A 72,089-nucleotide genomic window follows, 5' to 3' on the forward strand; every position below is an offset into this window, starting at 1 on the left:
GTTGCTTCAGGAAGATGTAGCTCCAGGTATGGATCTGTCCTGGGGCCCCAGCCAGGCCTGGAGGGCAGAGAGCAATGGGAAGAGAGGTTCAGTTTGGTCAGTCACCCTCCCTGTGTGAGAGAAGTGTACAAGAGTGTGTTTGTGTTTCCCCCTCCCCGTGTGAACCCTAAAGCCTTAAAGATAAGAAAATAAATAAAAATAATCCAACTACGCAATATTCCTTTATAACAGGGGCTCAGTCAACTTGATATTAATTTGAACGTTTGTACTGCATAGTTCTGATTGATTGCTGTTGAACTTGCTTGAATAATTTTACCAGGTGTCCTGTATTCATCATAGAGAAATATGGTAAGCCTAAGCATATCTATTCTCACAACACCCCCAAGAAATAGGGAAGTATTATTATCGCTATTTTACAGATGAGAACAGATACCAAAGTGACTTGTCCAAGGTCACACCAGAAGCCTGTGGTGGAGCAGGGAATTGAACACAAGCCTCTAAATCTTAGGCTAGCAGCCTAATGATTGAACCATCCTTTCTCTCTCCACCCTCCAAGATCCTTGTTCCATTTTTATTACTGAAGAAAAGGAAGAATATTTTTCTCATTCCAGAACTAAAATGCCTGAGAACATTTTGTTTCAGGTTCTCCTGGTCAGGGCATTTATATTCTTATCGAGTTAGGGTCCGATTTTCAAGAGAGCTCAGAGCCAAGGTTTCAGGTGCTCAGCTCACAGTTTTCAAAATAGCTCAACTCCCAGATAAGCACCTAAATAAAAAGCAGATTTCCCAAAGTGCTCAGCACCCAGCCACACCAGTTGTGACACTTAGGGCCGGGTTTTCAAAAGAGCTCTGCACCCACTATACTGAGCTCTTTCTATAATCTGGCTGGTCACTTATTGAGATAGCCAAATTGGAACTGAGCCCATCTGCAGACTTGGGCCTAAATCAATATCTGGTAGAGTAGCAAGTTCTGAACAATCCACTTGGCACTTCATAATTATGTATTTTTTTCAATCAGGCTGCTACAGTCCAATTACAGAGAGCAGTTATCTGTGGCAAAGGTGTTCCAACAGCCTGGGATGGGGAGCCAGCATTTTGCTTTTGAGGTTAGTGCTATGTACTACCCTGGGAGAACTCCAGCCATACAACTCTCCTTCAGACAAGCATAGTGGAGGTTACAATCTCTCTGTCCTGGAGGGAAGGTGCAGCCTGCAAAATGTTCTAATGCCCCCTAGTGACTAGTCATGAAGTGGCACTACAGTTCCTGGCACTACTCTAATGAATGCAGGGTGGCTGCTGCTGAGGGTTGTGAAAGAGGAGATTATCCGGGGCGGGGGTGGGGGGGGAAGTAGCCCAATCTAAAGAGGTGGTTGAAAGCCTCTGGACCGGGTCATTAATTCAGAGAAAGAAAGCTTCCCTTGTTGGGCTGATGAGAAAAGGGAAAAGTCTTCACTCGGATTCTGTCATGCTGCTGCTCTAGATTGCCAGTGTGTTGGGAATCATGGTTGAAAAGAATAGGCCAGGATTTCAAGAGTGACTGGTGATTTTGGCTGCTGCTGTTTTTTGCTGCACAACTCTCAAGCCTGTAGGTCAGAATGTGCTGAGCACCTGGCTCCCCAGTACTGAGACGCTTAACATTACTGGTCGCTTTTGAAAATCTTGGCTGTGGTGGCTGACCATCTCCCTTGTGTGCCTGACTTTGAGGCAAACTTGCTGTGCAGGCTCTTTGCTCTGTTGGGTATTGGGGGCAGGGGTGTATGAAGTAGTAGTCAGTCTACTTCAGTTTTCATCTCCCGAGTAAGAAATAGTTGGGACAAATTAGTCCCTGGTGTGACTGTACTCAAGTAATTTTGGCTATTAATGTTTTAGACATCATTTACCTGACAGTCTGGAAGGATTCTGTTCAGGGAAGGCCTTACTGAGATGCTACAGCGGGACCCTGTAGGACAAACAAGGAAGGGCAACTGCTCATCACTAGCTTTGGGTGATCAGTACTGGTGCGTGAAACTGTACAGAGGCAGATTCAGACCCGAACAGAGAGGAATCTCAGAGGGAAGTGACACAAGGAAAGGCAGACCCACCTTGTGGGTTAGAGGAAGGCAAGAGTGATAACTCTGTTCAGTTCATCATTTTAGAAGGTGCTTGGATACCGTAGTGATGGAAGCGGTATCTCAACTTAGATAGGCCAAAAAGGGAGTCCTGGGCCTGTCCCTGAAACTAAAAGGAGTCTAGAGAGAGGAGAAACTATCATACTAAGCATTACAAAAAAACTGAACTGAACTGCTGTTTAGAAATTCATATGTAATAAGGCATTCATTAGCTTAGCCTAAGTGTCTAGGAACTAATCTTCCCAGATGAGGTTTTACCAGATCCAGGATGATGCACCTAAGGAACTCTACTTAGCGGAGAACATGGCGGTGGGTATCGAAGGCGAGGGCTAAGCGTCCCCTGACCTAGGCCACGGCCCTGCTCACTCTCCATCCCAAGGCCCTGTTCTTCCTCTCACTCTACCCTTAAGCTGGCAGGGGTGCGCGGTTCCTGCCAGCAGGCTGGAGTTTGGGCCCACCAGGGGCAGCCTGGGGCGGGCACTCAGGCCAGGCCACGGCTGAGGCCGGGGTGGGGGGGGTTTGGTCGGACTAGTGGGTCGGGCTTCCACCAGCATTAAAAAGGTTAATTGTGACTAAATGAATAGTACAATTATTATTAAAAATAAGAAGGAAGGAATGCGAGCCAAAATAGAGAAAGAACAGGTTAAAGAATATTTAGATAAGTTAGATATATTCAAGTTAGCAGGATCTGATGAAATTCACACTAGGGTATTTTAAGAACTGGCTGAAGCAAACTCAAAGCCATTAACAATTACGTTTGAGTATACATGAGGTCACAGAGGACTGGAGCTGGGCAAAGACATTACTTATTTTTAGAAAGGTGAACAAAGAGGATGTGGGGAATTATAAACCAGTCAGCCTAATTTCCAAGTACCAACTGATAATAGCGTGAGAAGTAATAACCAATGGATTTGTCAAGAACAAATCATGCCAGACCAACCTAATTTCCTTCTTTGACAGGGTTAATAGGTTAATGGTTGGGGAGAAGCTGTAGACATATCTTGATTTTAGTAGGACTTTGATACAGTCTCACATGACATTCTCATAAGCAAACTAGCGAAATGTGGTGCAGATGAAATTACTATAAGCTTGGTGCACAACTGGTTGAAGACCTTACTTCAAAGAGTATTTAAGAATTGTTTGCTGTCAGATTTAGAGGGCGTATCTAATGGGGTCCTGGAGGGGTCTGTCCTGAGTCCAGTACTGTTCGACATTTTCATTAATAACTTGGATAATGGAGTGGAGAGTGTGCCTATAGAATGTGTGGATGACTCCAACCTGGGAGAGGTTGCAAGCACTTTGGAGGACAGGATTAGAGTTCAAAATGACCTTGACAAATTGGAGAATTCGTCTGAAATTAGTAAGATGAAATTCAGTAAAGGCAAGTAAAAAGTACTGCATTTATGAATGGAAAATCAAATGCACAACTGCAAAATGGGGAATAACTGGCTAAGCAGTAGTACTGTTGAAAAGGATCTGGGGGATATAGTGGATCACAAATTAAGTATGAGTCAACAATGTGATGCAGTTGCAAAAAAGGCTAATATCATTCTGCAATGTATTAACAGGACACAGGAGTGTTGAATGTAAGGTAATCGTCCTGCTCTACTCATTGGTGAAGCCTCAGCTGAAGTAAGTCCAATTCTGGACTCTACACTTTAAAGAAAATGTGAGCAAATTGGAGAGCGTCCAGAGGAAAGCGACACAAATGATAAAAAGTTTGGAAAACCTGCCTATGAGGAAAAGTTAAAAAAACTGGACATGTTTAGTCTTGAGACAAGATGACTATGGAGGAGGCAAGGTGGGGGGGGGAACCTGATAACACTCTTCAGCTATGTGAAGGGCTGTTATGAAGAGGACGGTCACCAAGTGTTCTCAATGTCCACTGAAGGAAGGCCAAGAAGTAATGGACTTAATCTGCAGCAAAGGAGATTGAGGTTAGATACTAGGAAAAACTTTCTAACAATCAGGATAGTTAAGCTCTGGAACAGGCTTCCAAGGGAGGTTGTGGAATTCTCATCACTGGAGGTTTTTAAGAACAGGTTGGACAAACCCCTGTCAGGGATGGTCTAGGTTTACATGGTCCTGCCTCAGTGCAGGGGACTGGACTAGATGACCTCTCAATGTTCCTTCCAGTCCTACATTTCTGTGACTCTGAGATGATCAAAGAAAAGGGGGTGCCTGATTTATTGCAGGCTGTGAAGTACTCAAGAATAATTCTGACTTTGAAATGCTGATTACAATATTGTATAATATGTTGTTCCACAGCCTTGTCACAACAGTATTGGATGAAATGCTGTTTCCCTGGGTTTAAGCACAGAAAAAAATATCTAAGGACTACAGAAATAGAAACCCCTCTCTGAAGCATTATATAATAGTCTTTTGCTTAAAAAATGAAATAAAAAAAGCCAGTGGTAGTACACACTACAGAAGATATTCAGTTACCACTTTATTTATCCCTACTAATGTGACATCTGAGAACTGTTTTCAAAGTCCACTCATTTTAGTGCTTGATTGTGGCTTTGCCACCAGCTTTGAGTAAGGGGCAGCATGTATGTGTCCTGCCCCAGGAGCAGACCAGGGACAAGGGAGTCACAGGCTGGTCCTTTATTCCCCTCTATTTCTGGGGGAAAGGATAATCAGTAATGGCTTTATAGCTGGCACAGATTATACTCCCCATCCATGTTGGCTCAGCATGTTGGGGGTGAGGGGTAGGACCAAGCATCCACCCGTCTGCATTGGAGAGGTCGTAGAACCCCAAACAGGCTGCTGTCTCCCTCATACAGTCACCTGCAATAAAGGTGTCCTGCACATGGTTGTAAGGGGGTGCCTTATCCCCTTTCTGCCCGTGTGGGCATGTCAAGCAGATTGCAATCTGGCCCTTAACAAGAGTAACCGAACAGTATTCAGACAAGAAAATGGATTTACTTTAATAGCTTAGTGTGGTTCTTCAGTCCCTAAAAGTTACTATGTAAAAACAGCATCACGTCACTCCATGTTTTTTATTCATATTCACCAAGTAGTTTGGCCAAATAACTTTCAGGCTATTATGGACTATTTGTGACCTGTTCACTTTGACCACTTGCAATTTGTGTTGTGTGAGTGTTCATCAATATCATGTGATATTTTTCTGCTTCTTGATTGGCTAACTGAAATCTTTTAAAGGCCTGATCCTGAACACATTTACTCATGTAAGCAACTTCTCTTACCCAAGCAATCCCGCTCTCTTCAATAGGACTTTTCACATGCAAAAAGTTATTCACATGCATGTATGTTGGCAACGCTGGTACCTAATTAGCAAATAACACATTCCTGGTATGAATTATTGGGCAAATTACCTCTTGTACGAAAACTTGTGTAAATTTCTGGAATCTCAAACGTTATGGACAAATACCTCCCTGTTGTCCTAGTATTCATAATAAATAGTATGTCCCCACAAAACCTAAATGATGTTTTTATTTGCAATGATGTTTGTTGATAATTTTGTTTACTACAGAGTCAGCTCTTCTGTCCTGTAATATGGACATAAAGAGCAACATGAAATTGAAGGGTTACATATTTAGAACAAATGAAAGGAAATGTTATCATACGTGGTATATAGCTGTCTTGTGGAATTCAGTTCCATAGTACGTAATTGGGTTACATGCTGCATTGTTGCATTTTAAAAGAGTTAGTTTATAACCACTAATAACATTTGTGGCTATGTGAACTCAGATAATGAAAAAGATAGTCAAATCTCATGCTTTAGGGCATACGCAGATATCTCCAGGGGTCATGGGGACATTTCTCCCATGCGTGGGATTGGATAATTGGTTGGCATGTGTGTGGGTGGATGGGTATGGCAGGAGGGTAGGGTTACCTTTGCTCAGAAACAGCATGCTTTGGCATCCTGCTGGAGGCAGGAGAATGGACTGGGCAAGCTTATTAAAATAATATTTTTAGTAATCCTAATACCTGATGAAGGGCAGGTTTCAATTCTTCTCAATCAGTTGTCTTTCTACATTGACTGGCCTGGGAACTAGATTATTAACAGATCACATGAATCCCTATCTGCTCCTCAGTGGATAAGTGCTTAGTTTGTGATGTACATAGATGGATTTTGCCTTCTACACCTTTTGAATGCCCTTTCTTTACTTTTCACTGTGCATTAACCCTTACACTCCCGCTCTCTCTTTCTAAAATAAAATATTTATATATATTTAACCCATTGACAGGGTCAAACTGTCAAAGGATCTTATCTCAGTTTCAAATTGTGTAGGTAACAAACTGTGCCTGCAAGCATTTACATGCACATTTTTGAGCATATCACCTGCTTGTTATGGCAACGCTAGCACTTGTACGGGCAGGTGACCGAAGTAATGTGCACAAATTCCATTTTGTGCTTAGCTAATGCTCAAAAAATGTGGACACAACTACATGAGCAAATGGAAGTTGGCCCTTAATGTTTTTCCTCACATACTTCAATTACCTTTAATAGCATGTACTTATAATCAAGCTGTCCCTTTCACTGTAAGCTGTCCTCTCTTCCACACCGCTGCCCCCTGTACCTCGTCATCTCTAGATTCTCCTACTGTTGTTTACCAGCTCTTCTTTTTCAGCTAAAGCTTTTGGCTAGGAATATGCATGACACAGATGTGTTTAGGTTCTTCCTGGACACTCACAATCTCCTAGCCTTCTACCCCTGTTTGTTAACTCTTCTTCACACAGCCAATCTTTCTCTACCTGGATAACCAGTTCACTGACCTCTTCCACACTTTGGGGGCTTTCCTGTCAGACATGTCCCAGTGTGCATTGTATGTCAGGTGAGAGAGCCCCAGAGGTATGTATGATTTTTGAAAATTGGAAGTTGAGTCCTACTGAGGCAAATAGGAAGAAGCATAAACTCTGGCAAGTCACGTGTAAAAGTATAATTAGGCTGGCCAAAAAAGAATTTGAAGAGCAACTAGCAAAAGACACAAACTAACAGCAATTTTTTTTATGTACAGCAGAGGCAGGAAGCCTACCAAACAATCAGTGGGGCCATTAGATGACTGAGGTGCTCAAGGAGCAATCAAGGTAGACCATGCCATTGTGGAGAGGTTAAGTCTTTGCAGCTGTCTGCAGAGGATCTGAGGGAGATTCCCACACCTGACCCATTCTTTCTGAGGTGACAAATCTGAGGAACTGTCCCAGATTGAGGTGTCAGTAGAAGAGGTTTCATAACAAATTGATACATTAAACACAATAAGTCACCAGGACCAGTTCTGGAGGAACTCAGATAAGAAGTTGCAGAACTACTAACTGTGGTATGTAATCTATCACTTAAATCAGCCTCTGTATTAGATGACTGTAGGATAGTTAATGTGATGTTGATGTTTTAAAAAGGCTTCAGAGGCGATCCTGGCAATTACAAGCAGGTACGCCTAACTTCAGAACCAGACAAATTGGTTGAAACTATAGGAAAGAACAGAATTATCAGACACATAGATGAATACAATATGTTGGGGAAGAGTCAACAAGGTTTTAGTAAAGGGAAATCATGATACAATTGTTATAATGTACTTGGACTTTCAGAAGGCCTTTGACAAAGTCCCTCGCCAAAGGCTCTTAAACGAACTAAGCTGTCATGGGATAAGAGGGAAGGTCATCTCATGGTTCATTAACAGGTCGAAATATAGGAAACAAAGGGTAGAAATAAACAGACAGTTTTCACAGTGGTGAGAGGTTACCAGCAATGCCCCCAAGGATCTATACTGGAACCAGTGCTGTTCAACATATTCATAAATGATCTGGAAAAAAGGGTAAACAGTGAGGTGGCACTTTGCAGATGATACAAAATTACTCAAGAGTGTTAAATCCAATGCACATTGTGAAGAATTACAAAGGATCTCACGAAAGTGGGTGACTGGGCAAGAAAATTGTAGATGAAATTCAATGTTGATAAATGCAAAGTATGCACATTGGAAACATAATCCTAACTATGCATACAAAATGATGGGGTTTAAATGAGCTGTTATCGCTTAAGAAACAGATCTTGAAGTCATCATGACTATTTCTCTGAAAAGGTCTGCTCAATGTACAGCAGCAGTCCAAAAGCTAATAAAATGTTTAGAACCATTAGGAAAGGGATAGATAATAAAACAGAAAATTTCATAATGCCTCTATATAAATCCATCGTACGCCCACACCTTGAATGCTGCATGCAGTTCTGGTTAGCCCATCTAAAAAAAAGATGTATTAGATTTGGAAAAAGTACAGAGAAAAGCAACAAAAATTATGAGGGGTATGGAACAGCTACCGTATGAGATTAAAATGACTGGGGCTGTTCAGCTTGGAAAAGAGATGACTGAGGAGAGATATGATAGAGGTCTATATAATCATGAATGGTGTGGAGAAAGTGAATAAGGAAGTGTTATTTACCCCTTCATATAACACAAGAACCAGGAGTTACCCAATGAAATTAATAGGCAGCAGGTTTAAAACAAACATAAGTAAGTACTTCTTCATACAATGCACAATCAACCTGTGGAACTCCTTGCCATGGGATATTGTGAAGGCCAAAAGTATAACTGGGTTCAAAAAAGAATTAGGTAAATTTATGGAGGATAGGTCCATCAATGGCTATTAGCCAAGATATTCAGGGATGCATACTCTGGGTGTTCCTAAACCTGTGACTGCCAGAAGCTGGGACTGGATGACAGGGGATGGATCAGTCAATAATTGCCCTGTCTGTTCATTCCCTCTGAAGCATGTGACACTGGCCACTGTTGGAAGACAGGCTACTGGGCAAGATGGACTGTTGGTCTGACTTAGTATGGTCATTCTTATGTTCAACAGATTTGACTGGGCTTAGCTGTGAGATGGAGACTTTGATTTTATTATGAAGCTTTCTTGAAGGAAGTGAAATAATTAATGGGTGAGTGAGGAGAAAGATGAGAGGGGCATGCTAAGCTCATGAAGAAGGTAGAGGTGGGAGGGCATGCTGAAGAGTAACAGGCTGGGAGAGATCTGCATAATTTTAGAACCCTTGGATGGGTGCTGAAAGACTGCTCTGCTTTCACTAGAAGCCTGTAAATGACCATTGCTCATTACGCATATTTAAAACATTTTTGAAATCCATCTGCTTTGAAATCAAAGCCATATCTGGTTAACTAAACTTTTGTTTTCTTTTCATAACAGAAAAATGAGCAAAGAATTCAATAAGAAACGGAAAAGAAATCACTCCTGGCAAGTGCTTGCAATATGAAGGTCAGTAGGTATCCAACCAGGTTCTTACATGGTCTCCATAAGACAAGTATCTCAGCACTTCTTGGGTGTTTCAAAATAGAAAATTATAATAAGTTTTTCATCCTTACCAGCGTGTGGGAAAAACAGCCTGATTAGTTTTTATTTGTGTGTGTGTGTGTGGAACGTTGTTTCTCCAGAGTGATTCTTTTTTTTTTTTATTTTAGTTTATGACTGGTTTAAAAAAAAATCAGCAGTAGAAATTCAGGGTTTAGAACATAAATGGTAACCATAAACCAGGACAATGTTGGTACTGCCTGTCATGATCGTAACTGTTAAGTTTTAGATAAAGTTTAGATTGAAGAAAACCCCTACAGCGTGCTATGAAAGATGCTATGAAAATCCAAATTATGTTTTCAAATTGACTGTTGTCATCCCCCACCCAGTCCCTGAGTGCACTTCTGCATTTATAGTTTGAATGTTTGTGTGTGGAGTTAATGAAACTAAATCAGATTTTAATAAACCAGGGGACTGTGGGAATTCTGTGAGACTGTGACTATGGATTCTGCCTAAATTAACACTGAAGGGGATTTAATGCAATATGTGCTGTATTTCTCTGGTTTACAAAGGCATAATAAATAATCCATCACCTGTGAGAATGTCAAAATTGTTCCAAAAGAGAGAGATGATGACAAGATTTCTCAGTATCAAAAAAGTAATTCATAAAAACACTACCATTCAACAGGTTATACTGCCTCTTTTCTTTACCATTAAACCTTTCCTTAGAATGCTTTCTCAGCTGCAGAACACACAAAAAATTGTTCTACTTGTGTGTCTGCATGCGTGTGAATATTCAAAGCTATCAAGAATAGGTTCCATTGGGGAGAAATCTCATAAATCCTTTCTCCTTACACCACCAATAATAATGTAATGCTCTTTTCATCGGTAGATCTCAAAATGTTTTATTGACCACGGAGGTCCAGTATCACTATCTCCATTTTTTCAGATGGGGAAACTGAGGCACCAAGAAGTGAAGTGACTTGCCTAAGGTCTCCCAGCAGCCCAGTGCTAGAACTGGGAGTAAAGCTCAGATCTCCTGAATCCCCATCCAGTGGTCTGTCCACTAGGCCAGTGGTTCTCAAAGCCGGTCCGCCGCTTGTTCAGGGAAAGCCCCTGGCGTGCCAGGCTGGTTTGTTTACCTGCCGCGTCCGCAGGTTCGGCCGATCGCGTCTCCCACTGGCCATGGTTCATTGCTCCAGGCCAATGGGGGCTGCGGGAAGCGGCCCCATTGGCCTGGAGCGGCAAACCGCGGCCAGTGGGAGACGCGATCGGCTGAACCTGTGGACGCGGCAGGTAAACAAACCAGCCTGGCACGCCAGGGGCTTTCCCTGAACAAGCGGCGGACCGGCTTTGAGAACCACTGCACTAGGCCAAACTGCCTCCCCTATGGACAACACTGAAATACTTGTCCTGATGCTAATCTTACACACATGTATGACTGTTTGCATCTTTGCTTACATGACTATTCCAGGGATTACTCAGATGAGGAAAGTTATGCACTGTACAAGATTGGGGACCAATCTCATAGCACTGGACCTCCTGCTGGACCAGGTTTTGCCTCTGCTTAGGCAGCTCATTCCCTGGGGTAATTCTGTCTGAGCTCTCTTAAGGAATCCAGTGAAGCAGTTTCCAGCAGGGTTAGCTCTTTTATTTTAAGCCTTCTTAATAAAACAAATCAAAACCTTCCAGATGCTTCCCTCAAAGTCTATGCAGGCTGAGTAGTCCCTTCCCCGAGTCTGTTCTTCATACCAGTAACTTTAGTAACCCAAAACTTCCTGGCTCTTAACTCAGAGCTTCAGCAGTAAAGGACTTCTCATAGTCTCCCTTCTGTCTATTTGGTTTCTGGGGTAATTCCTCTCTGTGGTAGCTCCAATAGGAGTCCATTGGGAGCATGGCCCCTGGTCCCTCAGCTTTCTGGAAGGTGTTGCAGTCCCTACTTTAGTTCCTGCTGCCCTCTGTTATAAGAATGGGACAAAGTGGGAATTTCTGTAATATTTTCATGAAGGTTGTGTGTGCTTCAGTTTCCTTCATATTTCACAAGGCAACCCAGTGGGCAGGGAGAAGGACTGTTTGCTCTCAGGGCAATAGTTTGCACTTCTCTAGCATATTCCATTTAAGGATCTCAATATACGTCACAAAAACTGATTAATTTAGATTCACAGCATCCCTGTGAGCTAGGCAAGTACCATCTTCCTTTTTAAAGATGGGGAAACTGAGTCATAGCCAGACCACCAGTGGTCCAAACAGTGAGGGCAAGGCAGAAGTAGGAAGTTAACTTGAGAGTCCCCCAGACCCATGTTCTGGCCTCAAGATCATTTTATAACCCTCACAAAGACAAAAACACCACATTTTGAAAATAGTGATGAACAATGAGCCATTTCCCTACTTCAGCATGTACTTCTGAAGTAGCCAAGTAGCTGCAACCTCCACAGGAAATTTTCACAGATTTGCAGATATTACAATCAGAGGGAACTATTATGGAACCATAGAATTTCACCCAGTAATTCCTGTGTCAAGCCCATCATTGCTGGTTGAACTAGAGCTTATCTTTTAAGGTACGTCTACACTGCAATGGAAGCATGCTTCCCAACTTGGATAGACAGACTTGCACTAGCTCTGGTCAAATAAGTGAGCTAAAAATAGCAACGTAGTTGGTGGGTAGCACTGGAAACAGTTCGGGCTACCTGCCCAAGAATGTACCCATGGTGCGTTGGGCAGGTTTGTGGTGAGATGATTCATTCAGGCCACAACCAGTGCTACCCCTGGCTACACTGCTATATTTAGCATGCTAGCTTAAGCAGAGCTAGTGTTTGTTTTTCTACCCACAGTGCAGCCATACTCTTAGAAAGATAGCCAGTCTTAGTTTAAAGACTTCAAGTGACAGAGGATCCAACACATCCTTTGGTAAATTGCTTCAATGGTTAGTTACCCTCCCTGTTAAAAATGTGCACCTTTTTTCAGTCTGAATTTGTCTACTTTCAAATTCCAGCCATTGGATCTTGTTATGCCTTTTTGTACCTGATTAAAAAACATTCTATCAGAAATCTCCTCATATAGGTACTTGCAGACTATGGTCAAACTTCTCTTAACTTTCTCCTTTGTAAGTGAAAGAAATTGAGTTTGAAAAGTTTTTCATTGTAAGGTAGATTTTTCCAGACCTCAAGTCATTCTTGTACTTTTCTGAACTCTTTCCAGTTTTCCAATATCCTTATTTGAAGTGTAGACACCAAAAGCAGACACAGTATGCCAATGATGGTCTCATTAATGCCATATGCACAGGGCTGGATTAACCTTTTGTGGGCCTGGCACCAGACATATTTGTGGGCTCCCATGGAGGCAATGGTGCATAGCACAGGGAGGTCAGTCCCCAGAGCAAGGGGCTAGCCAGAGGCAATGGGGCATGGCATGGCAGGGGCGGCCCAGCTCTGCTCCGCCCAGTGGGAGGGGACTATTTACAAACCAGCAGTTGCCAGATGCACAGTGGCCTGCCTGGCCCTGTGCTGCCAGCATGCCCCTTCCCCTCAGGGGTGGGCCTATGCCACACCACACAGCCTCCCCCCACCCAACACCCCCGACTCCCTATGGCCAGAGGGCCCCCAGATCCACTATGCCCAGTGCCCCCCCAGACCACCCACAAATGCACAGTGCCCTGCACAACAACACCACTGTTCAGCGGTCCCCTGCCCACAGACCCACCACAACTGCCCAGCACCCCCCAAAAACCCCCACTCTCTAGTGTTCCAACACACACAGAGCATCCTCGCCCCTTCACAGCCCAGCACCCCCTCAGATTCCCCACAGACCCACTCTCCAAGCCCTGCGTCCCAGCCACATTCACCAGCCTTGCTGGGAGGTGACTGTGTCTGCTGGGCTGAGCTGGAAGTGCAGCCAGGTATGGTCCCAGGGCTGTGAATCACTCCAACCCCTCAGGAGTGGCGCAATCAGCCAGGCCAGGACCTGCCCCAGCTGGGGTCCCTCAAGACGCACTTGCCCGGAGGGGCCCAGCTAAGCCCTCAACACTGTTCTCCCCAACACACACCTGGCTGAGACTGGCCATGCTTCTGCACCAGTCCCAGTTGACTCAGCTCCAGGGAGAGAGGTGGGGCCCCACAGGTGGTGAGAAGCAGAGACTGGGGTCCGGCCAGGGGGCTGAGAGGAGCAGGGGGTGGGGCCAGGGAGCGGAGAGGATCCCTCGCCAGCTGGCAGGAGGCCAAGAGGATCAAGTGGTGGGCGGGGAGCCAGCGGGGTCTCGGGGCGCAGTGCAAGTGGAGCAGGCCGGGGCCCCTTCTGAGCATGGGCCTGGCTCCACGGAGCCACTGGAGCCATTGTAAACCCGGCACTGCATATGCAGAGGTAATGCTACCCCTCTCATCCAATAATCACACTGGGATCTCATGTTCAATTGATTATCCCCCATGACCCCAAGTCGTTTTCAGAGTCACTGCTTTCCCGGATATAGACTACCATACTTAATCTTTTTAATTATTAATTTTTAATCATTAGCCATCTTAAATAGACATCATCAACTTTCAAAATCACATTCCATCTGACAGCTTTGGAGCTAATCTTGTAACAAGTAGCCCTAAGATTAATGTAACTGAAAGAAATTAACAAAAGCGATAGAGAATATGTGTCTGTTTTTTCCAGTCGGTTTGTGGTTTTTTGCAGTCAACAGCACATTGTGTGTAGTCAGCGTCGCTGTTTTGTTAATGGTACCCGCCTTTTCCCAGGACTTGGAAGCATTAGGCAGAAAGAGACGGTGGCATAGGAGCTTGAGGGGTAGAGACACTGAAGCGTGTTTGAGTGGTGTTCTCTGGCCCGCTCAAAAGATCCTTTATATCTCAAAGGGAGAAGAACAACACTTAGCATTTTTTTTAAAGGAATTAAAAATAGACACCTTAAAAATCTATTTTTTAATTAGCTTCTAGCCCTCAGGGTTGCAGAAAAAAAGCTTGAAACGCTGAAAACTAAACCCTCAGAAAACAAATAAAAAACCTACAGTTTTTTTTTAAAATCTCGTGATTTTTGGGGAGGGGAGGCTCAATCGTAATTTTTGAATGCTTCGGGTTGGCAATGCTGAAATAAAGAAACAAAACAAATGGAAGACAAGACCATAACGTGGGTGTAGACAACTAGGACTGGCAGAGGGGCAGGGGACGGAGATGGGGGGATATAGCTGCCTCCCCAGCAATGTAGAGATTGCATTTATAAATAAAGGAAAAACAGTATTTGGAACAGAAGCTCGTTTACCTCACTTCATTAGAAGTCGACAAATTTAGTCATGGTATACAAGTACTCGTTAAAATGATATTCAGCAGTTTAACTCCAATTTAACTTTACCCCTCCCATATTAAATAAATGGGTAAATAAATAATAAAGTTGGCTTTGCTCCTGCACAAAAACAGAAGAAAGGCAATAGAAAACAAAATAAGAAAGTGTGATTGTGGGAGCCCCAGGACTCCCACCATTCCCTAACTATGATGCAGAAACTGAAAAGACATTGCTAAGATCACAGGGAGAGAGAGCCAGCATTTTGAAAACTGCTCAGTTGTGTCAGATTTTAAAGAGGATGCCAGCAAATGAGGTATGCTACAGAGTTGCAGCCAAAAGGAATGTTTGCCCTGAGTCTGGAAAACAACAGAACCAGAGTATTGAACTTTCCCCTTTCTCACTGCATGTTTTGTTCCACCCCTTTTTGCTTATCACCCTCCAACCAGTCCCCATTTTCTTTCTTTTTGGGAAAGAAACTGTCAGTGTAAGGGAAGGTGCATCCTTCTAAATTAAACTCCAGGTCATGGAACGCTTTTCTTCCCTGACCCCAGTCTTTATAGCAATTATATGTGTTTTGATTGGGATAATACTGAAAAGCAACAGGAAAAGCAGCAAGAAAGGGAAGAGTGAGACTAAAAATAAATCTGAATCTTGCCCATGGGTGGATGACGACCTCAGAGACAGCACTGACCTTCATGTAGAGGAAGAAGGTAAGGAAAACAGAACTCTACTTTGCATTTTTGTGTTTAATTTTCATCTGTTGGTATGAATAGGGGAGCCACGATCCTCTGGACTAATTAGACAGAGTTAGTCTGCGACATAGCTTTGCTGCTACAATGCACTGTAGTGCTTTCAGTAGTACAGAGATCACAAATTCTACCTCTGGCAGAATAAGTCAGACCATCCCAAAGTAGCAAGTACTGGGCAACACGATTAATTTAAATAAAGTAATTAATTGTGGGTCAGATTTTCTCTGAGATATAATTGTGAGAGGGGGCTAAAGAAGAGGAAATTGCCTCTCATTATGTTAGGAATGTAGGACTGGGATCTGCTTGGAAGTATGCTGGGGGTCACATTTTTCAAGAAATAGGTAGGCAGAGAATTTGAACTTACAAAATGTGGCATTGATTTTTGCACTGGGAACCGCTAGCCAAGGCCTCTGTACTTATGTGGCGTCTCTGGCCTATGCTAGCAGATCCTGATGCAGTATTGGTATGTAAGTGTGTATGTGCACAAAATATAGAGTTCCTCCTTTTTGCTCTTTGAATATACTTTCTAAGTTCTCTCTGTTTCTTCTTAAACTAATGCTGCAGATTTTTGCCCCCTGTAATTTTTAGAGCTCTTTTAAAAACTCTCATTTGATGTAAACTACTGTTTCAGCCATTGTGGTTTTAAAGTTTTATATTTAGGTTTTTATCTCACAATGATACATGCTCTCCCAGAGCCCATGTCTCCAATTCTTCAAACTTCAACCAGTTTTCTGCTCTTCTGTCTGTTGCTAATAAACATTACCTATCTATTTCACAAGCCTTTTGAAGTTTCATTTACTAGTATCAGGTTTCAGAGTGGTAGCCGTGTTAGTCTATATCAGCAAAAATAACGAGGAGTCCTTGTGGCACCTTAGAGACTAACAAATTTATTTGGGCATAAGCTTTCATGGGTTAGAACCCACTTCATCAGATGCATGGAGTCAAAATACAGGAGCACGTATAAATACATGAAAGGATGGGGGTTCCTTATACTGCTGTTAATTGATGTATCTCATTAAACTGACCTCACACTTGGTAAAGCAACCCCCATCCTTTCATGTATTTATACCTGCTCCTTGTATTTTCACTCCATGCATCTGATGAAGTGGATTATAACCCACGAAAGCTTATGCCCAAATAAATTTGTTATTTACTAGTATGTATATCCAAAATCTCAATAATGGAACCTCATTAAGTTGTAGTCACTGTTTCCTAAATTATCTATAACTTTTTACAATAATCACTTCATCTACCATAACCTCCTTACACAATGTAAAAACTAATCCCCTACAAAATTAACAAAAAGAAAAGGAGTACTTGTGGCACCTTAGAGACTAACCAATTTATTTGAGCATGAGCTTTCGTGAGCTACAGCTCACGAAAGCTCATGCTCAAATAAATTGGTTAGTCTCTAAGGTGCCACAAGTACTCCTTTTCTTTTTGCGAATACAGACTAACACGGCTGTTACTCTGAAACCTACAAAATTAACAAAGTCCTTTCCTTTTATCACTTTATGCTTGAATATTCTAGTTAAACTATGGCAAATTAAAATCCCCGTGGCCAATTAAAGTGATGATCTGTGAATTCTCAGTGTGGCACTTTGACTATGAATGTCTCCATCAATTTAAAACGTACATTTTCTAAATAAGCAAAAAAGATATAAGTCCTTCAAGAGGGACCTTAGTGCCAACGGGTCATATTTAAAATGTTTTACATTTTTTCTTTTACATGCTTCTTTTTTTTTAAATGCCAGTAATTTAAAATGGGCCAACTTAAAATTTTGTTCAAAATATTCACAGTCAAATTAAATTTAACTTTCATATGCAAACAGATATTTTTGTCCTGTTAGAAAAAGGGAGATTTTTAGACAAACTTCCTCCATTTACTGTAACTATAACACAACAAACATCCCCCTAGTACAGTAGGATTTTTTCACTTTTGAACAATAAGCAATAATCCCTCCTCCATGTGCTGTGAGGCTGTCATAAATATAAAGGGAAGGGTAAACACCTTTAAAATCCCTCCTGGCCAGAGGAAAAACCCTTTCACCTGTAGAGGGTTAAGAAGCGAGGATAACCTCGCTGGCACCTGACCACAATGACCAGTGAGGAGACAAGATACTTTCAAAGCTGGAGGGAGGGAGAAACAAAGGGTCTGGGTCTGTCTGTGTGATGCTTTTGTCGGGGACAGAACAGGAATGGAGTCTTAGAATTTAGTAAGTAATCTAGCTAGATATGCGTTAGATTATGATTTCTTTAAATGGCTGAGAAAATAAGCTGTGCTGAATGGAATGGATATTCCTGTTTGTGTCTTTTTGTAACTTAAGGTTTTGCCTAGAGGGATTCTCTATGTTTTGAATCTAATTACCCTGTATGGTATTTACCATCCTGATTTTACAGAGGTGATTCTTTTCTACTTTCTCTTCTATTAAAATTCTTCTTTTAAGAAACTGAATGTTTTTTTCATTGTTCTTAAGATCCAAGGATTTGGGTCTGTGGTCACCTGTGCAAATTGGTGAGGATTTTTATCAAGCCTTCCCCAGGAAAGGGGGTGTAAAGGTAAGGGAGGATTTTGGGGGGAAAGATGTTTCCAAATGGGCTCTTTCCTAATAATAATAATACCGGTGTTAGACGTTTGGTGGTGGCAGCGAAAATCCAAGGGCAAAGGGTAAAATAGTTTGTACCTTGGGGAAGTTTTAACCTAAGCTGGTAAAAGTAAGCTTAGGAGGTTTTCATGCAGGTCCCCACATCTGTACCCTAGCGTTCAGAGTGGGGAAGGAACCTTGACAGAGGCTTAAAGTCCAACATCTCTGCTAGGCAAGCACCTCTTTTTATCTCTAGAGAAGTTAAAAGAGCAAAGCCACAACGTGCTCTGAGCAAATTCTGCTCTGCTTCAGGGATATCCCAGAGATTTACGTAGAACTGAGATCAGAATATGGCCCTCCCTGTAGTGATTTATTGAGCTAGTAATGCCTTAATTAAAAGTCAGATCATACTCCCTTTGAAATCTGTAGTAAAACTTCCATTGACTTCAGTAGGTGCAGGAACAGAGTCCCTGGTTATTAACAGAGTTTCCATTATAAACTATATTTTATTTAAATAGCTTCACTCACTTTCTTAGGCTCATTTCTACCTGAAATGTCTCCGTTTGACCTGTAGTTAGAGGAAAAGTTGTTCTGTGGAAAGTTTCAGTTGAATGGAACCAGGTAGTGTTAAGATGTTGTCAACACTAGAAATTGTTCTGCTATAACTATACTGGTATAGTTAAAGCAGTACAACCTCCCTAGTGTGGATGCAGTTGTATCAGTATAAAAGTGCTTTATATCTGTATAGCTGCTTTCACACTAGTGCCCTGCCTACACTGCAAATGCTTTGCTGGCATGGCTATGCTGATATAGCAATACTGGCAGAGTCCCCTCATGTAGATGCAGCTTATGCTGAGAGGAGTTCTGTCAGCATAATAACACCATTTCCCCAAATGACACTAGCTACGCTGACAGAAGCTCGCTTTCATCCACATAGCTGCAACTACAGTGGGGGTTGTGCTGGTTAGCTGTGTTGGCTATAGGGTGTGGGTTGTTTCAAACTTCTGACCGACATAGCTATGCCAACAAAATCATAATGTAGACCTGGCCTACAGCTATTTTTGTAAAAATAAATAAATCACACTTCTAACCAAAATAGTTATGCTGGTAAAACTTCCAAGCAGAGACCAGGTCTAAGATAAGGGACTTGGAAAATAAAGTCTTACAGTTTTGGGGGAAAAAAATTTATTATGCTTCTTGTTCAACCATATTTGAGAAGCAGCTTGGTGTAAAACTGCACCGGAAAAACTGACCAGCAATTCTCCACCAGTGGTAGTAATGAAGGAGGCTGTAGTACAAACAGGGCTCAAGTGTTACCTTCCCCACTGCCCAGGGTGGGCCCTGTCTGTCATTGTACTGGTTGTGAATTACGGGTCTTAATTTTCCTAGTGAAGACAAGGCCAAGGAGAGGTAGAACACAGTGTCTTTTATTTTGTTATTTTTTTTAACCAGATGGAATATTTTAAATTTATTTGCTTCAAATCCTCATCTCTGCAAGAGCTATTTCTGCTGTTTTCTGTGATGTGGACCCCTGTTCATTAGCAACTGGCTTGAGATCTCCTATCCAGTTCACACCCACCAACCAAAAGCCATCAGATGGGAATGAATTTTGGTGCAAATACCAACATAGGTGTTGAAAATATCAATAAGATGTTACAATTTTGCAGTCAGAGGGCATCTGGAATCGCTGTCCCCACTTTGTGTGAAAAAACATGGTTATGATAACTCTGTTTTCCTAGTTAAAATTATTGCTTGTTTATTGTCTAAGAGATTAAACTAAACCAAATTGAGGCCATTTTAATTCTGAACAAGAGAATGTGCACAGAGGTTTAATGCAGTTTAACTAATCCACTTTAAAACCATACGTTAGTTAATTCCAATAAACTTTCCTGAGCATCCTTGTGTAGACAAGCCCTAAGTTTCATTTTTCTTCCTGGTTCTTGGAAGAAGCCACTCAACCCCACTGAAGCTGCTTTACTGTGTCATGAGCAAGAGAACACACATGTTGCGAAAGAAAGAAGGGAAAATAATATGATGCTAGTTCGATGGACAAGTGACAGCTGCTATCTAGCACACAGCAAGGCAGAAGAAGGAGACAGGGTCATCTTCTGTGAACCAAGAAGTAAAAGAGATGTGGGGCCGTACAGTTCAATACAGTACAAACTTGGTCTATACTGGACCATGACTCTCAATTTTTTAACAAACTGGGGGTAAGTTGCCTGGACATAAAGCAAACCACACATAGGTAGTGCTTTTACTGAATCAGCACCCATAAGACTCAAGTGATATTCTTTGTATCCATTAGCACTAGCACTTGCTTATCCATCCATCCATCAATCCATCCATCCAGCGAGCCTAAAAATGGTGCAGTGCTTTGAAAATGACATACCTTTTGAGCAGTAACAGACTAGGTACAGTTAGTTTTACTGCTTGGCTGGACTCACCAGAGCTGCTTAATGGAATTAAATCACAGAGCGTGAAAAGGTTAGATGCTACGGAGCTTTTTGTTGTTGTTCTTTCTCCAGTTTAAGAGAAGAATATTGCTTGGAGCCATCCGAATACCAATCATTTGCTAAGTGGAAGGCACACAGTACATTCATTTAGTGTCACGAGTGTCAGCACAGCAGATCTGTTTGCTCTTCTATTTCTATCCCCCTAGAAATTTCCTCATTTGTGTAGCTTTTGTAGGCATGTGAGATTTTCTTCTTCTCTACATCTACAATAGCTATTTGCATCCGTCACAGCCATGTTCCAAGGCACTGTTCTGTTACCAAAATAGCACTATGAGCACTTCAGTATTGTTGAAAACTATGGTAAACATATTTCTCTAACCTTGCCTTGAACAATGAAAGAGACTGAGCACCTCTTATAGCAACAAACTGTGAATTTCATAGCTGCAGTACATAGTAACAGAAGCCCAGATTTTTGAAGGTATTTAGACATTGCTGCACAGTGTTTCAACTCCTAACTGATTTCGGAGACTAAATCTCATTTTCAAAAGGGATTTAGACACTTATGAGCCTAAATCCAATTGCCAATCAATGAGATTTAGGCTCCTAAGTGTCTAAATCCTTTTTGAAAATGAGATTTAGCCTCCTAAATCAGTTAGGTGTTACAACACCTAAATGCCTTTAAACATCTGGGCCAAAATGCTTTGCCTCTGTAAGCAGAGTCAGGATGAGCTCTACCCTGACATCTCATGGCGAGTCATGGTGGGTTGTGGAAAAGAACCTCAGCGGCTGATCTCATTTGCATAGGCACACCCACCCTGCCTAGATGGTCACTTTGGCCGTTGTAGGAGCCCCAGTTTCTCTGTTATTGGGGCAGGAGTAAACTGTTATTATCCTGATTATGTGAATCAAGGACAGTGGAACTGTACTTGGCCTTTTGTTATGATGGAGGGACTCACCATCAACTAAGCAGCACTCACTAGGCAAGGGTCCTGCGTTCCAAAAACCCAGTGAATGGAGAGAGGCTGGGGACAGGTATTAATACTTGGTGGTATGGGCCCCCTGCTGAGGGCCTTACATGCTAATTGCACTTCCTCCTCTCTCCACTGTGGAATATCAGAGCTAATTTTGATTCTGTTAGGAGTCTAGTTACAGGCTGCTGAGCTGAATTAACTTTGGGCTAATGGTGCACCAGCACTGAGGCTCCCCTACTACAAGCTGAAATCACAAAAGAGCTAAACTTACTAAGAGCTGAAATCACTGAGTGTTGTGTTAAGTATTGGGGGAGCCTGAAGATATATGGCAGAGCAGAGCAGTTTGCGGGATGGCGGGCAGAGCAAAGCAGCTTGTCAGATGCCAGGAGCAGCTCATGGGGGTGGCTGGCAGAGCGGAGTCATAGAATCATAGAATATCAGGGTTGGAAGGGACCCCAGAAGGTCATCTAGTCCAACCCCCTGCTCGAAGCAGGACCAATTCCCAGTTAAATCATCCCAGCCAGGGCTTTGTCAAGCCTGACCTTAAAAACCTCTAAGGAAGGAGATTCTACCACCTCCCGAGGTAACGCATTCCAGTGTTTCACCACCCTCTTAGTGAAAAAGTTTTTCCTAATATCCAATCTAAACCTCCCCCATTGCAACTTGAGACCATTACTCCTCGTTCTGTCATCTGCTACCATTGAGAACAGTCTAGAGCCATCCTCTTTGGAACCCCCTTTCAGGTAGTTGAAAGCAGCTATCAAATCCCCCCTCATTCTTCTCTTCTGCAGACTAAACAATCCCAGCTCCCTCAGCCTCTCTTCATAAGTCATGTGCTCTAGACCCCTAATCATTTTTGTTGCCCTTCGCTGGACTCTCTCCAATTTATCCACATCCTTCTTGTAGTGTGGGGCCCAAAACTGGACACAGTACTCCAGATGAGGCCTCACCAGTGTCGAATAGAGGGGAACGATCACATCCCTCGATCTGCTCGCTATGCCCCTACTTATACATCCCAAAATGCCATTGGCCTTCTTGGCAACAAGGGCACACTGTTGACTCATATCCAGCTTCTCGTCCACTGTCACCCCTAGGTCCTTTTCCGCAGAACTGCTGCCTAGCCATTCGGTCCCTAGTCTGTAGCGGTGCATTGGATTCTTCCATCCTAAGTGCAGGACCCTGCACTTATCCTTATTGAACCTCATCAGATTTCTTTTGGCCCAATCCTCCAATTTGTCTAGGTCCTTCTGTATCCTATCCCTCCCCTCCAGCGTATCTACCACTCCTCCCAGTTTAGTATCATCTGCAAATTTGCTGAGAGTGCAATCCACACCAGCCTCCAGATCATTTATGAAGATATTGAACAAAACCGGCCCCAGGACCGACCCCTGGGGCACTCCACTTGACACCGGCTGCCAACTAGACATGGAGCCATTGATCACTACCCGTTGAGCCCGACAATCTAGCCAGCTTTCTACCCACCTTATAGTGCATTCATCTAGCCCATACTTCCTTAACTTGCTGACAAGAATACTGTGGGAGACCGTGTCAAAAGCTTTGCTAAAGTCAAGAAACAATACATCCACTGCTTTCCCTTCATCCACAGAACCAGTAATCTCATCATAAAAGGCGATTAGATTAGTCAGGCATGACCTTCCCTTGGTGAATCCATGCTGACTGTTCCTGATCACTTTCCTCTCATGTAAGTGCTTCAGGATTGATTCTTTGAGGACCTGCTCCATGATTTTTCCAGGGACTGAGGTGAGGCTGACTGGCCTGTAGTTCCCAGGATCCTCCTTCTTCCCTTTTTTAAAGATTGGCACTACATTAGCCTTTTTCCAGTCATCCGGGACTTCCCCCGTTCGCCACGAGTTTTCAAAGATAATGGCCAAGGGCTCTGCAATCACAGCCGCCAATTCCTTCAGCACTCTCGGATGTAACTCGTCCGGCCCCATGGACTTGTGCACGTCCAGCTTTTCTAAATAGTCCCTAACCACCTCTATCTCCACAGAGGGCTGGCCATCTCTTCCCCATTCTGTGATGCCCAGCGCAGCAGTCTGGGAGCTGACCTTGTTAGTGAAAACAGAGGCAAAAAAAGCATTGAGTACATTAGCTTTTTCCACATCCTCTGTCACTAGGTTGCCTCCCTCATTCAGTAAGGGGCCCACACTTTCCTTGGCTTTCTTCTTGTTGCCAACATACCTGAAGAAACCCTTCTTGTTACTCTTGACATCTCTTGCTAGCTGCAGCTCCAGGTGCGATTTGGCCCTCCTTATATCTTTCCTACATGCCCGAGCAATATTTTTATACTCTTCCCTGGTCATATGTCCAACCTTCCACTTCTTGTAAGCTTCTTTTTTATTTTTAAGATCCGCTAGGATTTCACCATTAAGCCAAGCTGGTCGCTTGCCATGTTTACTATTCTTTCGACTCATCGGGATGGTTTGTCCCTGTAACCTCAACAGGGATTCCTTGAAATACAGCCAGCTCTCCTGGACTCCCTTCCCCTTCATGATAGTCCCCCAGGGGATCCTACCCATCCGTTCCCTGAGGGAGTCGAAGTCTGCTTTCCTGAAGTCCAGGGTCCGTATCCTGCTGCTTACCTTTCTTCCCTGCGTCAGGATCCTGAACTCAACCAACTCATGGTCACTGCCTCCCAGATTCCCATCTACTTTTGCTTCCCCCACTAATTCTACCCGGTTTGTGAGCAGCAGGTCAAGAAAAGCGCCCCCCCTAGTTGGCTCCCCTAGCACTTGCGCCAGGAAATTGTCCCCTACGCTTTCCAAAAACTTCCTGGATTGTCTATGCACCGCTGTATTGCTCTCCCAGCAGATATCAGGAAAATTAAAGTCACCCATGAGAATCAGGGCATGCGATCTAGTAGCTTCCGTGAGTTGCCGGAAGAAAGCCTCATCCACCTCATCCCCCTGGTCCGGTGGTCTATAGCAGACTCCCACCACTACATCACTCTTGTTGCACACACTTCTAAACTTAATCCAGAGACACTCAGGTTTTTCCACAGTTTCGTACCGGAGCTCTGAGCAGTCATACTGCTCCCTTACATACAGTGCTACTCCCCCACCTTTTCTGCCCTGCCTGTCCTTCCTGAACAGTTTATAACCATCCATGACTGTACTCCAGTCATGTGAGTTATCCCACCAAGTCTCTGTTATTCCAATCACGTCATAGTGCCTTGACATCACCAGGACCTCCAGTTCTCCCTGCTTGTTTCCAAGGCTTTGTGCATTTGTATATAAGCACTTGAGATAACCTGTTGATTGCCCCTCATTCCCAGTATGAGGCAGGAGCCCTCCCCTCACAGACATTCCTGCCTGTGCTTCCTCCCGGTATCCCGCTTTCCCACTTACCTCAGGGCTTTGGTCTCCTTCCCCCGGTGAACCTAGTTTAAAGCCCTCCTCACTAGGTTAGCCAGCCTGCTGGCTAACCTAGTGAGTCCAGTCCTATGGAGAGATGGGGCAATCAGCCTTGGACCATGTAAGGTGCCCCTTAACGCCCCCCATCTCCACCCAGGTTGGAGGTAAAACTCTGCAGATAAACTTTCAAACTTTGGGGCTGCCCTGACCAGAGACAGAGACTTTTGTGTCATTGGACTTTTGGGACTTTGGGTGATTTTGGGTTGCTGGACTCAAGAGCCAAAGGGAAAGGACACGCCCCAATTTGCTTGGGGTGGGTTTTTTGCTCATAGGTTGCGTTATGAATCCTGTTGGTGGTGTTTCCCCAACATAATGCCACATTGTTTCTCTCTGTTATTAAAAGGCTTTTTGCTACACTCAGAGTCTGTGTTTGCGAGAGGGGAAGTATTGGCTCTTGGAGGCGCCCAGCGGGGGTGGTATATATTTGTCCCAGGTCACTGGGTGGGGGCTCGAGCCGGTTTTGCATCGTGTTCTTGGAATGGAACCCCTAGATACTGAACCCGGCCCTTGTTGCTGCCAGCTCTGACGAGCAGAAGGGTTACCCCTCCAACTCATTGAGATTTTTACAGTTATTCCACCTAGATCTAGACTGTTGCTGAGACAAGTTCAGACTAGTGAGTCCACCATTAACTATTAAAAGTTCAGGATCTTAATATACAGATCACCTCTGAAATGTCTTCGTAATCTTTGTAAGCGGTGTTTTTGTAGCTGTGTTGGTCCCAGGATATTAGAGAGACAAGGTGGATGGAGGTAATATCTTCTTCAGGCCTGAAGAAGAGCTCTGTGTAAACTCAAAAGTTTGTCTCTCTGACCAACAAAAGTTGGTCTAATAAAAGATATTACCTTGCCCACCTTGTCTCTTCATAATCTTTCCCCGTTAACTATTGCCATATTCCACTAAGACACAAGTCGGGAAGAAATGCAAGTCTCTTTCTGGAGCAGATGTTAAGATCAGTGGAGATTTGTGATAATGGAAAGTAAGCAAGTGAAATTGCTTTGTAAAGATGCATATAAAGCCAATTTACAGTAACAGACAAGGATCATTCAAAACAAAGTGAGCTGTTCTTACCCTTGTTGCCCTAAGAATCATCCACTGAGATCATTAGCACTGGCAAGGGTGTGCTACAGTTATATAGAAGAGGTCCTATTTTAGTGAAGCCTGAGCCTGGCAATATACTCTCGTTAAATGCACTCACCCTTTCTTCTAAAAGTGTAATGCATGTATACAGTGTAATTTATAAGACCTAAAGAGGAATCTCTCCACCTCTCAACTACTGCTTCTGCTCCCATGAGGTTGGCAATGTTCAGAGGTCTTCTTTTCATGTCAGTACATCCCTCTTAATATTATGATATTAGCTGTTGTGAATTATACAATAATAAACTTCAGCATATGAAGAATACAAACTGTTCATCTTAATTCTGTACAATTTGACACACCTCTTTTATTAATGGCTGTGTTTATGCCTTGTAATAGCTTACATATTAGTGTAGTTATCCCTCTAATAATTTTTTTACTGGTTTTGCAATAGGCTTACAAAGAGTGCTGACAAAGCAGGGCGTTCTGTTCATCGACCTGCTTAAGAGCCAAGGTCAGACCAGTAGGTCTCCTCCAACAACTGGCCTAATAGAAAGTGCTGTACATTTCACGGGTGGTGTTTCTTTAATTCTGAATGCCAGACTAATCCTCATTGTAAAGAGGCAACCAATGAGAGAGAATGGGGGCTACCATTTTCTAGAGTCCTCTTCATATGGATATGTTAGGGTATTTTCTCCAAACACATTTCAGTTTGCAAAAACTCACTACAGACACATTGATAGGAATGATCTCTATAGCATGTCAGCATCTCTGTTGCTTTAGATATAGTATTAGGAATCAATACAGTCTGTCTTGTTAACTTCCACAAATACACCAGTCTGACACATATCTAGAACTGGGTTTGAAACCAAATACCAATTGTGGGCCAAATTCCATCTTCAGATACGTGCACAACTCCCGTTGACTTCACTAGGAGTTGTGTGCAGTACATGTAAATGAGGGCAGAATTTGGCCCTTTTAGTTTTGGGAATGTGTGTGATCAGGGTAACTGATTTCTTTTACAGAAGTACCAAGGGTATGATAAAGATGTGTGAATGTGCAGTTGATCAGATATGGAGCCAGCAAAGGACACTGGTCAGTTAGAAGCAGCGGTGTGCTGAAATCTGATTCACAGTGGCATCCTAAACTGGTGTCATTTTATGTCTCTGTGGACTGCTTACATATTGTCTTTGTGCAGTTTTTATGGAGTGCTTTGGGTCAAGGTTACCAGAAGATGGTTCCACCATGTAAACCCCAATTTCTTGTGTGCTAGGTTCAAGGAGGAAGGGAGCCGTCAGCCCTGCCCATCTCTCTTGTCTCTCCCCTCCCTACACCCCCAACCTGCTATCTCCCAGGTGTTCACAGCCCAGTGTGTGGTGCTCCTGCTGCTACTTTGGTGGTGACCACAGCAACTTTACAATGTTTGTCCTAGTTAGTATTTTGGCATGCTGCCACCATATTCCTGAGGAATGAAAAGTGAGAGAAAGAAAATCACCATTTTTTAACAGTTTGTAACTCAGCAAGAACTGAAGGGAATTTCATGGGACAAACGAGTCACCTCTGTAGCTTGAGGATTTTTCCCTTTCTGAATATTAAAGACATGCTACAAACAATGGAGATGTGAGAGCTTTTGAAGCAAAAGTCATCAGGATCCTTTAAAATGGAAAGTGTTAGGCCACCTAAATATCGGGGCTGCTCTCAGCTCCCCCTATAACACAGTTTGCATAAGATGCATAATAGCTACCTTGGAAGGATATGCATTCTCCTTGACATAGAGGTTTTCTTTTTCACGTTGGAGATCAATAATGTTTGGGCAAAAATGTTAGTCTCTTACTTTTTACCCTTGTCCTTGTGCCAGCTCCTTACAAATAATGTATGCACATGGTAAATGAAAATGAAATGTTACCAATATTGCAGTGATTTCTTTTTATGTACAATGAAATGCATATGGTCCAAAGTCCAGAATCTCTTTGGATTCTAAGTATGAAATTGGATAGGCTGCAATGCCTCCCATTTGCTAAGCTATCCTTGGAAACATTTTTAAACCTGTTTATAGAATGAGCAAATACATTGTATGGGTCCCCCAAAAAACTTCATAGACTAAAATTGAGAGATAATTTCTGTTTGAACCTGTTCAAGATCATATAGCGACCCTCTTGGGACTGTGTAGTATCCCCTTTATTTTGGAATAATAGCCAAATGACAATTAATAAGATCATAAAAGAAAATATTCCAATTTTTTCAACTCTCTGTCTTGGCAGATGACTTAGTATTATTGAATGTCCATTATATAAAGGCGAAATGGGTTTCACTAAATTTAATAATTGCAAAAAAAAAAACAAGTTTTATCCTAAGAAGTCTTATATGCTTGCGGAATGTATAAGGGGAGGAATGGATCTCCAAGCCAACAGAAATCTCATCTTATCAAAAAAATAAAAAGCAAGATTTCAGTGACATGTAAGAATAGTTTTTAGGTTCTAAGAAAGGGAATAAATGATATGGCTAGATTCTCGCTGGAAAGTATTAAGGGAGACTATGCTAGGCTGGGGAAGATGCTTAAGGAAATCGAGGCTCAGGTGATCTTTTGTGGGATTCTGCCTGTTCCTAGAGAAGGGCAACAAAGGTGTGACAAGATTATGACTATCAATAGATGGCTTAGGTAGTGGTGCTATAAGGAGGGCATTGGGATGTCTGGCCACTGGGAGGCATTAATGGACAGAGGACAGTTCTCTTGGGATGGACTTCATCTGAGTAGGGAAGGAAATAGACTTCTAGGATGGAGGCTGGCACAACTGATTAAGAGAGCTTTAAACTAGGAATTTGGGGGAGATGGTTGGGAGATGTCCGGGTAATCTCCACGCCAGATTTTAGCATTGAGAGGGAAGAAAATGAAGTAAGAAAGAATATAGCCTTGGGTAGGAGAATGTATACAAGGAGGAAGGACAGTGTGGATGCCAGCCTAATAGGTTATATTGGCTGTAGAATGACCGTGCCTAATAGGATACAGAATGTGAGTGAGGCCAAACAGCAAAAATTAAGATGTTTGTACACCAATGTGAGAAGCCTAGGTAACAAAATGGAGGCACTAGAGCTACTGGTGCAGGAAGTGAAACCAGATATTATAGGGATAACAGAAACATGGTGGAATAGTAGTCATGACTGGACTACAGGTATTGAAGAGTATGTGCTGTTTAGGAAAGACCGAAATAAAGGTAAAGGTGGTGGAGTAGCATTGTAGATCAATGATGAGGTTGAATATAAAGAAATAAGAAGCAATGGAATGGGTAAGACAGAGTCTGTCTGGGCAAAAATTACATTGGGGATTTTCCACTGAATGCATCCGGTGAAGTGAAATGTAGCTCACGAAAGCTTATGCTCAAATAAATTTGTTAGTCTCTAAGGTGCCACAAGTCCTCCTTTTCTTATTGGGGAAGAAAACTACTAGAGCCTCCCCTGGGATAGTGCTCGGGGTGTGCTATAGACCGCCAGGATCTAATTTGGATATGGATAGAGTCCTCTTTAATGTTTTTAATGAAGTAAATACTAATGGAAACTGCGTGATCATGGGAGACTTTAACTTCCCAGATATAGACTGGAGGACGAGTGCTAGTAATAATAATAGGGCTCAGGTTTTCCTAGATGTGATAGCTGATGGATTCCTTCATCAAGTAGTTGCTGAACCAACTAGAGGGGATGCCATTTTAGATTTGGTTTTGGTGAGTCGTGAGGACTTCATAGAAGAAATGGTTGTAGGGGACAATCTTGGTTCAAGTGATCATGAGCTAATTCAGTTCAAACTGAACAGAAGGATTAATAAAAATAAATCTGCAACTAGGATTTTTGATTTCAAAAGGGCTGACTTTCAAAAATTAAGGAAATTAGTTACGGAAGTGGATTGGACTGAAGAATTTATGGATCTAAAGGCAGAGGAGGCCTGGGATTACTTCAAGTCAAAGCTGCAGAAGCTATCGGAAGCCTGCATCCCAAGAAAGGGGAAAAAATTCATAGGCAGGAGTTGTAGACCAAGCTGGATGAGCAAGCATCTCAAAGAGGTGATTAAGAAAAAGCAGAAAGCATACAGGGAGTGGAAGATGGGAGGGATCAGCATGGAAAGCTACCTTATTGAGGTCAGAACACGTAGGGATAAAGTAAGACAGGCTAAAAGTCAAGTAGAGTTGGACCTTGCAAAGGGAATTAAAACCAATAGTAAAACGTTCTATAGCCATATAAATAAGAAGAAAACAAAGAAAGAAGAAGTGGGACCGCTAAACACTGAGGATGGAGTGGAGGTCAAGGATAATCTAGGCCTGGCCCAATATCTAAACAAATACTTTGCCTCAGTCTTTAACAAGGCTAATGAGGATCTTAGGGGTAATGGTAGCATGACAAATGGGAATGAGGATATGGAGGTAGATATTACCATATCTGAGGTAGAAGCGAAACTCGAACAGCTTAATGGGACTAAATCGGGGGGCCCAGATAATCTTCATCTAAGAATATTAAAGGAATTGGCACATGAAATTGCAAGCCCATTAGCAAGAATTTTGAATGAATCTGTAAACTCAGGGGTTGTACCGTATGATTGGAGAATTGCTAACATAGTTCCTATTTTTAAGAAAGGAAAAAAAGTGATCCGGGTAACTACAGGCCTGGTAGTTTGACATCTGTAGTATGCAAGGTCTTGGAAAAAATTTTGAAGGAGAAAGTAGTTAAGGACATTGAGGTCAATGGTAAATGGGACAAAATACAACATGGTTTTACAAAAGGTAGATCATGCCAAACCAACCTGATCTCCTTCTTTGAGAAAGTAACAGATTTTTTAGACAAAGGAAACGCAGCAGATCTAATTTACCTAGATTTCAGTAAGGCGTCTGATACCATGCCACATGGGGAATTATTAGTTAAATTGGAAAAGATGGGGATCAATATGAAAATTGAAAGGTGGATAAGGAATTGGTTAAAGGGGGTCCTACTGAAAGGTGAACTGTCAGGCTGGAGGGAGGTTACCAGTGGAGTTCCTCAGGAATCAGTTTTGGGACCAATCTTATTTAACCTTTTTATTACTGACCTCGACACAAAAAGTGGGAGTGTGCTAATAAAGTTTGCTGATGATACAAAGCTGGAAGGTATTGCCAATTTAGAGAAGGACCGGGATATCATACAGGAGGATCTGGATGACCTTGTAAACTGGAGTAATAGTAATAGGATGAAATTTAATAGAGAGAAGTGTAAGGTTATGCATTTAGGGATTAATAACAAGAATTTTAGTTTTCAGCCGGGGACGCATCAATTAGAAGTAACGGAGGAGGAGAAGGACCTTGGAGTATTGGTTGATCATAGGATGCGTATGAGCCACCAATGTGATATGGTCATGAAAAAAGCTAACGTGGTCTTGGGATGCATCAGGCGAGGTATTTCCAGTAGAGATAAGGAGGTTTTAGTACTGTTATACAAGGCACTGGTGAGACCTCACCTGGAATACTGTGTGCAGTTCTGGTCTCCCACGTTTAAGAAGGATGAATTCAAACTGGAACAGGTACAGAGAAGGGCTACTAGGATGATCTGAGGAATGGAAAACTTGTCTTATGAAAGGAGACTCAAGGAGTTTGGCTTGTTTAGCCTAACTAAAAGAAGGTTGAGGGGAGATATGATTGCTCTCTATAAATATATCAGAGGGATAAATACCGGAGAGGGAGAGGAATTATTTAAGCTCAGTACCAATGTGGACACAAGAACAAAGGGATATAAACTGGTCATTGGGAAGTTTAGACTTGAAATTAGACGAAGGTTTCTAACCATCAGAGGAGTGAACTTTTGGAATAGTCTTCCAAGGGAAGCAGTGGGAGCAAAAGACCTGTCTGGCTTTAAGATTAAACTCGATAAGTTTATGGAGGAGATGGTATGATGGGATAACATGATTTTGGTAATTAATTGATCTTTAACTATTCATGGTAAATAGGCCCAATGGCCTGTGGTGGGATGTTAGATGGGGTGGGATCTGAGTTACTACAGAAAATTCTTTCCTGGATATCTGGCTGGTGAATCTTGCCCATATGCTCAGGGTTTAGCCGATGGCCATATTTGGGGTCGGAGAGTGGAATTTTCCTCCAGGGGAGATTGGAAGAGGCCCTGGAGGTTTTTCACCTTCCTCTGTAGCATGGGGCATGGGTCACTTGCTGGAGGATCTCTGCTCCTTGAAGTCTTTAAACCACGATTTGAGGACTTCAATAGCTCAGACATAGGTGAGAGGTTTCTCGTAGGAGTGGATGGGTGAGATTCTGTGCCCTGCGTTGTGCAGGTCGGACTAGATGATCATAATGGTCCCTTCTGACCGTAATATCTATGAATTTATGAAAGGGAAAGAGGTAGAGACCGGCAGTACATGAGCTGATGTAGTCAGTCATGCAGACACAAAAACATTATAAGAAAATTAACACTTTGTCTTCTTTTCTGTGTTTTGTTCAACTTAGAAAAAACATTGTTAGTTAAAAATCCTTTTTTTTTTTTTAAGCCACACTTTCTACCTTCTGGGTCCATTAGGGATGAGACTAAGTTGGTGGAATTGTTATTAACACTCTTTAAGCACAGTTTGCTTGGCTGATTTGGGCCAGGCCCAGGCTAAAATTGTTATGACTAGTTCCCATCGGCCAAACAAACTGGCCCTGAGCCTCCTCTCACCTACACAAGTGCAAATTAGGAATAAATTCACTGAAGAAGTCAATAAAGTTATGTCTGTGTAAACAGATGTGAGTAGAGAATCAGGCCAGCTGTGTGTTAATGTATGTTAGCAGGAAGCATTTTAAATCAATGTTTTATCTCCAGTTTAATATGGGTTTGTCACAAGTGTAGATGCCCCTCTTTCCCTCTCCCAATGCTGTCACACAGAAAATGCACTGTGAAACCACAGACCTTAACCACAAAGTCACATTTGAACTGAGCTCTGCATTATAGCACCTTTAGTATGAGACATGACCATGGACAGAGGCTGGCAATCAACCCCAAAAGGAAATTTCACATATTTGTAATTAGCCCTTTCTTGACTTTGTTCATTTGAATGACCTTTCAGGGGTATGCTTTGGGGAAAACAAGTGTAGCACTCACATTTTATTTTTGTTAATTTAGCTGAATCTTCGCTATAATGTATTCTCTCTTTCACAGCAAGGTCTTATTCTTTAACCCAGTTTTCTGGATGCATTGATTGAAGCACAACAGGTCATGACTTGATGATGGGTCACACAAGGAGTCAGTGGCTGTAGCATGATTAGAACCTGGAATGCTCCTGGTCATTTGTTTTAAACAGCCTCTTTATTCAGTGCATTTTACAACTAGAGCTGGAGATTAATGCTCTCTGTCATCTGGCAGCTAGGAATTCTGGTTCTCCAGTGAGGTACAGGTACAAATTTAGGTTAAAACATATTACGGTGATTAATGTCAAATATATTTATGGCTTCGTCCAGCAAGAAGAAAATCCTTACCATAGTGCATGCATTCTGCTCCTTCTTTACAGATGCTGATGGCGACTGGCAGGGATTAGATGAAAACATTGCACATGTCTCCTTCTCTGCTGAGCGTTACTCCGAGGATGAAATGATTAAAAGGTCAAAGGAATTTTATGAGCTTCTCAATAAGAGACGGTCTGTCAGATTTATAAGCAATGAGCCAGTCCCCAGAGAGGTCATTAATAATGTCATCAAAGCAGCAGGTATGGTACTGAATGAATGAATCTCTTGAGAGTGACAGAAGCACTGGTCTCCTGCTCCACAAATGCATAAGATAAGAGTGATCTGGAAAGACATAGGGAATTAAATCTTAGAAGATGCCAACCATGCTCCTAGTTTTAAATGCAGGCCTATTGAATCGGCACTGAATAAGCATTCAGAAACACTTGAACAGCACCAATGTGACTACCAGGGTAACCTTTGGAATCCTGACCAAGGTCATGTGGCTGGGATTGGGAAATACATTTTAGTTCTTTGCCAGAACTCCTGTGTGTCAGTCTCTTACTGCAGGGCCAGACTCAACTCCGCTGTAATCCCATTGACTTCAGTCAGGGATGAATTTGACCCCCATTATTTATCTTGTCCTAGAATTTGGCTGCTTTTAGTAAAGCCTAAAATTGTGAGAAGGATTAGAGTAGGTTTCAGCAGCCTCAAGCAGGATTACTAATACAGAGATCCCAGCCACTATTTGCAGTGGATTGTTTCCGTGTTTAAAAGTCTGTGAGCTGTTTTGTTACTGTACCTGCATGTAAGGAGATGGCGATGTATTTCAATTAGCTGGCAATCATTAAAAAACTGAACGTGTTCTGGCACATGCAACAAAATGAACAAGCCTGCAGCATAGATGAAGTGCTCTGAAAGCTTTGAGGAGTGGAGAAAGGGGAAAAAACAAACATCATCAGTTCTTGTCTGACTCTCAGGAGAAACAAAGTAATTGATAAACCACATTTAATTTGGGAGTGAGAGTGGTATCTTTAAATAGTTTGTTCATGGTGCATCTCAAACTTAAGCAGGGCTTTGGTTAGCAAATGGTCATTTGTTTCTAAGACCTACAAACAGTTAAAACTGTTTAAAAGAGGGGCAGGGGAGCAGAGTCCATTCAGTCAATATGAAGATCTGATCAGGCTCTTTTATACCCACTTTACTTCTTTAAGGCATTTAAGTCTTGCAAAATGTATATATTCTATAGCTTTGATTTTATTCGTTTTCAGCCAGTTAAATACTCTTTCCACTGTATTTGTGCATGGTAATTAGGACTGAGTGAACAAGTTCAGATTTCATAAACACTTACATGTGCCAGCTGCCTTTGGGTCTGTCAAATCAAACCTGTATGCTCTTTGGCAGATGTTTGCATCCTAATATTCCTATTCTTTGTGTAAATTGGAAACTCATTCCTTTTGGCTGCTAGGATGGTTTGCCCGAAGGCCATCAGCTTTTTCCCTGAAGCCAAACAAAGCCTTTGGTTTTAATTGGCTATACATTCAGGCTGGTTGCTGCTTTACTTTGATTTTAATACATTGCATTAGTATTACTATTTGGCACTTAGATGCCTGCTGACAGGCACCTTACATGTGTGAAATTAAAAAATATCTAAATTCTTTCTTCTCATTTAAAGACAGTAATTGGAACAGACATTAGATAAGAACTAACCAGTGGATTTAACATGTCTGACATTGATCGGAACTGTGATGGCATAGTCTCCTCTTAAAGGCAGTATTGCCTAGTGAAAGTCTATCCCACCACCTGGTGTCGCTCTTCAAGAGTTAAAACGTCCATTTATAGATACAAGGAACTCGGAGATACTGAGAGAGAAGTGGTCCTGGGAGTAAGAATGGTTTAGGATGAAACCTTGTTCTTTAGGGGCCTGGGGCCAGGAGCCTTGCAGAGAGGGTGGGGCAAGGCTTCCCTCTCTCCCAGCCAATGGAGGATTATCTGGGAAAAGGTGACCAGTATAAATGCTGCCTCCTTCCTCATAGCAGTACAGGTGCCTGAGATACTGAAGGGAATAAGAAGGCTCCTCAATTAGTAGAGAACAGACATCAGCAGCAGAAGACTGCCAAACCCTCTGAGGATGAAGTGGGGTCAGCTGAGGTATAACAACTGCTTGAATTACCCAGCTCCTAAGGAGAAAAATAAAGATTGAGAGTAACCCTGGGGGAATGGGAACAGGGTTTCAGGGGCAGGCTTCAGAAGAACCTTGAAAGCCAGAAGCACCTTTTGAGACTATTTGGAACTTTTTGTTATGGATCATTTTGTAGGAGGTTTTGTAATAAACAAGCCCAAGGCAGATATAATTAAGACAAGCATCAGGAGTGCCTGAAGTGGACGGACAGTAACGACAGGGGGTGTGAGTGATTGCTGGACCCAGACTAGAAGGAGACTTAGTCTGTAAAAGAAAGCTTACTGGAACTGGTGAGGTTTTTATCTGCATTCAGTTTTATTACCGTACTAGACATAGACTTGTGTGTTTTATTTTATTTTGCTTGGTAATTCAGTTTGTTTTGTCTGTTACTACTTGGAACCTCTTAAATCCTATTTTCTGTATTTAATAAAATCACTTTTTACTTATTAATTAACCCAGAGTATGTATTAATACTTGGCGGGAGCAAACAGCTGTGCATATCTCTCTATCAGTGTTACAGAAGGAGAGTGAGGCAGAGAGTAAGTGCAGTACCACATTGATGCTGCAGGAGGCACTACAGCACAGGCATGCCCTGCAACAGGAACTTTAGCCTTTCCTCCATGAAGAGAATGAACTGAGACCATCAACATCAATGGATATGAATATCTTCTTTCCCATTTGGTCAGCTTGCTTTCTTATTGCTCTGTAATTCAGTCCTGTATCCCCCAGAAAGATGATCTGACTCTTCTTTTTTTTTTCCCCTTAGCATTTTGTTGGTTGATTTTTAACGTTTGCATTTATTTGCATAAAGGAACTTCTCCAAGTGGAGCACACACTGAGCCTTGGACCTTTGTGGTAGTGCAGGATCCTGAAGTAAAACATAGGATTCGGGAGATCATCGAAGAGGAGGAGGAAATAAACTACAAGAAAAGAATGGGAGACCGATGGGTTAATGACCTGAAGAGACTGAGGTACAAAAATCAAGGCAAATAACGGGCCAAGATTTTTCCAAAGTGACCTGAGAATTTTGAGTGCCTGACTTGAGACATCTTGAAAGAACCTGATTTTTATAAAAGGATGAGCACCCACCTTGTCAAAACTGGCCCATTAAGTGTCTCAAGCTGAACACCTGAATACTGAGCCACCCAAAATTGTTAGTCAGTTTTACAAATCTTGGGCAAGGTAAATAAATAAATCTAACTGCAAGCAAGAAAGACAAAAGAAAAGGCCTGTTAGGGAATTTTATTCACACTAGCACTGCTTGTTTTTCCTCTTACTTCAAGGAAAAACAGAATTATTCAGCTCAGTTTAAAATCCTATTTTTTTTAGCCTTTTTGAGCATTCTGGGGGTTATAATGGATCACAAATTGAATATGAGCTAACAACGTGATACAGTTGCAAAAAAGGCTAATATAATTCTGGGATGTGCTAATTGGAGTGTTGTATGTCATACACAGGAGATAATTGCCCCACTCTTGTTGGCACTGGGGAGGCCTCAGCTGGAGTACTGTGTCCAGTTGTGGGCACCATACTTTAAGAAAGATGTGGACACTTTGGAGAGCGTCCAGAAGACAGCAACAAAAATGATAAAATGAGGAAAGGCTTTTTAAAAAGCATGTTTAGTTTTGAGGAAAAGAAGACTGAGGGAGCACCTGATAAGTCTTCAGATATGTTAGGGGCTGTTATAAAGTGGGTGGGGATCAATTGTTCTTCATGTACACTTATTTATTTATTACAGTGGTAATTATTATGCTGGTGCAAGATCAAACTACATGTGTACTATGTATGTAATTAAAATATCTCTCTCTTTGCATAATGAGATGAGATATACATGAAAATAGGAAGAAATAGTTCTTTTATACATCCTTTTAGGCCATCTCATAAATTCCTATAACAACATATATGGAACCAAAGTGACTGAAGCACAAAAGAGATGACCTACACAAGGACAGGTCAATGATCTAGGTTAGATGGACATGTACTACACAAAATAGCTTTAAAACTTATCCAAAGTTCCCAAGTCAGTGGCCCACCAGTAAGCACCACTGACTACAGTGGGAGTTATAGGAACCCAGAAATTCTGAAAATCATGCCACTGTCTTAGTTCCCAGTGCCTGTGGGTGAGTGCTCATGAGGTCAGTCCTCAGGTAGGAGGGGATATATCTGCACCATATTCTCATGCAACTGCACACTAGAGAGCAGGCAAGTAAAATCTTTCTCTCATCCAGACTGAGAGTGCTGGGACCCAGGGTTCTAATTCAGGCCTGTTTCTAGGAAAACATCCAACAAACTTCATTTAAATGTTGTTTAAGATCAATAACTAAGCAGTAGCTTAAAAAACACCTGTTATAGCTGTTGTACATCTGTACCAACCTTTTATAGCCAACACATATATATGATAGTGAAAACAATGAGACAGCAGAATAAATGTCTTCAAAAATCACCTTTTTGCAGAACAAACTGGATAAAAGTATACCTGGATACAGCTCCCTACCTGATCCTCATTTTTAAGCAGGTGTACGGGATGCTTCCAAATGGCCAAAAGAAGACCCATTACTACAATGAGATCAGTGTTTCTATTGCCTGTGGTCTTCTCCTTGCTGCACTGCAGGTACGCTGACAGCATGCCGTACAGTCAGAGTTGGTATAAACTAGGGTTGGGTTGGGCTGGGTAAGAATAGAACTGAACCTTTGCCCCAAACTTGGATTAAACCCAAATCTTATTTTTGAGGTTTGAAAAAGCTTAACTTGCTATTTTAAAAAAAATAAAAATAAAAAAATCACTCAAGTGAAAGTTTGAAGCTGAAATGTTCATCTATTGATAGCATGCATTGTCATGGACAAAATGACCTTGTGGACTAGCTAGATATAGGCCCAACTTTGAGAAGGTAAATCTTTCTCCATCCATACTGGCTAACAGTAAGAAGAACTTAATTTAAGCAATGTGCTTCGTGTTATTTGCACCTCCTTTTAGACAATAAATTCAGGTGCATACAGGTTTAATACTGTCTTATTAATAGAGCTGCAGTAGAAACCAACTTAAGCACTCATAACTCTTGTACTACACTAATAATGATGCTAGGGTTCTCAGGTTACCAGTATGTCAGTCTTAAAATGATATGCCATTACCATAACACAACGTCCTTTCATGAATCCCCAGGGCAGTCTTGCTTTGAGATCAGTTTCAGTGTTGCTATGCCGGTTATTTGGGGGGTGGGGGAAAGCAGGCATATGTTTTGTTTAACAGCCAGTGCAGTTTGTTGTTTTGTTCAAGGCATTTCTAAAGATGAATTTATTTCTAACGAGTTTAAAGCTCTGAACTGTATATACTGGACAATCAGATTGTTTGACTAGTCTCTCAACATTTAATTCTAGTCCTTATGTCTAATGTACACAAAAATGTTTAAATAGTGAATTTTTTAAACTGTTAAATCATTAATGGACCACAATAACAGTAAGCCAATCCATTACCAGACTCTTCTCTTTTAGTCTAAATTTTTCCGAACCCTTCGTTCTGAAGGAAAATCGTCACAGCAGGAAATCTGAGGAGGGAGCAGTGCACGAGATTTAATTGTAACCCTGGTTTGTTGCTCCTCTGCAACTGTGTATGGGTACTATATGTCTATACTGCAATGTAAGCCAGGCTCAGACTCAGGCTTGAGCCAAAAACCCCTTCTGTCTACACACAAATCTCTCAGTCTCTGGCTCGGACCTAAGACCCAGCAAGGGTGGAGGGTCTGAGCCTATGACAGGCCGTGACCCATGGTTCAAGCCCTATTGTTTTGCAGGGTAGATGCAGCCCCACTTGACTCAGGTCTTGAGGAGACTGCCAAAAGTATCCAACAATCTCATGGGACAACTGCCTTTATCCTCTATCCTAAGAATCTCCAATTAACTCAATTGAAAACGGAAGCCATTCCTCTTGGTGCACAGCAGCAGCTCAGTGAGTCAGTGTTAACCCTTCCATTGTCTTCACTGAGCTGCAAACACCATCTGGGAGCCTTCTGTGTTTGCAATGGAGACTGAACAAAACAAGCGTCTTCCAAAGTGCGCTGTTTCATGGTGATGGGAGCACAGCCAGCTTTGGTGAATCTCTGGTGCGAGGCCAGCAAAACTGTGGTAAAACTTTAGTAAAAGTACCAAGAGTGACCATGCATACCAGCAAACTGCAAAGAAACTGGCAGCTTTGCCAATTTACTGGACTGGTGACCAGTGGAGGGAGCGGATTAAGCAGCTCAAGAGCAAATGCCGGAAGACCAGGGATCAGATCCACACCTCAGGCAACTCACTGGCACCCTGCCTGTTTTATGAGGTGTTGGCCTGGCACTGCACCCAGGACAGAGTAAACTGTGGTGCATAATGGCCTGGTCAGCTCGGATGTGCCCTGCCAGCTGCAGAATCTAGCATGGGGAGTGATGGGACACTGAGTGAGGACCATGAAGTCACTCTGTTGCTGGGTCCCAGAGCACACTTTGGAACAGGATCAGTGGCAACTTCTGGGTCCATACTCTGAGGAGCTGTTTGATGCCCCCTCGAGGAATAGCAGCAGATATGGAAGGGACAGAAGCCGCCTCTGAGCCTGGTAAGTTTCTGGCTCCAATTTAATATTTATTGCTACGGGAGGGGTTTCCACTATATAGATCAATGCAAAAGTTCTGAGAAGCTCATTGTAGCCACTAATGGCAGATTGTATCACAGTGCCTTGGCGCACCCCTCCCCCTCATGTGGAGTTCCAAATGGCAACCAGGAAATGCAAACAGTAAAGAACAGCTCTAAAAAGTATTTTTATTGGAAAGACACCGATTTTTGCTATGGCCACTCCTGTTTCTTAAAAATAACATTATATTGCCATGCCTTTGTTTACTGCTCTGTAATCAATCAATGGCCTATGGACCTTCCTGGAAACTGTGTATGTGTGTGTTTGGGAAAACGTGATCCATTTTCAAAACTAGTCCATTTCAGTTAGAGGAAGTCCATAAGTGACAATCGTCTATCCCAAGTCTGACTGGGGTTTGAATTTTTGCCAAGAAATGTGAGCGTGGGGAGGAGGAAGGCTGTGGAGTTCTGTGTGTTCTTATGCAGCCATAACAGGGTAAGCCCTGTGGAAGCTAATGCAGCCTGTTGATTTCCTCATGAAATCAGCAATCCCAGGTGCTGATAGCTGTGAGCAGGAACCCCAGACAGGTAGTCCGGTTGTGGGGAAGGGCGTATTTTCCAAGGCTACTTTGGTAGATAATTAGACCACTCTACTCACAGGGCGATTTACACCTTACGTGCCCCTAGGCACAGCATCTTCAGCACCCCCACCCCCTGCCTACAGCTGACCTTCGTGTTTTCCATAAAAAATGAAACTTTTAATGCACTTAACTTTTAGGCCCCCATGAATGCTGGCTCCCCAGGCATGTGTCTACTGTGCTTAATTGGAAATCCAGCCGTGTCCACTCATAGATGTGCTGCTCAGTTATATTGGAATACTCCAGCTGCATACGCTGCAGGTTTCCTACCATCAGCTTTGCCAATATGCCGCCGCAAGAACAGTTACGGCCTCCAAAATGTGAAAGACTTGAAATGACAGAAACAGGTTTTTGTAGTAAGGTCACAGGCTGCCTCCTTACCCCACCGTAAGTAGTTCTGCAATTTTTGTAAAACAAAAACAGGTTAGAATTTTTAACTTACCATTGTCTCTGCATTACTTTCACCAGGCCGTGTCCAGGGAAATGAAACATCCCCTTCACAATATATTGCAGTTCAGTTTTGAAATGTGGAATTTCAAGGACCTAAAATGTTACAAGAATTAATTCTGTGCTCCTCCCCTGAGCTATTTGAGACAGTGACACTGTCTTGTCCCGTTTCAGGCCCCCTGTTTCAGGCCCCTTGCCCTCTACCGGCTGCTGTACCTCCACAGTTTGACCCCTGACGGTGTAGTTCAGGCCTGGCCCCAGCGTACCTTCTGGACTTTGTTCCAAGAGAAAGCATTTCCATGATGAATTTATGGTTCAGCAAGCAAGGCCAGTACCAGAAACAGAGGGACTTAAGACTGGAGAAAAAGCATGCCAAGAGGCAGGAGGAAGGCTGAGGCTTTCCGCACAGCTAGAGGACAGTGTTTCAGCGTGGGACCAGGCACTTGCTACACAGTTCCTGGTTTTTTTGGAAGTGTTCTTTTGTAACGGTTTGGATGTTGTATGGGAAGTCGCCTGCATGGCAATGGGTGACTGTTGTACTGTTCTGACACATTTATAAATAAAGCCTTTTATCTCATCAAAGTTTATTGCTATCACTGCACCTCATCATACAATCATGAATTGAAATAATAAAGCTAAACACATGACTGGGAACAATTAGGAATTAATAAACAAACACTATTCCTCTATACAGTTAGGTACAACAATCCACTCTTCAATCACTTCCTTATATGAATACATATTGCGACTCATCCTCCACCCCCATTTCATAAGTGGTCATGTCATTAATAAGTAGATTGCATGGCAATCAAGCCCCCAAGCACTGAACCCACCCCAAAGCAATTAGCCCCATTCCTCCCACCACAAAAGCACATTCATAGCTGCCAGGCAAGTCCATAAAGTGGGAGCACAAAGCATCCCTGACTTCTAATGCCTGGATTCACCCGCGCCAGCTGTGGTAGGTGCATTTTCTGGCTGAGGGCACTGATTCAGCAGCCCCTCACGGTCATAGGTCCATTCAGGGGGAAATGGCTCACCTCTGGCTCCACAAAGATTGTGAAGAGCAGAGTACGGTTCAGTAATGCAGACAGCACTGATGACACTGGCATCTAAACATGTCTGTAGACATCTCCAGTGGGATCTCAATCTGCCAAAAGCACATTCAAACAGCCATTCTACATCTGCTCATCATATAATAAAACCATCTTTTGTCAGGACCTCTGAAATCAGAGCATGTTTCATATGCCAAGGCAAAAGTGGGCACATAGGGTTCCCCAAAATAATGGTAGGGACAGTAACTACATTTATGACCATGTCATTTGGTGGGAATAGTGTCCCAGCCTGTCCATGAATGTAGACTCCTGATTGGTAAGAAACCCTGACATTGTGAACTTTCCTAATGCAGCCTACATTCACATTCATAAAGTGATCTCTGTGGTCCACGAGGGCCTGCATAACAATGGAGTAGTCCCCTTTGCACTTAATGTACTCATGAGGTCCTTGAGGAGGGTAAACTATGGACACACGACTCCCATCAATGGCCCTGGCACAGTTTGGAAACCCCATTCTCTCAAAGCCAGCAATTACCCCAGGAATAGCTTTGTATGCCCGCCATCTTGGAGTTAACCCAATGCCTGACTGCCTCAGAAACCTCTGCCACTACTGTACCCACTGTCAACTTTCCAACACCAAACTGCTTGACCACGTTCTGGTTGGAAGCTGGCTACCCCAGACTGCTGACAGCAACCTGCTTCTGAACTGGCAAAGGTGCTCTCATGCTTTTAGGTCGAAGAGTTGGGGCAAGCTGCTCACAAAGCTCCAGAAATGTAGCTTCTGCATGCAAAGAAACCCACTGCTGTCATCCCAGGTCCCTATGACAATGTGATCCCACCAGCCTGTGCTTGTGGCCCAGCACCAGATACACCAATCTTTATAGGGGGCATCAGTGCCTATACGGAGTGTAACAAGCAGCATCAGCTAGTGTGAGCCTGCCATGCCAGGTTGCTCTTCCTCCTCCTCTTCCTGCTCCATCCAAAGCTCTGTCACACACAGAAAACATTGCCAAAATGTCCACTAGTGCCTCATGGAAGTTCTGCCTGTTTCCTGACACAGGAGTGAAAGTACAATCAAGAAAACTTCTGAAGTCTCCTCCATGTTGGTTGGCAGGCTGCGTTGGCTGCCTATAACTTCCTGTAACATGCAGGGTGGGCGGTACAGTTTTCCCACAGTGCACCAGTCAAAGGGCCAGAGCTATCACTTTTCGGGAGAGTGCTAGGAGTCTGGGATCTGGTCGGTTTGACTCGGGGCTGCATGCTGCACTGTGGAAGCCGGAGCCCCAGGTTAGAAAATTCTTAACGTAGGATTAAGAATCAGTGTAGATGCTCAGGCCCTGGGTTCTCGAACACAGGTCAACTGATCTGAATCTTGCTAACCCTGGTCTTACATTGCAGTGTAGACATACCCTATGTGATTCTCCACTCCCCCTCCATGTAACTGCGTACAGAGGGGGTGCAATGAGGATGTGGCTAAAGGAAAAAGGGCAGAACCTGCATTTTATGTCCCCAAATGGCATGGTGCTCTCCTCTACTCACAGATATCCTGCTCTTAAGTTACTCTAGGTGTCTCTAGAGTTAGTCTGTCAGCCATCGTCCCCAGCCACAGAGACTTGTATTGCACACCTTGCTCCCTTTCCCAGTCAGAATTAGTGGGTGTAATCAGGCTCCAGATTATCTCCAGTACCACCTTAGCCAATGCCTCATCCAGCCTGACTCTCGATGCTCCCTGCCAGCTCGAGAGTGGCCCTGCTCCTCAGGGTCACTTGTCAAGCTCAGAGGCAGATTAAAGTTTCCTGGGGCCCTGGGCCAGAGCAAGTAGGGACCCCTTCGCACCCCTTTTGCCTGTAGCCCTGACCACAGCCCCAACCCTTTCTGCCTCTTCCCCGGGGCCCACTCCGATTCCACCCAGGGTCCCCTCCATTCCCCTCCCTTACTGCAGCCCCGAAACCCATTTTGCTCCTTTATGCCTCCCCCCCACCCCCACCCCCGCCCCACTGCAGCCCCAAGACTGGAGACTCTCCATTCCGGCACCACAGCCCAGGGCTCAGCGGGGAGTGAGAGCTCCTCCAGTCCCAGGGCCACAGCAGGGGGGCTGAGTGCGGGGCTTCCCTTGCTGCCCCATGGCTTCTTTCAGGTGGGGGGTGCTGGGGCTTCCCTTGCCTTGGGGCTTCTGCTGGGGACGGGCTCAGGGGCCACTGGGAGGGGCTTCCCCCACCCCGCCTGGTGCTGCTGGCGGGGAGCGGGGTTGGGGCACAAGATTCCCCTGCCTGGCACTGTGGCCATGGAGCAGGGTCAGGTTGCGGGCGTTTCCCCTGCCCCTCCGCCCAGCAACTGGGGCTCTGGGCTTCCACCACCCAGCAGTGGATTTTCTCCAGGGCCTCCCAGTTGGATGGTACCCCTGGCATGAACCCCGTTGGCCCAGTGGCAAGTCTGACACTGGCCCAGCTTCTAGAAATTATTTTATACTCTTTCAGAAGAGAGCCAGCCCTATGACTCCACAATACTTAGCACTACTTCAGCTAGCACTCTGCCTCTTCAGAGCACTAGACAAGCTATTTCAACAGGAGGTGCAACCTGTGAAAATGTCATAAAACTGGCTCTCCTTTAAACTTAGTATATGCCCTTTCATTCTAAAGCACTCCGAGAATGCTTAACCAGTTAAGCACTGGGCCATGTTCTGCTTAAATCCACATGCAGAACTACCATTGAATCAATGAGAGCTGTATGCTCATGTCATGTCTAGTATCTGATCTGAGTGTTTGGCGTAATGCTTCATTTCCTTGTGGGATTTTATATGGGAGGACTGGGGAATAAGTGAATGGGTTTAATGAATGGCTCTGGGTTTTTAAAAACAGCCACCTCCCATTCCACCCACACCCCCAACATTTTCATAGAAGATGACAGGCTAATCCTGTTTGGCACCTCCTGAGAGGCACGGCACTAAAGGTGCAACCCCTGGGGAAAGGGGAAAAGCTTTAAGTCACCTTTGTGCCCTCTGGATTCTGGGCTGCTGAAGGAACTGAAAAAGCCCCGGATGTAAGTTTGAGCAGCCCACAGGATTGATCTAACTTCCAGCAGCCTCCTCATAGCTGCCTTAGCTCAGAATCCCCATAACACTGAGTACTAAGGTTAGGTCCCTTCCCAGACTCATCTACCTTGAGGCCTGCGAGGCAATAGGCTGCATAGGACTGCTTATGCTAGCCTATGCTACTCCCACAGTGGAGGAGTTCCTTTTGACTCCTTCACTGCCCTCTAGGCTGCTGGAACCATGTGCAGGGGCTGGAGTGAGAATTGGCCTCTGACTATCAGTGGTGGCGAGGTGCGGGGAAGCGGAATGTGCCATTTGCCCAGCAGCCTGGTGTGTTTTATTTTAAGTAGGGTAGGAAATCTCCTTTGCTCCTGGTAAGGCTACAAATACATTAGAGATAAGCTTTAAAGGTTTGAAGCGTGTGAGCATGTTTGGACTGTACAGTAGGAAGATGGGCATGGAAGGTCAGCTACAAACTCGGAGGACTGAATTTTATTTCATTCAGTTTAAACTGCACCTTGCCTCTGTTTGTCTGTCTCGTTCTAGAACGTCGGTCTGGTCACAGTGACCTCTACGCCTCTGAACTGTGGCCCTCGCCTCAGGGTGCTGCTCCAACGCCCAACAAACGAGAAGTTACTCTTGCTGCTCCCTGTTGGGTACCCCAGCAAAGACGCCACCGTGCCTGATTTGACACGAAAGCCACTGGACGACATTATGATGGTTATGTGAGCATGGGACAACTAAGGAAAGAAATTACTAAAATGCTCACTGTAAAGCAACACTGTAAAGCCCACAATATGCTGCTTCTCTCTGTCTATTATACACAGCTTATCTTTGTCCTCTTAAGCGTACCTGTGGATCTGGCTGTTTATATCCATATGCCTTCTTAGCACTCGTAATTGCAGCGGCTGCATCCAGTAATAGCAGCAAGCAATCAAGCGCTGTGAATCTGACAACTGCTATTATTGATGAGCCTGGTTGATTGTTCCAGGGGATATGCACAATAGCCCTTCAGTTGCTTTTATCGCTTCAGTTTCCTCTCCCCATTAGGGAGCGACTCTTTTCCTGAATTGGAAAGAACCTCCTCATCCTGATATCTTTTGATTGTCACTTGCACACTTATCTTCCCTTTGGGGGTTTCAGCAGAGCAAGGCAGCAGAGAGGTTAGCAGAGAGTGGGTGGAAGACTAAGCAGTTTGTACATTGCTTGATGTACACCAGTCAAAGATCCCCTGCCCAAGAGCTGCATTATCTTTTGCAGTAGAAGAGGATATCTTCACATATGTTAGTACTACTTCTGCTTGACCAAGATACTTGGAGGCCTTGTCTAACCTAGACATTGTCTCTAAACTTCCTTCCTTTGCTGCAGCTGGTGCAAGCCCCCATTAGGAGAAATCTAGGGCAGACATGGCACCCACAATGGTCTAACTGGTGTCATCTACATGTGCTCTGGACAGTTAGGTGGCATGACAATGAAAATGCAGGTTCCCTGTCTATGCTAGTGCTCCCATCATTGCTGCCCCTAGTGAAGCAAATAGAGGGTATGTCTACACTGCAATTAATAGCCCATGGCTGACCCATGCCAGCTCACCTGGATTCGGGCCAAGGGGCTGTTTAATTGCAGTTTTGATATTCAGGCTTGGGCTGAAGCCCAGGCTCCAGGACCCTGCAAGGTGGGAGGGTCCCATAGAGTAAACCACAATACTGACTTTGGGTTTGTCTTCACAGACAGGTGCTCCAGCTTAACTGAAGTTGTCGTTTTAAACTGATTTTGTTAAACGCATGCAAGACTATATGTGTGGACAGTCTCATTTTGAAATCTTTTACTAAGGCAAAGTTACAATGAAATGTTAACATACTACATCATACAGCACTTCTTTAGGATCTGTTTAATATTCAAAGAACCTGGCTAAAAATTCTGGCTTCCTGGCTGGGGAGCCCACCTCCTCTTACACTAAAAAGGGTGAGCATATTTCTAAACATCCAACCTCTTTTGGGCATTTCTCTTGTTCATGTATTGATCTGAAAGCTTTTCATTACAAGGACAGTCCATATTTTACTATATCACAATTCCATAGGAGGAGGAGTCACATTTTTCCAATAAAATGCAATACAAAGTCTAGCAGCTAACAATTTACCTGTCATTCTGTTTACAATGCAGATGCTTTACTGGAGAGTTAAGTAAGCAGTCAGGGGACCTTTAGGAAGCCAGCACGTTGTCTTAAGATAAAGCTCTTTAATAATTTCCTTACAAAGCCATCTAATTCCTGCACACATATGCAAGCATGTTCCTCTTTCCCCACAACCACTGCAACAGAGCACCTCCCTAGCAGTAAAAATATGATGGCTTTTAACTGGTGTCAAATGCCATATATGTGGTAATTCATAAACAATTTATTTGAGCTATTCTCTTATTTTGGTCTAAACCAGATTTACTTTGGTTTAGTTTAAATTTATTAGGAAGAGGTTTAATCTACACAAAACTAAGGCCTTGTCTACAGGGAAAAGTTGTACTGGTGTGACTTCAATTAGTTTTTAAAGGAGTATAGTTACATTGGCACAAAGCTGTGTATGGACACACATTTCGGCTTAGTTTAAACCTGTTCCCAGTTGACTTAAGCTAAACCAAAGTTCCTTTTAAACTGAAATAAGTGGAACCACGGACAGGTTTCGACTTGTTTAACTGAACCAGTTTAATTAAACCAGTGTGTGAGCAAGATCTTATATTATATGGTGGTGGTTAAAAGAGAGAACACAAAATGAACTGTCAAAAAACAAAAACTGTTCTCTTTTTTCCATTCTTTGACTCTGGAAATTAATATATTAACACATCAAAAAGAAAATGAGCCTGTAAATTGTTCATCGATTGTATGGAAATGACTCTGTTGAAAATTCCATCCAACAAAGAGCCTCTGACACTGCAAAGCACATGTGAAAAAACAGAAAAATATCAATCCAAAATACAAACATCTTGATAGTATTACAACTGTTGATGACACTGTATGAGAGAACCTTTTCAATCGTGTTTAATGCTGCTGTTATGTCAAGCCTGCTTAGATCTGCCAATGTTCTACAACTATGCTATCATTTTTAAGACAGAAGTGAAATTGGAAGATAAGAAATTTTGCTCTTGTGTTTTCCTGCAGGACTTTCTTAAATAAAATGAAACATTCCATCTACAGTGGTTTTACTCTTATTAATTAAAGGCTTTCAACTTGTTTGGTTCTAATAACTAATATGGGCAGAGATTAGCTTGGTGGAAAGGTCTCCCAGGCATTTTGTGGGGGGGGGGGTCATTTTATATTCAGTCACCCATTAAAAATTTGAACCAAGGTAAAAAAGCGGGTCTGTATTTTCTGAAGAGCTCAGCACCCAGCAGCTCACCATGACACTTATGGCCAGGTTTTCAAAACAGCTCAGAACCCAGACTACGGAGCTTGTGAAAATCTGGTACTGAGTGAGCAATACATGAAAATCTGGGAAATCCAAAGTGTAGCTGGAAAACACAAAGCTGTTAAATCATCCAGTCCAGCTCCCTGCCAATTCAGGGTTGTTCCCTACAAGACACTTTCGAATGTTTTCATTTTTCAGTTTCTTACTGTGCTTGGTTGAAGCTCAGAACTTTTTGATTCTTAACCCCCTTCTGAATCTCACCCAGTAGAAAGCTTGGCCTCTGAGAAGCTGTTAGCATGGAGTAAGAATGGTAAACTCAACTTTCTGATAGAGCTTTCTGGGATATCTCTAACACCCGGCCTGTGCTTGCACTGGTATAACTATTTCAATTGGGTATGATTTTTTTCCACTGAAATAGTTATACTAGTATAAACGTGCCTTATACCATGATAGCTTATTCCTTTTCATAGAATAATAGAATATTAGGGTTGGAAGAGACCTCAGGAGGTCATCTAGTCCAATCGCCTGCTCAAAGCAGGACCAACACCAACTAAATCATCCCAGCCAGGGCTTTGACAAGCCGGGCCTTAAAAACCTCTAGGGATGGAGATTCCACCACCTCCCTAGGTAACCCATTCCAGTGCTTCACCACCCTCCTAGTGAAATAGTGTTTCCTAATATCCAACCTAGACCTCCCACACTGCAACTTGAGAGCATTGCTTCTTGTTCTGTCATCTGCCACCACTGAGAATAGCCTAGCTCCATCCTCTTTGGAACCCCCTTTCAGATAGTTGAAGGCTGCTATCAAATCCCCCCTCACTCTTCTCTTCTGCAGACTTAATAACCCCAGTTTCCTCAGCCTCTCCTCGTAAGTCATGTACCCCAGCCCCCTAATCATTTTTGTCGCCCTCCGCTGGACTCTTTCCAATTTGTCCACATCCCTTCTGTAGTGGGGGGACCAAAACTGGACACAATACTCCAGGTGTAGCCTCACCAGTGCCGAATAGAGGGGAATAATCACGTCCCTCGATCTGCTGGCAATGCTCCTGCTAATACAGCCCAATATGCCGTTGGCCTTCTTGGCAACAAGGGCTCACTGCTGACTCATATCCACTTCTCGTCCACTGTAATCCCCAGGTCCTTTTCTGCAGAACTGCTGCTTAGCTAGTCGGTCCCCAGCCTGTAGTAGTGCATGGGATTCTTCCGTCCTAAGTGCAGGACTCTGCACTTGTCCTTGTTGAACCTCATCAGATTTCTTTTGGCCCAATCCTCCAATTTGTCTAGGTCACTCTGGACCCCTATCTGGTGGGGCTGCTGTCCAGACAGAGGAGACCCTGCATGGAAGGGCAGGGTCGCGTAAGAGGGGATTGAATCCTTAATGCCTGATTGTGCAGCTACTCTGCATAAGCCACTTCAGCTCAAAAATGAAGGAGCAAAAATTAAATAAAGAAGCAGAACAGCATATAAAGAAAGAGGTAGGCCAAAGCTGAGAGCTGCTTTCACTGAAGTCCATGGAAAAATTTCAGTGAGGGAAGAGGTAGGCCATCACTGTACTTTCAAAAATCCCACCCACCTTGTAGGACTTCGCCACCTCACTATGGTGAGGATTATCCTATACTCAGTCATGACTCATGCTTCACAAGGTCTTTTCATTGTCCCTCTGCCTCTCTTACATATTACCATGTTCCACATACTGGAGAGATCTGTAACATCCTTGCTTCTCGGTCGAAAATGTGACTGGGATGGATGGGGTGCACACGCGCTTGCTGAAAGAATAAGGAGAAGCCTTAAAGGTGTGAAGCGTGACGATCACTTGGTGCTTCCAAGGTTGGGAAGGAGGGGCACGCTTGAATCTTGAATTTGCAATGCAGCACATGCTGTCTGCTAGCTGAAGATCACATCTTCTGAGCGAAAAGACAGATAGAGGACCTCTCCCTTTGGCTAGATTTGCTGTGTTCACAAGTAAAACACAAACCAGGAAGGGTCTTAAGGGCCGGAGCAGCAGCCTTATAGTCCTGTTGTGGTTACTGGAAGATGATGGGCCTGGCCCATCCAAACCTAAAGGTCTAGTCCCTCAACATAGCGGGAGGAGCTGTTGAACCCAGGCCACAAGTAAATACTGGGGACAACAAATAAAAATACAGGAACAGGAGTGAAGACCAAAGGTTAAAAATCAGGGAAGCAGAAGGGGACACCCCAGCAGAGAGTTTCTGACAGCGCCCAGTCTGCTCCTTAAAGGCCCCTAAGGAGTCAGTGGCCATGCCCAGAGGAACTCTGCTCAGAGGCATGACTTTGAGGGATCAGAGACAGGCCCCTCACTCTCAGAGCACTACCTCTCCTCCTCCTCCATAGAATCATAGAATATCAGGGTTGGAAGGGACCTCAGGAGGTCATCAGTCCAACCCCCTGCTCAAAGCAGGACCAATCCCCGACTAAATCATCCCACCCAGGGCTTTGTCAAGCCTGACCTTAAAAACTTCTCAGGAAGGAGATTCCACCACCTCCCTAGGTAACGCATTCCAGTGTTTCACCACCCTCCTAGTGGAAAAAGTTTTTCCTAATATCCAACCTAAATCTCCCCCACTGCAACTTGAGACCATTACTCCTTGTTTTGTCATCTGCTACCACTGAGAACAGTCTAGATCCATCCTCTTTGGAACCCCTCTTTCAGGTAGTTGAAAGCAGCTATCAAATCCCCCCTCATTCTTCTCTTCCGTAGACTAAACAATCCCAGTTCCCTCAGCCTCTCCTCATAAGTCATGTGTTCCAGTCCCCTAATCATTTTTGTTGCCCTCCGCTGGACTCTTTCCAATTTTTCCACATCCTTCTTGTAGTGTGGGGCCCAAAACTGGACACAGTACTCCAGATGAGGCCTCACCAATGTCGAATAGAGGGGAACGATCACGTCCCTCGATCTGGTGGCAATGCCCCTCCTTATACATCCCAAAATGCCATTGGCCTTCTTGTCAACAAGGGCACACTGCTGACTCATATCCAGCTTCTCGTCCACTGTAACCCCTAGGTCCATCTAGCAGCCTTTTTATTTGTGAACTGAGTAAAAGCCTGCTCCAGCTGAACTTTTGCTTACATATTTATTAAGTGGCACTGTATGTAACTGTCTGAACTGCATACAGAATAGAGAGTGGGATTAATAGTGGGGGGTCAGTTTGCATTTCAGGCAATCACGATACCACTTGAGCAGAGGGAATCCATCCAACCATTCTGCTATAGTCAAAGGGACATTGGTACAAGTCTTGGCTTCATTTTCTGATGTAAGGGGGAACTCCAGATGCACATAGGGAATGTAGCAAGGATGACCAGAGTTAAGGCAAGTATTGTGACCTGGGTAGAGTTTATGGAAGAAACTCATTATAGCACCCTTTTAAAAGCCTTTAGAAACAAGGACTGGTTTGCAAAGCTCCTCCCACACCAGCCACCTCAGAAAAGGATTGCGAGTGAATGAGTAAGGCTGTTGCTGTGGTTGGAAGTCAGAGACAAGAGTTCACAGGCTGGGTTGTTTGTATGTTCGTTCATTTTATCGTCCAAAGTGACTGTTGCCACTAGAGTTGTCCCAAGCAGCAACCCAATTTAAAAACACTTGCTACACAGTGCTTTTATTTATAAAAGAGTGAATGCAGATGCTAAAAGAAATTGATAGTCATAAAAGTACACATTAAATGTAGGGTCTGCATTAATCAGCTGATTGATTACACATGGTCCAGGTGCAATTCCATAGCGGTGATCCCCAGCTACTTGTCGAATTCCAGTGCTACTTTTGTGACAGTCTCATGCCCTGTGCTGTGAATTGCCCAAACCTCTCCAGGCTTAGTATGTTTCAAACTATCCAACTAGCTCAAAGCCATAAATATAACAATTTGCAGCTTGCAATAGACATTTGTATAATCAGTTGTAGTTGGGACTAGGGCTAGCTCACTCACCCTGCCCCCTCTACTTTGTTTTATAAAAGAGGCATGTTCCCCACCAGCTCACTCCTAAGGACACCCTGCAGGTGAACAGCAGCATTGCCAGTTGGAATGGTGTAAAGAAAAAAAAGGTACAAAGATATCTTGGGCTAGTAGCTACTTCTCCCAGTGATGCAAGGTGAGTCCTAGAGACTGCTTCCAGGGCTTACCCCTTTCCTACCTGCACTATTTACCAGGCTCTGGTTCCAAGCACAGCCCAATTCTTTCTCTCTGTAGAAATCTTCACTGGCTTTATTGGTTGCAGCCTGAGCCTCCTCTTGTCTAGCCTTGAGCATGTACATGAAGTCAAGAATACTGTAAACTAGCAGCAGGGAAAAGAAACACTAAAAACAATCTCTTCCAGTATGTAAAGCTACAGCTGCTCTCTACCACAAGCTCACATGTCCTACTAGGATCTCAAGGACTAAACAAGGTTAATAATATACAGCACCTGCTGACTCAGGTTAATGAGGGTCTGGTAGCTTAAGTGTGAAAATGTGCTCTGGAGAGAGGTGAATTCAGTGGTGTTGCAAGGTTTTAATAGGTCAGTTTTCTGGCCCATAAGATAAATTAACAGTATTTTGTATGTATATGTACTCTCTCCCCCAGAGGATCTCAATATGCTTTACATAAGAATGGAACCTCAGTGTCCTGGTGAGTTAAGCAAATGGTTATCCATGCTTTATCAATGAGTAAACTGAGGCACAGAGAGATGAAGAGTCAGGGAGTAGCTAGTCTGTGAGCAGCCTTGCAAGGGGAGGAACGGGTTGAAGATGAAAGGAGCTTTCCTGCACCTTCACCAGAGTGAAAGGAGGTGCATTTTATAAACACGGGGAAATGGGGTGGGTTCTAAAGAGTCCACTTTGCTACTTCATATGACTTTCTCAGATAAATAGGCCCCATCTGACCCATCTTTCTTCCTCCCTCTATCCAGTTATATGCCTGGACACCCTAAAATATGAGAATTGACTCTAACATTTCAGCAGGAGGGTACTATGAAACTATTGAAAATGTATGCAATTCAAAATGATTAAGTAGTAGAGCCATACTGACAAACAGTGACTGGGAGTGGATGATAGGGGATGGATCACTCAATGTTTGTCTGTTCTGTTCATTCCCTCTGAAGCACCTGGCTCTGACCACGGTCTGAAGACAGGATACTGGGCTAGATGGACCATTGGTCTGACCCAGTATGGCCATTCTTATCTTATGCCTTATTTAGCTACTACTAATCTGAACTATTATGATGCAACTCTTATTTTGTATAGAGCATCATCTCTCAAACTGGGTGTCGTGGACCCCTGGGGGTCCCCGAGGGTACTCTGGGGGTCCCAGAGTGCTGCTGATCAACTTCTCCCCCTCCCTCCCAGCATCTCCTGGAATCAGGTGCAATCTCCCAGAGGCTATTGAAGCCAAATCAGGAGATTTTAGGTGCTAAAAGTCCAGTGGGGCTAAGGCAGGCTCTCTACCTGCCCTGACTCCGTGCCGCTCCCAGAAGTGGCCGGCATGTCCCTGCGGCCCCTGGATCAGGGCAGAGGGTGTCAGCGCACTGCCCCCACCCTGAGCGCTGACTCTACAGCTCCCATTGGCTAGAAACTGCAGCCAATGGGAGCTGCAGGGGCAATGCCTGTGAGCAGGGGCAGATCCCCTAACCTCCCTGCCTAGGAGCTGTTGCCAGAGGGTTATGCTGGTTGCTTTCAGGAGCCGTCCGAGGTAAGCGCTGCCTGAGGTAAGCACATCCTGGCCGGAGCCGTCACCTCTCACCCTCTCCCGCACCACAACCCTCTGCCCCAGCCCAGATCCCGCCCCCAAACTCCCTTCTAGAGCCCAAACCCCTTCCCGCCCCTAAACTCCCTTCCAGAGCCCACACCCTCTCCAGCACCCCTGCCCCAGCCCAGAGCCTACATCCAAACTCCCTCCCGGAGCCTGCACCCCACACCCCCTCCTGCACCTTGCCCCAGCTTGGTGAAAGTGAGTGAGGGTGAGGGAGAGCAAGTGAGGGAGAGTGGGGGGGATGGAGTGAGTGAGGCGGGGCCTCGGAGAAGGAGCAGGGCAGGGGCATGGCCTCTGGGAAGGGGGTAGGGCAAGTGCTAAACGGGGGAACTTGGGGGTCCCTGAAAAATTTTAAATCAAAATGGTGGTCCTTGGGTTGCTAAAGTTTGAGAACCGCTGGTATAGAATCTTTCATACAAGCTATATCCTCAAATGCTTTGCAGAGTTAATTCAGTAGCAGATTCAGGGATATGTGTTTTATTTCAATTTTTTTGTTTTTTGTGTCATGTTACTGTATAGGTGATGTATATAGAAAACCTACTTCACCCATAATTGCAATGCAGACAAATATAAATGTTGATCAAATGCATAATATAAATAGATTATTAGAAAACAATTCAAGACTTCCTTATGCGTTGAAAGGTGTCAGAAATACATAACTATAGCTTGTAGAGATTCATAAGAGTATAAAGTATAGCCATAGTCACTATGTTTTAACCCAGGGTGAAGTGTCAGTTAACTTGGGTAGTGGCTGGCTGACTTCAAAACAAAGAATTTAAATACTTATTATTGTAAGATGTATTTAGAAAACAAAGTCACTAGAAGTACTAACTACCAGCTGGAATTGTCAGAGGAACTGAGGAGTTGGGTGACAGACTGTGCTCTTTTGAATAACCCAGCAAGAATGTGCAAGTGGAATAATTGTAAAGCTATGTAGGATTCATTTTATACCAAGAATGTGTTTAAATAAAAGCATATTTCAATCTTTTCCTGAAACAAGAAGTAGTATTTCCAAAATATACTGCTATGCCAGGGTGTCAGCCCAGGATTTGAGCATCACAATGCAGTTCTAATGCTGTTCTAATTTATAACCTTAAGGGCCCATTGTGAGTAGATAGGCCTGCTATAGAATTATAGGATTGGAAGAGACATTCAGAGGTCATGGCAGGACTAAGTATTATGTAGACTATTCCTGACAGGTGTTTGTCTAACCTGCTCTTAAAAATCTCCAGTGATGGAGATTCCACAACCTCCCTAGGCAATTTATTCCAGTGCTTAACCACCCTGACAGGAAGTTTTTCCTATGTCCAACCTAAACCTCCCTGGCCGCAATATAAGTCTGTTGCTTCTTGTCCTATCCTCAGAGGTTAAGAAAAACAAATTTTCTCCCTCCTCCTTGTAACAACCCTTTATGTACTTGAAAACTGTCATCATGTCCCCCCTCAGTGTTCTCTTTTCCAGACTAAACAAACCCAATTTTTTCAATCTTCCCTCATAGGTCATGTTTTCTAGACCTTTAATCACTTTTGTTGCTCTTCTCTGGATTCTCTCCAATTTGTCCCCATCCTTCCTGAAATGTGGTACCCAGAACTGGACACAATACTCCAACTGAGGCCTAATCAGCACAGAGTAGAGCAGAAGAATTACTTCTTGTGTCTTGCTTACAACACTCCTGCTAATACATCCTAGAATGATGTTTGCTTTTTTTGCAACAGCGTTACACTGTTGACTCACATTTAGCTTGTGATCCACTATGACCCCCAGATCCCTTTCTGCGGTACTTCTTCCTAGGCAGTCATTTCCCATTTTGTATGTGTTCAACTGAGTGTTCCTTCCTAAGTGGAGTACTTTGCATTTGTCCTTATTGAATTTCATCCTATTTACTTCAGACCAGTTCTCCAGTTTGTCCAGATCATTTTGAATTTTAATTCTATCCTCCAAAGCACTTGCAACCCCTCCCAGCTTGGTACCATCCACAAACTTTATAAGTGTACTTTTTATGGCATTATCTAAATCCTTGAGGAAGATATTGAATACAACTGGACCCAGAACTGATCCCTGCAGGACCCGACTCATTATGTCTTTCCAGCATGACCCTGTGAGCCACTGATAACTACTCTCTGGGAATGGTTTTCAAACCAGTTTTGCACACACCTTATAGTGGCTCCATCTAGGTTGCATTTCCCTAGTTTGTTTATGAGAAGGTCATGCGAGACAGTATCAAAAGCTTTACTAAACCTACTATATAACCTTTAAAACTCATTAAGGCCAGAGAAACAAAACCTGGGATCCAAACACCTCTAACCTTAGGACTGGCTTAAATCTGGACCAAATTTTGTGTCTTTAACACTAGCTCCCCTTTTGCTGGAGTTCCACTGAAAATAACAGATCATCAGAAGACTAGAATATAAAGGATGGTTACTTGATCACCACTACTAACTCCAGTTGTAGTATGCTATGGCATAAGGCATAGAAGAATTATATCTGAGTGGTATCTGAATGGTCAGTCACCTACAAGAGGTTTCAAGCACTCTCCTAGAAAGGAAGAGCTCCCATTTTCTTAGGGAGACACTATTCTTGGAAGACACAGAATCACTCTAGGGAAAAAAAGCCCCAAGGGAAGGAGAAATCTTTTGAAGACTCCTCTCCCTCCTCCCCAGCCAACTTTTTGGATTAACTGCTAGTAAGGTAGAGAGACTACTGAGCTTTGAAGGGAGGGTGGTTGACTAACTTGATAGAGTAGGAGTTATTATAAAAGTGGAACAGTAATTAGGTGAAATGGATACTATAGCTTAGATAACAGTCAGACACCACAAGGAACCCAATAGCCCTATCAGGGTATCAGCAACTAATCATATGAATATCTTCTCAGCGCCATTCATAAACTCTACCTACCATCCAATGCATTGTTCCATTAGCAATGAATTGCATGGAAGACCCTCCCTGAACTGCTTAATAAAATCACCTCCTTCTTCAAATTTCTCCCTCAGACCTACCTCTGCTGTGATGCCTACAAGTAATTAGCCAATTACTAATGGCTAAGTGAGAAGGACAGGTAATTATATATATATATATATATATATATATATATATTTAACTGTGAATATTTTGTCCCTCTTCCACTCTGCATTTCTCACTTGTCTTTTTAGGTTGTAAGCTTCTCAGGGCAGGGATTGGGTCTTGCTAAATGTATGAACAGAAAGTAGTGTGTTGTCCCCCCTGCTTGTCCCCCTTCTACAAAAAGACAAAACATTGCTTTCAAGAATATAGGTGCCATTATATGCCTGTTAACCATGTTGAACTGTTCTCTTAGGGTATGTCTACACTGCAGTTAAAAACCCACAGCTGGCCTGTTTTAGCTGGCTCGGGCAAAGGGGCTGTTTAACTAGTGTTAGCCATTTGGGTGAGGGCTGCAGCCTGAGCTCTGGGACCCTCCCACCTCCATGGTGGAGACTTCGAGAGGAGATGTGAGTGACCCGTTGCTGTGGCTCAGACAGCAGACATAGCTCCCAGCTGCTCCTTGTTATGTAACGCTGCTTGTCACTTTGGATCCCACCACCTTCTGTTAATGGACAGGCTGAGCTGTCCCATTTTAAACTTGTGTTGGCACAATGCCAAGGGTAGAATGATAAACAATAAATCACCAAGACTAAGAAAATCTTGTATTAAAAGATGAGAGAGATTCTCACCCCCCCCCTTTTTAAATTCTATTCTCACTATTGAACTTGTTCTCTACCCCTGCCGTTGGCTGCTTCCTTTCCATTCCAAAGTTTGTTTATTGCCATTGATAACTTTCTGTACAAAGCTGAGCTTTCCCACCAATGCCTTATCTATTAGATCTATTTCTATTTACCTGTTCCATCAGATAGAACCACAACTATGAACATCTTGGTAAGTGTAAATTTCGCAGGATGCTTCTCCATTCTTTTAAACGTCAAGATGCCTATGCTAGGTAGCACTGGGTTAGGAGAAGAACCTTACTTCACAAGGGTTAGAAGGTAAAATCCTATTGGGCTAAATTGATTGCTGGCAATACAACTACAATTCTTTTTTTGATCTTTATAATGGAACAAGTTCTACGTAAACTTAGGACCAAAGAAGGCTGTTTTGGAAGGATCTTTGTAAGAAGATTTTCCACAGTAAAAAAAAATTGAATAATCCTCTTAAATAACAGGCTTAGTGAACATGAAATTAATGTAGAGATGCTGGTCTAAGGAGAATTGATATTTGTTTTCCTCTGGATTTACAGATGGAGTAACAAGCCATGAGCGATCTTAATAAGATCAAGTGGGGCTATCAAGTTGTAGGAGCTTGAGGCTTATGTCACAGATAAACGGGTCACTCTCAACATGCTAAATCATACCAACATATGAAAATCTCTGCATTTCTTATAAATAAAAAGATGCTTATCTTTAAATGCTATGCTTAGGTTTAGGAGCAGTGTACCTATAATTGATCATCCAAATTAGACTGTCCTGTAGAAGCAATTTGGAAGTACACAATTGTTTTTTAAACAATGGGAGGAAATAGCCTGTAGACATATCCCAAAGAGCTAAATTACTCTCATGTTTACAGTAGATGGTGGTGACTGTTTCCTACTTATGGTTAGGAGCTCAGCCTACAAAACTCTGTAACACAAGAGTTTCCCTGTGCAAACTATTTCCATTTAAAGATCACATGTCTGATAGCTAAGACGCTTTGAATAAAACAATTGTAAATATTCTGTTAATCAAAACTCACAAGAAATCCTGTGCTTGTAAAGTATAGCTGATTGCACAATAGTGAGATCTTCAAACTACGTAGGGACTGTCTCTTACTAACATAGTATGAGATGTATTAGATGGTCCCTGCCCAAAAGAGCTTACAATTGAAGCTTAAGACAAGATACAGCACCTTGATACAATAAACAATCAGGAAAAGCACAAAGTAGCAGCAAGACAGTTATGAGCCGTGTAATAAGGAAACAGCAAACCATCTACCCATCAATTGTCAACTTTAAGTGCCTGCAGTGAATTTTCAGCATGAAACCATCCTCCTCTCCTCTGAATAGAACTGAGTAACTTATTTGGTGAGTATTACCTTCCGATTTGTGTTGGTAAATTGTCCGGGAATGAACAGTGAAATTCATGAATTTAGTCATTACTCAGAATTATTAATGAATTTCTTTAGCACATAATTGATGTTCTATGGATCATTTGAATTGCAACTGAACATACAATTTGCAATTCATGCTGTAATTAGATAACACAGTGTCCTCAGTAAATTTGATTGCAATATTCTAACCTTGTGCTGTGTTGGTTAGATACAAGTCATCCAATCAGTGTAGAAAAGCAATACTACATGACCTTTTTTCAGAGTAGCAGCCGTGTTAGTCTGTATTCGCAACTAAGGTGCCACAAGTACTCCTTTTCCTTTTACATGACCTCTGTAACTAATCCAGAGTGAATTTGCAGATTTTATGATCAAATAGCTAAACGCTAGTTTTTCATGTGTGTTTGTACTAGTAAAGGTTGAATGCTTGAATGTTTGTGGAAAACAAATGTGAAAGAGTTGCAAATGTGATTGAATCAAAATTCACTTCAGAATTCAGACACATTAGTGCTGACCTGCTACTATTCATGCTTTCAAACCCTATTGGATGTGGGAGGTGGAGTGGACCAGCTATGATCAGGGACCCAGGAGCAGCATGGAGGAACACCTTACTGCACAAAGGCCCAAAGTCTATGGGATTTTCCCTGCAGAACTCAAGATCACCTCCTGACTGAAGGGTCATCACGCTTCCTACCCACTCCACAACAGTGAAACTGTACCTCTTTCACCCCAACCTATGGGTTTCAAGTTGCAAAGATCCCATGGCATCAAGTAGTTGGGTTGGGGGGAAAAATATCTATGCAGTGGGTTATTTTGTGTGAAGCAGCCTTTATAATAATGGGATTGTACTCTACATGACTGTAATTTTTTTTAACCGAAACTACCTTTCCATAAGCAATGGCAATTAAAATATATAAATGGATCTTTTCTCCATGCATCTTAGATTCTGAACATCAAAGCTGTTTAAGAATGCTTGTTTTGCTTTTTAAGAACTGGAGCACTATTTAAACGTCGGAAGAAGTTGCTAGATTTTAATTAGTTATTTTCTAATTTATTTTCCTAAATAAAGCCTTGGCACTTGTCAGTTAACTGTTCAATTGTCCTTTGTGTAGCATTAATGATTTTCCATCTCTATCTGCTTCTAATTGTCAACAAGGAAATGTGCAAAGTAATGCACTAGCAAGAATTGGATTAATTGTTGTTACCTTGAGACCACTAGATGGCATAATTACACTACTTGAAACATGGGCTCTTGGGTGCCAAGTCAAAAAGGGTTTGCACAGTAATTAAAAAATTGGCATATTGTTAAATCACTTGAGATTTCATTTTCCTGTGACTATAAATCCTTATAATTTCATTTCAACTTTATGCTTGGTAGATAAAGTAAATATAGATGGGCTTTGAGTTAGTCACCCAAACAGACTGTCACATAGATGATGATGCTTTAATAAATGTCTATTTCCCCTCTGTGGTACATCCTGACCAAGAAAGGGCCCGGTTATTCTTTTGTATAATATATTTCCCATTTATTTTCACTCGTCTCCCTAGTGCCCACTTATACCTCTATACTCCTACTCAAATCTCCACAGATCTATCCTATTTGGAGTTAGAGCATAGCAGCTGGCCAATTTCTTCACACAAACTTTTCCAATCCTAGCTAATTCAAAAGACTTCACTTGTAAATGTACATCATAAACCATTTCAACCTGGATGTGCCATGGCTGGTGATGACCCATGTTACAGTTCTGCCACGTGACTGAAAGATCTTTCGGAGTGATTTCCCTACTTGTGATGGCATTCACCTCTCTTTGGATGCTGCTATCGTCAGTTAATTAATTATGGAAGACATTATCTGCAGTTAAACATTTTCTCCACTGTTCTACTACTATTAATCAATGCAAACTCATTTACACTAAAGAACAGTGTTACGCCACTCTGGCTATGTAAACGGGCTTTAGAGTGGGCAAAATGGTACATTTACACTCATTTAAGACTCCTTTCCACTGCCAGAAAGAGTGTAAATCAACCTTGTTGTAAATGAGAATCAGGCCTATGGCTTTAATAAATAGTTTAAGACGTAACTTCCTTTATATTATAAACTTCTGTGGTCTTAAGAGCTAGAACAGAGCAGCCTTCTTTCTGAAGACGGCCTAAAATGGGAGGAGGCCGGGGGTGAAATACAGTTTGTGTATATGGATACAATGAGACACGCTGTCAAGGGTCCTTCCCCACTCTGAACGCTAGGGTACAAATGTGGGGACCTGCATGAAAACCTCCTAAGCTTACTTTTACCAGCTTAGGTTAAAACTTCCCCAAGGTACAAAATATTTTACCCTTTGCCCTTGGACGTTCGTTGCCTCCACCAAACGTTTAACTGGTTACTGGGAAAGAGTTGTTTGGGAATGTCTTTCCCCCAAAAATCCTCACCAAAACCTTGCACCCCCCTTCCTAGGGAAGGCTTGATAAAAATCCTCACCAATTTGCATAGGTGACCACAGACCCAAACCCTTGGATCTTAAGAACAATGAAAAAAGCATTCAGTTTCTTACAAGAAGAATTTTAATAGAAGAAAAGGTAAAAAGAATCACCTCTGTAAAATCAGGATGGTAAATACCTTACAAGGTAATTAGATTCAAAACATAGAGAATCCCTCTAGGCAAAACCTTAAGTTACAAAAAGACACAAAAACAGGAATATTCATTCTATTCAGCACAGCTTATTTTCTCAGACATTTCAAGAAATCATAATCTAACGCATATCTAGCTAGATTACTTACTAAGTTCTAAGACTCCATTCCTGTTCTGTCCCCAGCAAAAGCATCACACAGACAGACAGAGAGACTTTGTTTCTCCCTCCCCCCAGCTTTTGAAAGTATCTTGTCTTCTCATTGGTCATTGTGGTCAGGTGCCAGCGAGGTTATCCTAGCTTCTTAACCCTTTACAGGTGAAAGGATATTTACTCTGGCCAGGAGGGATTTTAAAGGTGTTTACCCTTCCCTTTATATTTATGACACACGCAAACTATCTTTAATATAATGTTAAAGTTGAGAAGTTAAGTACTCAGTGTATGTTGGCTGGAATTTTGAAAGAGGCTTAAGGGAGCTAGTACCCAGCTCTCACTGAAAGTCAATGTGAGCTGGTTGCCTACCTGCCTTCTGTGCCTTTGAAAAGATTCTGCCCCTCCTTAAGAGCTAAGGAATTCTACATGAATTCCCATTGCACATTCTGTACATTTTAATGGTAGACAGTAGATGTAATACACAAAGTACAGTAGTATTTGAGGTTGGAAGATAGCCTGGTGGTTAAGGCCCAGGACTTGGAGCCAAGAGATTTATTCCTGACCCCTCTGTGACCTTGAGCAAATCATTTAACGTCTTTGTGCTTCTCTTTATCCTTCTGTATATGGTTACTGGAAAGCATGTTTGAGTGCAAAGAGTAGTCCACATAGGAAACTCAGGAGAAAAAAATAACAAAGTAGTCCTTGAAACACAAATGATCTCCTGATCTCACTTTTGCTGCACACATCGTTTTTCCAGATTTCATATCTGTGTTGTATGTGCCTAAGCCTTGTCTTTGTGTGCTCATTAATCACGCACATGTTCTTCCCGTAAAAGTCATAGATACTGAAAGAATACTGGAAATGTAGGAGGCCAAGAAGGAGTGGATAAACACTTCAGAAATATTTTAACGTCATGCACACTCTGTCAGCAATGAACTCTGTGCACTGAGGGGAACAAAACGTGTAGGTGGGAACATAAAATCCTTGTTGACCGCTATTTGCTCTGCATTTTGGTTCTTTCCAAGGGTGATTTCAGATTTCTTCTTAATACAAAATGGTAAATAATCCTCATCTATAGTCTGTTGTTGTCCTGTCTTTCATGAAGAGGAAAGTAACTTATTAGTATGAGACAGCCATTGGCTGGAACGGTACAGTAAAAGGCATCATCCATGAATAGGGCAAAAGGACACTTAGAATACTGCATGAATGATGCTTAGGTAGGTATGATCTTTGTAAGTTACTTGTATTGTACTTTGATTAACTGATTCTTGCATGCTTTGCTTGGTTGCCACTATGGGCCGTGCAGACAAACAAGGGAAAAATATTTGCAGGCTTGCAAGGAAAGTAGAACTCATTTTTCATTCTACCAGTGAAATAGTTGCTAAAGAGGAAAGTCTGTCTGGGAAGTCTGAGCACTGTAAGTTTGATAAAGAAAAGAACAAATTCATGGCTTTGGGTGGAAGGGAGGAGAAGTAGGAGGGAGGCGATAGAGTTGATTCCCCAAGCTAATTAACAGACCTGAAAGATCCTATGCCAATAATACTGCGGTAATCTTCCTAGGCACTGTAGTGGCATTGTTGTAAGCTGTAGAGAGTTTTGGGGTGGCTTCTGAGACCTTATCCACTCAGTTGTTTCTAAAAATGGAGCTTGACTCCAAACTCGTCAAAGAAGTTTCTTTATTGGCATACAATCAAACTACACTTCAGCTGATCATGATTAATTGTAGGGTGTGGGTATAGGGCATACCAGACAACCAAAATTACATAGCAAACATCTTCCTTTACTTACTTGTACACATTACATTGCATCACGCATTTTGGAATTGGCTTGGTCACTTTGTAGGAACCAATCTCTGTACAGCATGCTCTGCCCACATGCTGTCCAGGCACAACTTACTCTTTACTTCTTCTTTGCATTTCCAACTTATCTTGTCCATTGTATATGGTTCCCTGGGTGTTCCCCCTTATCTTAGCATTCTGTACAGACATTCTGCTTCCAGACTGCTGATCCATTTACCTCTCTTATCCGGTCTCCCAAGAACTGAGGTCTCACCCATGTCCAATTACTCATGCAAAGCCAGGCCTGTAGAGTCCAGCAGCCCCTAGTGGCAGGCGAAAATTCTGCAGGAGGAACGGAATTCTGTGAAATTCTGCATTGCACAGTGGCGCAGAATTCCCCCAGGAGTATAAGTTGTCAAGGTAAAAGTTTCTTAGGCACCTATGTCTCTGCTTCTGGGCATGCCCAATGCTGCCACCCTCTAGGCATCTGACCTCCCCATTGCCTGCCTAAGGCCCAGAGCAATCCAAGAAACAAGGAAAGATAGGTGTTTGCCTCCCTAAGTCGCATATGAGGCCCAATTGGTAGGCATACTCAGAGGCTGCCCACTGGATTGGGCCCTGTTCAAAATCTGGCCTCCGCTGAAGAAGTGGGGGTGCCCAAAATATAATTTTTATCCCAGCGGCTAGAGCACTTCCCTGGAATGTGGGAGACCCAGGTTCAGTTCCCCCCTCTCTGCCTGAAAGGAAAGAGGATTTGAACAAGGATCTCCTACCATAGCATGGTCTAACCACTGGGCTATGAGATATTTTGATGTGGGGCTTCCTCCATCTCTCATGCTGAAGTTGTTCCACTTGGATAAATAATTTGAGTGACTGGACCCACAGGCTCCCACTCTCCAGGTGGGTGCCCTGACCACTGAGCTTCAGAATCATTTTCTCACTCACTTTCTGGCCCAGCGATGGCCGGGGAGCAACTCCACAGCTGCTCTTTATGGACATTGCATCCCCCTAAATCCTTTCCTATAGGTTTTTACCATAATAGGGGTGGTGATCCAGGCCATTATTTCGGGATTCGTCAGACAAGCACTGGCACAGCCTAGCACTTCTCACTCTCAGTCAGGGTCGAGTCTGCAGCCGTTTTAATGAACACATTGTCAACTGATTAATTGTATTTTTACACAGTAGCTGACTATTTGGGATTGGCTGCATGGTCTGTCATACTGGTGTCGGGATGTGTCGAATAAATATCCTGTGTTGTTCCTACCTCTTGGCATTTCACGTTAGAGGAATAAGAAGATATTTAGAGATCACCATTCAGCGCTGATACATGCTGCGTGCACTTCCAATGACTTCATTTGGAAATGTCCAATCGTATCTGAGGGGGAGCTGTAAAGTGCAGGTTACAATGACAACATCTTTTGTCAATAGTACAGGATTTCCTGGGATTATGTTCAAACTCTTGACGGTCGTGGGGGGGAAACATTGTGGTCCCTGACAAAGTCCTGAGAAGGCCTCCAGTATTATGTAATTTTACAAGGTCACTGGGCATTATTCCAACCAGCAGCCTGCTTTGAGCATAATGAGTCTGAGTTGTATGTAGTCCTGTTGGATGATATTTAAAATCCACAACTTCAATGCAATCTGCATTCTGGCACTTTCTTACAGCTCATGACTATGTTTTTTGAAGAGCTAAATATTGTGAAGATACATGTACTCGTAGCAATGGATCCTTAGTGTCACTTTGCCATATAGACTATGGTTATGTCTACACTACAGCTTATGTCAACATAATTTATGTCACTCAGGGATGTGAATAAACCACCCCCATGAGCAACATAAACTACACCAACATAAGCGCTTGTTTGCACGGTGCTATGTCGGCGGGCGAGCTTCTTCCACCGACATAGCTTCTACCATTCGGGGAGGTGGTTTTATTATGCCAGTGGGAGAGCTCTCTCCTGTCGGCAAAGAGTGTCTTCACCAGATGTGCTACAGCAGCACAGCTGCATTGGTCTGGCTGAGCCACTGCAGCACTGTATGTGTAGACATACCCTGAGTGGCTTTTGCCAATAGCTCTGAGATTGACAGGTTGTATCATCTCCCTGACATTTTCTCCCTTTGGGTTTTTAATTCTCTCACCTTCTGATGCGAGCTGAACAAACAATTTGAAATGAATTATTTAATGAAGGTAGCTGCTTGTGCAAACAAATTCTAATTTCCTTGAATTTAATCATTATTTGAATTTATTCAATTTTTGTGTTTGAATGTTTTCACTCTGTATATTGAAGGCAAACAGATCACTGCAAACATTCAATACGTAATCTTCAGAATTCAAGCTATTTTGTGTAGCTGTAATTAGGCAGGTAAACTGCCTGATTTTTTTTCGACGGTTCCATGGTTGGTGAGCACACTACCATGTTTAACACAAATTTAAAAATTAATTTAGTCAAACATGCATTCAGCGTTGAAATTTGTTTTTGTGAACATTCATGCCATTAAGTTTGACAGAGTGAATGTTCATGGAATGTGAATATGGAAGGGGCACAAGTGGCCACACAACTTTATTAAATTAACTTGCTTTCTGTATTTGCAGAAACATTTTTGCAGTATTTGTCTTGCTCTGATACTGAATCCATTAACTGTGACAGCTCATGGATTGTTTCACCAATAGTCGGGGCCAATATACCTGGCCTCTGACAGCTCAAATCATGAGTTTAGAGAAAGGGAATGTTGGTGCCATTTGAAAGACAGATGGCACTGACTCACCCTAGCCATTGCTGAACGTTCATTTTTGCATCTGAATCATGGGGGTTTGGTACATCTCTCCAAAGCAAATGCCAGTGTAGGTGCTGGTGGTACTCTGATCAACACCTAGGATATAACACATTCTATAACAGAACTAGAGAACCCTCCTTTCCCATCCACATTAGCAAATATAATGTTGTCCAACATTAACCGTGCAGCCAGTTGTGCTAAAATATAGTTATATTTGCAGAATAAATGGGCTCTTACTGGTTATTTGACTTGCCAAATGATTCCAGGAATATGCTTTGGTGTGATGGGGTGCCTACCCCACACTGCGCTCTAAGGGGTTAATAGCATCTTAGGGTGACTGCGTGAAGTGCAGCCAATCAGGAAGGGCTGAGATGAGCAGACAGTCAGGGCCTGGCAGGCCTATATAAGAAGAGCTGCAGGGCAGAGCAGCTTCAATAGTTGCCTGGAGCTTGAGGAGGGAAGATCAGGCTCCTAGCCCGAGGAAGGCGTGCCAAAACCCTGGGCAGAGCAGTGCCACCAGCAGGGACTGAGGAAGCTAGAGAGAACTCCTGGCTAGTTGCCAAGACCGGCAGACATAAGCCCTGAGGTAAAGGCAAAGAAGGTGCTGGGGGCTGCAGGGAAGTGGCCCAAGGAAATGAACTGGGAAGTTGGAGGGGACGCAGTCAATGGCAGCCATTGAGAGGGGCCCTAGCCTGGGACCCGGAGTAGCGGGCAGGCCTGGGTCTCTTCCCACCCCCTTCCCCCACTTGCCACTGAGAAGTGGCCAGACAATTGGCTGCAGTTGCCACTGAGGGAAGTGGCTGGACAGCGGACTGCAGGTCCCCTGGAAGGAGGGAGAACAGAGTGTGACACGGCCGGAGGGCTGTGTCATTGTAGAGGACACCACTGTCCTGGGTGTGATGTGGGTCCTGGAGCAGAAGCGATGGCAGCGAGATACCACCAGAAGAGGGCGCACTGGCAGGCAGAGCTAATCCCCAAGACAGCCAGCCGGTGAGACACACCCCATCATATTTGGTCACATGATTCTTCATTTTCAGGATCCATCAGTTATCAGCTCAGCTAAGAGGTACTAGACAGCTGTCTTTCCTTTATCTTTCCTTTTTGGCTTCTCCTATAGCTGGTATTTGATGCTGGGGATGGGGTCTGAAATGCATGTCCTTTCTGATGGCAGTGGGAGGAAATATTTCTTGGTCAAACAGTGTGACCAGGAGCTTGGGAATTCTGCCAGTATTACACCTCCTGTTGTGGGTGCATTATTCGTGTTAAGCCAGAAACCATCACTTTTGCTGGTGCAGCTGGTTGCATTGGTACATCACATATTGCATTTATACAGATTTTGGTGCACTTGATCAGAGTGTTTGTCCCCACGTTCTTCCTTCTCAAAATGGATGATCAGCCCCTGCTTTCTCTCTCTTAGGCACCTGCACTTTATCATTTTTGAAAATGTAGCCCTTAACCTTTCATGGTGATGAGTGGTTGATCCTGACAGAGATCTGCCCCTGGTTTCTACTAATTACATTTGGTGGAAGGCAAACACAAAGGGTCCAGGTTAGATTCCAACTCCCAATGTATCTGATCCCCCATCCTTCCCTAGCCATTGACCCAATGGAGACGCTCTGTCATTTAAAACGTGTAAAGCTTTTGCAGAAGTAGAAGCAATCTGTGCAGAGATGACCTTGTGGGTAAATCCTGCAGGAAAAGTCTTTAGTTAGAATTGTTATAAGAAAACCTGCTGATACAGCAACCATGTCACATTAATGCTTGTTTCTGAGTCAGCAGTGAGTATCGGGCAACATGAAACTGGCAAACATCCATGCTTTCTACTCCTGTCTGGGAACTGTTGATGTCACTGCAAAGGGGAGAGAAGTGTGTCTGCATTCAGGTGCCTGGTGTACCCCTATAATTATTTCACATAGATTCTAGGCCAGATCTTCTGGCCAATATCAGGTCTGCAGAGGATCCCCGTTCCCAGTTCCTGTGTGGAGTGGGGCGGGATTGGTCAACCCCAATGCACTGTTACCTCTGCTTTGAAATTGTGGAAAAGCTAGTAGGGAATTAATGCAGCCTTGGGCTGGCTTAACTTTTCCATGGCTCCCTCCAATCTTGGGAAACTCACCGTGATGCAGGTGGGGAGAAACTTGGTAGCCTGGGAGCCATGTTGTCAGGGAGTTCCAGGTGCATGGAGTCCCCTGGGATCAGATGCGGAAGGTATTAGCATTCTCAGGATCCTTGTGGTTTGGGAAAGTTCCTAAGAAAACCCTAAGGCATTGTCTTCCTGCCCTTCCACCCCCCACCCCAGTAGAGCACCCTCACATGAGAGAAGGTGATTCAGGGCATTATGGTGAATGTAGGAACACTCTAACAATAGTAATGGGACTTTTCAGTTCTATAGAGTTTCCCATCTGTGGATCTCACAATGCTAAGTTACCATTAGTAAATGAACCGCTGGGAGGGAAGGAGGTGATATCCTTGTCTTCCAGAAAGACAAACAGAAGTCTAGATCAGCTGAGTGACTTGCAGCGGGTCATAAGTTAACCAGTTGCAAAGTTGGGAGAGAACCCAGATCTCTATTCTCCCAGTCTTAGGCACAAGGCCATGCTCCCCAGTTCCTCCTTCAATTTGTGTAAAAAATTATTCTGCTTTCATATCTCACAAACCCATCTTAAGGTGGGGAGCAAAGGAACAAGATCTGCCAGAGAGGGTGGCAGGGGATGAGAAGAGATAACATAGGGACAGACTCTTGTCTGTTAATTGGAAGCTGGTGACATCTGAAAGTGGGTAGGAAAGCCTGTCATCTCCTAATCCACCCTGGCTGCAGATTCATGCAGAGCAGATTGCGGGAAGTTATTGTCAAGCCAGTTGGGTGGGAGGAGAAGAGAAAAGTAAAGCTTTGGAACCTAGAAGAACCTCCCCCACCCATCCCCATCCAATCCAGGTAGAAATAGTACTGTTCTCTCTGTGAGTCAGACCCCATTTCATCTTAGTCTGATTTCCTTTTTCTCTCTCCTATCCCCCTTCCTGTGCTCTGGATAGCTGGAACCTCAACTTTTCAAAATTGGGCCAGGCTTTGTAACGTGAATATAGCCTACCCTGCTTGTATTCTGCTTAGATGACTACTTGTTGGCTGTAACGTGTTGTTTGTGCTAGCTGGGTAATGAAGGAGTTGTGTTTGTGTTTGAGGATCATTGTCATCAAGACAGTTAAGCATACATGCAAGTGCCTTGAATTTCAATGTTGTTGTAGCCATGTTGGTCCCAGGATATGAAAGAGACAAGGTGAGTGAGGTAATAGCTTTTACTGGACCAACTTCTGTTGGTGAAAGGGACAAGCTTTTGAGCTCCAAAGGGCTCTTCTTACCTGAACAAGAGTCCTGTGGAGCTCAAAAGCTTGTCTTTTTCACCAACAGAAGTTGGTCTAATAAAAGCTATTGCCTCACCCATCTCGTCTTTCTTGAATTTCAATGGGACTTAAGCCTGGGCTTAAGTGCTTTGCTGCACTGGGGCTTTGATGAAGAAATGCAACAAGTTTAAATATTTATAAAAGCATCTTTTACTAAGTTGAGGATCCATCCCAAAAGAATGGGTGTTTTAGTTTCTTCAGCAGGCATTTTCAGTCATTCAGCCAAGAGGTCTCTAAAATCTCCCCTCTCTTTCAGTACCAGGGTTTTCAACTGGTTCAATGTTTTCCACACTGCTACAGGTTGGTGGTTGAGTGCTGGATACTCTTTGGCACCATGTGAGGGCTGGGGAGAAGAGGTTTTGAGATGATAGCTGCTTGGCAAGGCATGAAACAATGCACAAAGTGTTTAATATCCCCAGAGTGGCACAGGAACTGAAAGCTGTGTTTTTTTTTCTAAAAGGTATATGGGCAAGAGGAGGCCACACTGCAATAAAAGAAAATAGTTCTTATTTCCTCTCCAAACATGTCTGGAGGTCTTCACTTTCAAATGGACCAATTTTAATAAATGTCTTTGACCTTCTTAGGATGTAAGAGAGGCATTTGCCAATATTTTATAATATCCTTCATGAATGGCCCTACAGTATGAATAGGACTATGTCTCCTTGTATAGTTTTAGACTGCAAATATGTCCTTTGGGGGAAGGCAGATTGCTTGAGTATAAAACAGTGAATAGTCCTGTTCAGCAAAAGGAACTCTTTCTATGGGTTTTTTTCCCACTTTGCCTGTATGTTTTTTAAAGCTGTAATTTCCCTCTAACCTCCAGTTCCCCCCTTCCCTTTTGAATTTTTTTAAACACTTCAGTCTTCCTTAGTGCAACATGCTTTGGAACAGCTGACTCGTGCGTACAGTTTCCATAGTGAATAACAGAAGCATGAGGTAGAGAATAGACCCATTTGGTGACCTAGTCCAGGGGTTCTCAAACTTCATTGCACTGTGACCCCCTTCTGGCAACAAAAATTACTACATGAGCCCAGGAGGGGGGACCGAAGCCCAAGACCACCTGAGCCCTGCCGCCCTAAGCAGGCCAAACCCTGATTCTCTCTGCCTCGAGCTGGGGGGCCCCCCAAAGTCAAAGCCCAAGGGCTTCAGCCACAGGTGGCGGGGGGGCTGTAACCTGAACCTTGCCACCCAGGGATGAAGCCCTCAGGCTTTGGCTTTGACCCCAGGTGGTGGGGCTTGGGCTTCGGCCCCAGGTCCCATCAAGTCTAACACCAGCCCTGGCAACCCCATTAAAACAGAGTTGCAACCCACTTTGGGGTCCCGATCCACAGTTTGAGAACTGCTGACCTAGTCTATCCCTTGGCTAGTGAATGGTTGTTTCCTACATAATTTTTTTTTCCCAAGTGCTTTGCCCAGTGCCGTTCTAAACTCAGTTGTAACAGGCTGATGGAAGAATGAATACAACTTCTTACCATGAGCCTGATCTAATACCTATTGACGGCAATGGGAGCTTCCTATCAGTGTTGGAACAGGCTCTGTGTGGACACCTTTTTTAAGAAACTAGTGCACAGCTCCAGTTCCATGTTTCATTTTTGTCTCTCTAGCATGGCCAGCATGGTGGTTTTATACAAATGACTAATGACATCAACCTTTCCCCCCCCCCCCACATCAAAGCATATAAACAAACTTGTGCACACACACAATTACTGACATTTAATCTTTTGACAAGTTCTCAGGTGCCAGATCCCATGGAGGTTTGCTCTTATTGCAGCCACTGTACCTGATGCTTCTCAAGCTTCTATTACCCAGGCGTTAGGTGATGAAGGAAATGAGCCATAAAGCTCAGG

At 43.3% G+C, this 72,089-nt stretch overlaps 1 protein-coding gene across 1 annotated transcript; it reads left to right on the plus strand.

Moving 5' to 3' along the window:
* Positions 1–15,047: 15,047 nt before the first annotated feature.
* IYD (iodotyrosine deiodinase) lies at positions 15,048–48,472 on the plus strand. The gene is made up of 5 exons (XM_074948606.1): positions 15,048–15,352; positions 33,417–33,611; positions 36,342–36,501; positions 37,985–38,141; positions 45,841–48,472. The coding sequence occupies exons 1-5, from the start codon at positions 15,166–15,168 to the stop codon at positions 46,021–46,023; spliced, it is 882 nt and encodes a 293-aa protein (XP_074804707.1). The 5' UTR covers positions 15,048–15,165; the 3' UTR covers positions 46,024–48,472.
* The last annotated feature ends 23,617 nt before the right edge of the window (positions 48,473–72,089 follow it).

Source organism: Natator depressus, chromosome 3 (assembly GCF_965152275.1).
Source record: "Natator depressus isolate rNatDep1 chromosome 3, rNatDep2.hap1, whole genome shotgun sequence".
Classification (NCBI taxonomy): Eukaryota; Metazoa; Chordata; order Testudines; family Cheloniidae; genus Natator; species Natator depressus.

What these genes read in the sequence shown, in the direction of transcription:
- IYD (XM_074948606.1), top strand. Translation starts at nt 15,166, where the DNA reads ATGGAACGCTTTTCTTCCCTGACCCCAGTCTTTATAGCAATTATATGT. An exon ending in TAATGTCATCAAAGCAGCAG is followed by an intron (nt 33,612 to 36,341) that starts GTATGGTACTGA and finishes ATTTGCATAAAG; the next exon opens with GAACTTCTCCAAGTGGAGCA. An exon ending in AATGACCTGAAGAGACTGAG is followed by an intron (nt 36,502 to 37,984) that starts GTACAAAAATCA and finishes ACCTTTTTGCAG; the next exon opens with AACAAACTGGATAAAAGTAT.